Below are 71,832 nucleotides of genomic sequence, written 5' to 3'. Positions count from 1 at the left end.
TACAAGGCAAAATAAGCAAAAACAGTAAGATTACACCCAGCAGGCCTATAGCATAGATCACAAGGTTCCTCAGCCACGGTCCAAGTCCTAAGCCTTTAAGCCATTCGTCAATTCCTAAACCATCTTCTTCCTTAAGTTTGTGAAGTCCCTGTTGCAATTCTTTTATCTTAGAGTGAATGGACACCGAATGATCAGACAGATTCATGCAACACATTCCCTCGAACTCTTCACATCCATGCCCTTGTGCTAAGAGCAAAAAATCTACAGTAGCTCTATTCTGCAAAACAGCATGGTTAACACTTTGCACATCTGCAGTTAACATGTCTAAAATTTGTGATGTCTTGTTCAACTCATCCCTTGCCCAGCATCCTAATTGTTTTGCTAAATTCATGGCTTTATTGGCAGACCCTCCTGGCATGATAGTTGAAACCACCACCTGTTTGAATGTGCCCCAAAACCGTGGATCTCCTATCTTGCTGCAGTCTAAGTCATGTATGCTACGTTTTTTCCTGTTTGAATTTTGACTCAGCTGCATTAGCAAGGACACATTAGGGTGAAACAGTGACAATTTTCCCAAATAACAGGGTCCACCCTGTGGTTTAGCTGGTATGCCATTCCACGCCCTGTCTCCACAAATCAAAAATATTCCTGTGGGTAATTTCATTGGTGCCGTGATATTTGTGCCGTTACATTGATTGTAATGCTGTGGAGAGAATTCACTCACATTCAGGGATGAATCTAGGGTGGCCCATGTTTCTTTAGGTTGGTTTAAATTCTGAGCACCCAAAAGTCTGAAGCTAAACCATCCACCAGCTGTAGTGTTAGATACGCTGGCATTTGTACTTCCAAAAAGATCCAGTTCCTCAGGAGGAGAATGCAAAGAGGTGTTAAGTGATTGGATTAGTAAGCATTGACGATAGCCATCACTCTGACCTGCAGTATACCCTTGTTGCACTGGCAATGTGATGTTTGACATGTTAGACATACATAAGGTTTGGTCGTTTATCAAACTGCAAAATTCTCCAGGAGACCACAGCGGAAGTCCCACCAGGCATGTTCGAAATGGGTTAGTGACTCCTCCAAGACTAAGACAAAGTGATGATTGGTTAGTTTGATTAGCAAGTGTCACCCATAAATTTTCCCTTGGTTGACTAAAGTGTGTTATTCCTACTGCTTCACTTGCTACAGCATTGAGCAGTATAACAAGAACAAACCTCATTTTTCTTTCTGCTTGCTTTGCTTCTCCCTCTCTTCCTTCTGCTTGCGTTGTTTTTCCTTTCTTCGCTGTCTTTTCCCTGGTTTGTTAGATTGTCTATTGTAAGGCTGAGTTAATTTTTGAATATACTGATCTAATTCTAAATCAGCATCCTTGCTCACAGGTATAGCATGAGATAAGTTTGAAGGCAAATCAGCTTTACAGCGAGCTGCTATGATGCGTGAGGCTTTAGTAATTTCAAGTACTCTAAGGTTTTCCTGCAACTTCCACCTAAGATATGCTATAATCACTTGTTCTGCACTCTCAAAAAGCTGTAATCCTGTCCGTCCTGGCAGGCCAGTACTTTGTTCAAGAGCTCTAACCCAGAAATAATTTCGAATCCACTTTCCAGAACAAGGTTTACACCATAAATAATCTACTGACCTCTGTGAATACCAATAAACCTGATTACAATCTGCACAATGCAAAGCTACCCATGCATAGCATTTATCATTATCCCTTTTGCAAACGTAACAAGGAAGTGAATATAAGTAAGGACCACTATGAAATTGTGGTTCTTCAATCCAAAGCAACCAATTCAATGGTGGTGATCGCAAAGCCTCTTCTGCCTTTTTGCTGTATGAGGCTAACAGCTCAAGGTCTCTCTTTAACACAAGACGTATCTTATTTCGTAATCGTAGTTCTTGTTCGTTATCCTCCTCAACAACTATATCTTCCCGAGGGTCCCACAACTGTAAAAGTGTTCTAATCATAGAAAATTAATTAGCAATCACTGATACCCTTATTCAAATGAGACCCTTCCCCTTTTGCCTTCTTTTTCTTATCTGTCTTCAATCTTGCTGCTCCTGATCTCACTGGTCCTGCCACTTGCAAACTCAATTCTTGCAACTTGTCAATGCAGCAATCTAATGCTCTATCAGGATCCCCTTTGAAGGGTCCTACAATTGAATGCTGTGTTAAAGGCACTAATTTCCTACACCTTATAGAAACTATACGTGATTTACTTTGAACCTTAATTCTATTCACAATACATTGTAGTTCCCATCGATAATAAGCAAGAATTTTCTGTTCAGGAGACTCATAAAGATTTAAAGCTATATATGCATTTTGCCCTGTTTGTCTCCTTAATTCATCTTGCCAACTTTTACCCCACGTGTGCTCTTGTTCACAAGTATGACACCACAAATCCCACAATAGTGATTGTTCTATCCAAAAAGTTCTTTCACAACCCCCACAACGTAGAGCTATCCAGGCAGCACAATGTGGATTGTAGCAGTCAAGGCAATGTAGTTTCGCTGGATTCGTTAAATGAAAAGTTGATAATGAGTCAATAAAACCAATCAGCTCCTGGGCTGTCCGATAGTGACGTGTCAGTGCTCTGTCCAACGCTTCCGAGTACCCCTTCAATTGTAACAGTAGTGGTTGTAGGACTAAAAGCAGTTTCTTCCCCAGTCACTCCCTGTCCTCCTCCGTAAGGCGATCCACCAGAGGCTGCATCAAAGACAGGTTTAGTCCACTTAGCAGGCACCCACAAAGGCCCTGTAGGTGAGGAAACACAAAGATACCCCCGACCCCAATATAATACTTTTGCAGGTTTTTCCCATAATCCTGTACTCGGGTTCTTATACTTAACCCAGACCTCTGTTTCCTTAGTATTTTCCTGACCTGACCTCGGATGATGTTTCATTGCAGGGGGGGTATCATCTTCCCCAAAAATGCATAAATGGTTAATCACATACAAAACCTTAGCCAAACATGCTTGTGGATCTGCCAAATCTTGATGTTTTTCAATATACTGCTTAAGGGTACCGTTTGCTCTTTCTACTATTGCCTGTCCAGTAGGAGAGTGTGGAATACCTGTCACGTGCTTAACAGACCACTGATTCAAAAATTTCCGAACCCTAGCACTTACATAAGCTGGACCATTATCGGTTTTAATACTCTTTGGAACTCCCATAACAGCGAAACAACTTAACAGGTGTCTGATAACATGTGTAGCTTTCTCTCCTGCCTGAGCCGTAGCCCATATGTAATGACTATATGTATCTATGGTGACGTGCACATGCTTGACTTTACCAAATCTGGCTATGTGTGTAACATCCATTTGCCATTTCTCATTTATTTCTAAACCTCGAGGATTTACCCCGATGCCTAGACCTATCCCACCATTATGATAACTACATGTTGGACATGCTCTGACAATGGCCTTGGCTTCTGACAAACTCAGCTCAAAGTGTTTTGCTAAACCTCTTGCATTTTGATGATATCTACTATGTGCTTCTCTGGCCAATGTGTGCTTGTCAATAGGACAAGAATTATCAATGGGTAGGGTAACCAATTTATCTGCACGTTCATTCCCTTCTCCTAAACCTTCAGACCATTTATGACTCCTAATATGAATCACAGAATATGCTGCATTTCTTTCTCGTAAAGCCTTCCTTAACTGTATCAGTAACTCATACAATCATTTATTATTCACTTCCTTAATTGCTGCTTCCTCTATTCGTTTGGCTACTCCTGCAACATACATAGAGTCTGTGACCACATTTAAAGGCTCCTGTAAGTTGGATACCGCCCATACTACTGCTAACAATTCCAAAGTTTGTAAGCTATCTGCAGGGTCTGCTGTGAGGAGTTGATGCTTCCATTGTCCCTTTTCTTGCCAGGTAACAGCAGCACGCCTTGATTTCTTTCCTGCATCTGTAAAAGCTGTAATAGCTCCTTCTATGGGGCGTTCTTCTCTCAAAGGTCGAGTAATCCAGTTCCATTCTGTCATCCATTGCAAAACTCTAGGCACTAATTTACTAGTCTCTACTTTAGCAGGTGACATCAATAATGCTTCTTGTAAATTCTTTGAATTAATCAAGTACCAGTCCAAGGTTTCTTTTTCCATAGGCAATCTAATAGTAGCAGGTTCTCTACCATCCACTTCAAGAATTCTGAGACGCCCCTTTTTGATTAATGCAGCCAATTGTTCAATTTTTGAAGATATTGTTTTCTTATGCTGTAGTGGTGGTGATAACCATTCCAACACCCGTATCTCCCCCGTTTTCTTCTGCAACTGAGAGAGAGCACCAAGCAAGTGGCAAGGGCTATTCCAGATAGTAAGGTCAATGGGGTGGTCGAGTTGTCGACGAGACACATACCCTTGCTGTACACAGTTACTAATTTGCTGCAAGGCAAGATGATGCTCCTTTGTCAGGTGTACAGGAGTAGTAGGGTCCACGCCTCTCAACAAAGGCCGTAGGGCTTCTAGTAAATGATTTGGTATTCCCACAATAGGCTTCAGCCACTGTAAGTCTCCCAGCAACTTCTGTGCATCATGTAAAGTTTTAATGTCCAATTGTAATTCCAATTTTTGTGGTATTACTATTTGATCCATCAGAGTCCATCCCAAATATTTCCAGGGCTTTGTAGCCTGAATTTTCTCTGTAGCAATAACAAGTGAATATGCAGCAAGAGTATTTTTAATGGTTTCAATCTGTAAAGAGGAGAATGGCTGTTGCTGTGCAAACAAAATATCGTCCATGTAATGATATATTATAGTTGCTGGCCATTTGCGACGTAGTGGCTGTAAAGCAGCATCAACATAAAGCTGACATAAAGTGGGAGAGTTGCGCATGCCCTGCGGAAGAGATGTCCATTCAAATCTTTTATCTGGTTCTCCACGATTTATTGCTGGTAAAGTGAAGGCAAATCTCTTCATGTCATCAGGATGTAGGCCAATAGTGAAAAAACAATCCTTTAGGTCAATAATTAAAAGTGGCCAGTGTTCTGGAATCATAGCTGGATTTGGAAGACCAGGCTGTAAAGCTCCCATTGGTTCCATTTGGTCATTCACAGCCCTCAAATCGTGTATCAAACGATATTTCCCTGATTTCTTTTTGATTACAAAAATAGGTGTATTCCAAGGGCTTGTAGATAGTCGTAGGTGCCCTTTTGTATATTGTTCCTGTACCAATTCATGGGCATGCATAAGACTCTCCCCTTTTAATGGCCATTGCTTAACCACCACCGGTGTATCTGTTTTCCAGGTGAGTGGAATGGGGAAAGTCCAAGCAATGGCAATTACCCCAAAGGGTGCTGATTAGTTAACACCACTCCCAATTGTGTTAAAATGTCCCTTCCAATTAAGCAAGAAACTGTAGGAGGCAGTTGAACAATTGAAAACACAGCAGATATTTGTTGATTCTCAATACACACAGACAAAGGCGGCGACCTGCTTGCCAGTGTAAATCCTCCCACTCCTGTGAGCATGTTTGATGAGGGAAATAGAGGCCAGTGTTGTGGCCATGCTTCTGGAGAAATGATGCTAGTATCTGCTCCTGTATCCAATAATCCATAAAGGGTAATGCTTTGATGCCCATAAGTAATTCCAACCTTTTGCTTTGGTCTATTTTGTAAATCCACAGTTAAAAGTGTAACACCAGTAGAGCCAAAACCTTTTTCATCCCGTGTTTGTCCAGTAAATGATTGTATTCCTGATGTCATTTGTGACAGTGGTACCAATTGTGCAATGCGTTGTCCTTTTGTAATTTTAATCGGAGGATAAAGGGTGTAAGCCATGATTTGTATTTCCCCAGTAAAGTCTGCATCGATAACACCAGGCAAAACAAATAATCCCAACATAGTTATAGAAGAACGTCCCAGCAATAATGCTCCACATGTTTGTCCATTTAATATAAGAGGGCCCTTTACTCCAGTGGGTATCCTCTCAGGCCGATTCGTCATTAGTGTGACGTCTACTGCTGCTGATAAGTCCAAGCCGAGGCTCCCTGCTGCTGCGGGTTGCAGACAGGAGGTAGCAGCGATGTTACGGCAGCAGCTGGTGTCTCCGATGACACGGTGGCAACTTGTGTCTGTCCCTCATTGCCGCATCGGTAACACTTGATGAATGGTCTCGAGCCTCCTTACGTGACCACCAGTGAGCTGCTTCGGAGAGGAGCAAGAGCAGCTAACACCTGATTTTGAGTAGACTATGCTTTTGCAACCCTAATCCTAATTCCTTTAAGGCTTCTACTATAAATGCCTGTGAAGCTGTTGGCATTAATGCCATTCACTCTAATGCTTCCTCAATAGCCCAATTTGCCCCTAAAGTAGCTAGCACTCTTTGGGTTGCTGGATTGCTATTTTGCAAGGCACACTACTTCAATAGGGCCCTGCAACACCAGCCCGATCTATAGCAGTAGCTGCTCTATCGATAAAATTTCCAAATGATTCTTCTCTACCTTGTTTAATGCCCATATAAACCGGTAACCCTCCTGGCTCTTTAACCATGTCAATTGCAGCACTCACTAACCACACAGACTCCCTAAGTTTATCTTCTCCCGATATCATCTGTGCCTCTGTACGTAAATATGCCCCTAAGCCCATCAGCTCCTCTACTGTCACCCCCTGTAGTGGGTCTCCCTGGGCTCGTTGTACAGCAACCGATTCATTCACCAACGCTTGCCAATGGGCGTTAAATAGTAACTGCTGATGCTGAGTAAATATCAATCGAGCTATTCCTCTTAAATCATTAGGACATAAAACCTGAGTATTAAAAAGATAATCTAGCATTTGCTTAACAGGTTCACTTTTTACTCCAAACTGACTAACCGTAGAACGTAGCTGAGTTAACAGCTTCCAATCTAAGGGAGTATATTCTGCTATATTATGCGTAAGGTTCCCCTGTGCATCATAGTGTGGTGTGTATGTAACTGGGCATGCAAGACTAGAAGCTATTTCCACCGCCTCACCATCCCCCATTTGCATTACTTCTTTCGCCAAAGCAGCCCAAGCTTCCCTCCTCTGTTTAGCCATCTCCCCCCATGGATCACGGTGTGCCCCTGGGATGGGATCTGGCTCTTTAAGGGTGCTATGCTGCTGGCGCTTCGGTGCAGGCACCGAGATTTCGCACGGGGAAGGCAGTGAAGCAGAGGCTGGCTCGCGCGGGGGAAGCAGGGGAAGCAGCCCCCCCGCTAGAGCTGACAGTGAAACCGGAGCCGGCTCAGGCTGAGACGGCCCGCGGGGGGCAATCAGCCCCCCCGCTGGAGCTGTAACCGGAGCCGGCTCAAGCTGAGACGGCCTGCGGGGGGCAATCAGCCCCCCCGCCGAAGCTGTAACCGGAGCCGGCTCATTGAGGGGAAGCGGCGGAGGCAAGGCTGACGGCGGAGGCGAAGCTGGCTTGCTCCCACTCCCACCGTCCGACCCGCCCGAAGCCGGTAGCGGAGGCAAAGCTGGTTTGCTCTTACCCCCACCATCCGACTCGCCCTCCCCCTCAGACAGGAAAGGTGCAGACGGTTCCACTGCGCCTATAGGAAAATCTTCCACACTACTTTCCTGGGGACCCTTAGGCATAAGTATCTTAGTTACAGAAGGTGCCAGGGGATCATCCTCACGACCATACCCTATATTCCTCCTATGAGCTTCTGTTGCCCTTTCTGCTGCCTTTCTCTCAGAGACCTGCTGCAGTAACGTGTTATACACCACCCGCCATAACTTCCCGAATTTCTTTGCTGACTTATCATCGTCCAACACTGTATCCCACAATATTTCCCCAAACTTCTTCCACTCTGCTAGCTCATGAACTGTATGAGGGTTAGAAAAAATACCCTTAGCATGGCCATAGGCTAATAACCCTGGTAACTCCTTTTTTAAATCTATCCCCTTTATCCCACGCCGCTCTAAATAGGCGGTAAATAAATCATATGCCGCTTGCCTATCCATACCTATTAATCAGCGCTGTTGCAGCTCTCCAGGCTCCGGCGGCACGTATTGGCTTAAGTCCACCGTTGTGAACCTTAAGGGTGCTTCAAATTCCGGCACCGTCCCTGCTGCCGGGACCCAAACCCAACTTCCCGACCGTGGCGTAATCCCTTTTTCTTTTAATCCGAGAAAAAGGGTAGAGATTCGGTTATGCCCGCATTCTCCACCATTTGTCGAAGGAAGGAGACCCAGACATCCGTTGATCATCATAGGCCCAATTTTATTGATCAGTACGGCAGGTTAAATACAGTTAATAATAAGCTTCATACATATTGCAAAAGTTGAGCTCAGGATTGGTCAGCTTACATATCAGCATCTACGCCTACTTCTACATTCCTATGGTTCTACTTTTGATACTTTTCACATATTCTCAGGATATATTCAGGAATATCTCTACTCCTTTTCCTCATGTTGCAGCAAGGTCACTGCTGACCTTTCCTTTTAGCTTGCTGACTGCTGGCTTTTCTCTTTCAGCTTAACCAGCGGCATTATTTCAGCGTGGCCTTTCTCAGCTAACCAATTATTAATAAATCTCTCCACACACCACTAAGGATTCCCCCACACCCCAGTGTCCCAGCAGCTCCATGCCCAGCCAGGAGGAGCAGCAGGTTTGACAGGGCATCCCCCCAGATTTCACCCACACTAATGATACAGCCGGACACTTGGGAAGCTGCCTTAGGCTTCATTGTCCACCACCATCCCAGGAGGGAGCAGAAAATTGTCCCCCCTCCTGCAGACGCTGATTCCGGGGGCTCACAATGCTTCCTTGCTTCCATGAGGTTCTGTTAAGTCCCAGTGAAACCTTGGTGCCATATTGTTCCAGAGCCTCACACTGCTCTCCTGGCTTCCACAAGGTTCCTCTGTTACCCACTGCAGCCTTGGCTGCATGAGGGTCTCTTGGCTTCTATGAGGGTCTCCTGGCTTCCAAGTTCCTCTCTGACCCACTGCAGCCTTGGCTGCATGAGGGTCTCTTGGCTTCTGTGAGGGTCTCCTGGCTTTCATGATGCTCCACTATGTCCCAAGGGGCATCTGTGGCTTGGCTTTGGAGTCCTGCAAGATCCAAAGATTTCCCCTCAAAAAACACCAGCCCAGGGACCCCCAGAGTATTTGGGCTGAGCTGCCCTTCTCCAGGCATCTGCTTGGAACCCAAGTGACTGTTGTGACTCCATGGAATGTCATGGAACAAACTGTCCCTTGTAAGACTGTGGGGTGCCACTGTGAACATTGCCACTGCCCATGGAACCAAGTGTCCATGGTGACAAATTAGGCCAGGCCTAATGGAACACGGGAGGCCACTGTGACCCAATGGAAACTCATGGAACCAAGGCTCCGTTGTGAAACAGAGGGGCCTCATGGACCAAGGAGACCATTGTGAGGCAATGAAATGTCCTGGAACAAGGAGTAAATTGTCAACACAACAGGGCCTGATGGAGCCCAGGTGCTGATGGGACATTTCCAAGTGTTCATAGTGACAGAGCCTGGTCTAATGGCACACAGGACAACATTGTTACCTAATGGAATCTCATGGAACCAAGTGTGCACTGTTTTACAGTGCAGCCTCATAGCAGTGAGACCATTGTGTTGCAATGGAATATCCCGAAACCAAGGCTCTGTTGTGACAAGGACACCACTGTGATGGAATGGAATCTCAAGGAACCAAGGGTCAACTGTCAACACATCAGGTTCTCAAGAAACCAAGTAAAATACTGTGACACTGTGGAATCTCATGGAACCAAGTCTGAATTGTTACAAACGGGCCTCATGGGACCCAGGGAACCATAACAACACCATGGAATCTCATGGAAGCAAGTGTCCACAGTTTCACGGTGCAGCCTCACAGAGCGCTGGACACCATTGTGTTGCAATGGGAACACATGGAACAAAGGCTCCAAAATGACACAACAGGGCCTCATGGAATGCAAGAGATCATCCTGATGGGATGGAAACCCATGGAACCAAGGGTCCACTGTTTTACAGCATGGCCTCATGGAGTACTGGAGACCATTGTGACACCATGGAAATGAATAGCCGAAAGGCTCCACTGTGACCCAGCAGGGCCTCATGGAATCCAAGGAGACTGCTGTGATACAATGGAATCTCTAAGCTCCAAGGATCAATTGTCAACCCATGAGGTTCTCATGAAAGCAAGCAGAACATTGTGACAGAGTGGAATCTCATGGAAGCAAGGCTCTACTTTGATCAAGTGGGGCCTCGTGGGACACAGGTGCCACTGGACATTGTCAGGCCTAGTAGGAACAAGACACCACTGTGGCAGACCAAGGCCTCATGGGACCTGGGAGAGCACTGTGACACAATGGAACCTGATGGAACCAAGGGCCCATTGTGACACAGCAGGGTCTCATGGAACCCCCGTGCCACTGGGACATTGCCAAGGCTCGTGCAAGCAAGGTTCCACTGTGACAAAGGAAGGCCTCATGGTAGCCAGGAGCTCTCTGTGATGCAATGGATTCTCATCAATCCAAGGCTCCATTGTGACAAAGCACGGCCTTATGGAAACCTGGTGCCATTGAGACATCCCCAGCCTTGGTGGAAGCAAGTGTCCATTGTGACACAGCACAGCCTCAAATCACAGGAGAGCAGAGGGATGCCATGGAATCTTGGGGAACCAACTGTCAATTCTAAACATATCGAGGACTCATGGAACCCAGGAGACTATGGTGATGCTGCACTTTGCCACAATGGGGCCATGCTTCTGTGAGAATCCATGGACCCACAGTGTTCTCCTGGGTTCCAAGAGGCCACGCTGTGTCACAATGGCCCCTTACTTCCACAAGCCACGACATGGTCCCAGTTGCCCCTGGGTTCAATGAGGCCATGCTGCGTTCACAACTGACACTTGCTTCCATGAGATTCCATTGCATCACAGTGGTCCCCATGTTTCCATGAGGCTGTGCTCTCTCACAATGGACACTGGGTTCCACAAGAGCTGGCAATGTCCTGGTGGCACCTGTGTCCTATGGGCCCCACTTTGCCAAAGTAGAACCTTGGCTCCATGAGATTCCAGGCTGTCCCAGTGCTCTGCTGAGTTTGATGAGGCTGTGCTGTGTCACAATGGACACTGAGTTCCACCTGCCCTGGCAATATCCAACTGGCACCTGGCTTCCACGACGCCCCGTTGTGTTTGCAGTTGACACTTGGTTCACCAAGATGTCATTGTGTCACACTGCTCTCCTGGGAGCCCTGAGGCCTTGCTGTGCAATAATGGAGCCTTATTCCAACTAGACCTAACAATGTCCCAGTGGCACCTGTGTCCCATGAGGCCCCACTCGGTCAAAGCAGAGCCTTGGGTTAACAACTGACCCTTGTTTCCTTGAGATTCCATTGTACCACAGCCATCTCCTTAGTTCCATGAGGCCCAGTTGTGCTACAATGGTCTCCAGCATTCCATGAGGCCCTGCTGTGTCACTATGGAGCCTTTGTTCCATGTGTTCCCATTGTGACATGATGGTGTCCAGTACTCTATGAGGCTGCGCCTTGAAACTCTGGACTCTTGTTTTCATAAGATTCCATGTTATCACTGCCAGGAAAATCCACAAACGCCAGAGGTTTATGTCCAAAAATGAGACAGAGGAGTCCTCCAACTTTATGTGAATGAAGGGAGAGAGTTCAGTGGGGCACACAGCTGAAGGGTTTTTTCTCTCAAGGTTTCCGAGAGCGCAGCTTCTTTTTATCCTAAACTCCCGGCTGCATGCTGTCCTCTTCCTTTTCCCATTGGCCAAGGTACTAGGAAGGCACAGCCTTCTCAACCTGCCTACCCCATATTCCTTCTTGAACCTGGCATTACCCCTCAAAGTTCAGGCTTGTGCAGACCCTTGTCTGTTTCAGGAGTCAAGTTGTCTTCACCCAGCAACAAGCCTGCTGCCCAAAGGCAGTAGAAATATTACCACCCATTTCAAAGATATTAACACCCATCCCTTTACCCATCAAATTATTTGTAAAGACATTAGCTCACATATTTTCTCTCAAATTGATGTATCTTGTGCTGGTGACAGTCTTTTAAATCCAGCCTTCTGCTTGACCTTTCTGTTGTTGTAGTTCCATGGGCAGAGGTTGTTGTGTTTTACACCTTCCCATGGGCAGGCTGGTGTTCAGCCATCTCCAGGACAGCAGGGCCCCACCCCACATCACTGTGACCTGGGAAGACAAAATCCATCACTCCAAATGTCCCTCCTGTCTCCTTCTTCCCAGGCATTTGGTTTGCTGCTGGTTACTGCAGGAAAAAGGAGATGACTGTGACACTTTGGGGCACATGGAAACAAGGAAACTCCTATGACACTCTGGAGTCCCATGGAACCAATATCCATTGTGACACACAGAAGGTCAGAGAACCAAAGAAAGTCCTGTGACACTGTGGGGACCATGGAACCAAAAGGCTGACACGTGGAAATAGAGATTCCGCAACCAGCAGGTTAGTGAAGTAGATATGTTTGTTTATTCAGCACTGGACACATGGGGAATCACTTCTTCAAAGCTGGGTGTGTCCAGCAGAGCAGATGCTCTGTATTATATACACTTAAACCCATACATATTTATCATTGCCTATTCATATCCATAACCTCTCCCTGCTTGCTCTCACTTTGTATGTCAATCAGCTTTTATTGTTCTGTGCTTGTACACTTTTAGCACTCTTCACATCTGCAATTCTCCAAGGCTTCTTGTCATGGTCCAAATCACAAATCCAGTTTTTACCAATTTTTCAAGCACTGGTTCAGTCTTCAACAATAGGCGAGATCCCTTAAAGTACAGAAAGTCCCCTTAAGGTATAGGAAAGAGGACCATCTGCTCTTGATTACACAGCAATATAGGAAAAGGACCAACTTTTCTTGATTACACTGTGAACTATAGTCTGTTTAAACCTTGATTACACAGCCAACTATAGTCTGTTTAAGCCTACATCAATCCCCCTTTTCAAAACTATAGGCAAATTCTTTTGCCTTCTAGGTGATACCACAATATTTTTTATTGTGTTTTCATGTGCTTCAAGAATTGCAATCGTTACATTTATAGATTTCATTATCCTAACAATCCAAATAAGCATAAACAATAATACAACTAGACTTATGCAAACTAAAACTAAAAGCACTATTATAGGATGACACAACATATTTAAGATCCCAGTGGCGGTAGGGGACTGTCACTTGTATTAGGGATGGCTGAATAAAGCGACACAGACTCCAATGTTGTCAAGAGGCAAATGCCCAGTTTATTAGCCATCACATTCTTTTATAGACTGTTCTGACAAAGCTGGACCTGATTGGTCCTCAATAAACACTCCTCACATCATTGGCTAATTAGGAATAACACCCTTCTTGTTAACATCATACAAGTAAATAATAAAACACCAGCTGCAAAGATAAAATATTGTTTTAATTCTTTCTCTGAGCTCTCTCAAAAATCCCCAGAGCAATGCCTGGGAAAGTTTATCTGACTCTCTCTGACCAGACTGTCAGCATCCACAGGGGACCATCCAAAAAGTACTTCCCACCAATGGTGTGTCATGTCATCCCTTACTTGCCTTAAAACTTTCCCTATCTCCTCAACATCATGGTGGATTGTGATTAAAGTTTTCTTTCCGGTCTCCTTTACTTCTTTGAGAATGTTCCCTAGGTCTTCATGTCTTAATAATTGTTTTACCAGAGTAAGGTTCATGTAGGTAATATCTCCTGAACCGAAGTAAAATTAGTTTTTGCATGCCCACCTATTTTGACAAAATTGCAGATACAAAGGTTAGAGTGGTTATAGATCATAGAATCATCTATCAGTATGGTGGGGCATGCTGTTCTTAGATATGCACAGCCTTGGCCTATATACACAAGCATAGTTATTTGGTTAACTGGATGAACCTCAAAATGACAGATGCTCTGTTCAGTATCTAGGCAAATGTCTTGTTCATCTATGGTGTTGCTTTCACAAATGAACCCTAGTTGTTCCCTTGCAAGACAAGACTCTATATTTACAGTTCACCACTTTCCTTTAATCTTTCGTGCGCAAGTTCTATGTTCTGAAGGATATAACAAGGTTTTGTCACGGTTCAATCCTAAGGCAATGATGGGGTGGATCATGTGTATTGAGGCATTATGAATGGTCAACATGAAATCAGTCACTATGCTAGTGACAGGCTCATAAGTGAAATTTACTAAAGCCCACCAGGGCTCCACCAATCTCTCTTTCTACCTCAGCAGTATTGTCCCAAACAATCCTTCAGATCTCAGTGGGGAAGGCGCCCTCCCCTCCCACTTGTATAATTGAGGCAGCGATTGATTGCATCCATAGTTGTGCCTATATACAGCTGAAAACATTTTAATGAAATATTGTCTTGGAATGTATTTAGTGCAGTTATTGTTAACTCATAATGCCACAGTTCCTCCATATTTTCCCACCCTGGTAATACTTTCAATAATTTGCATTGGCTAGTGCCTTATGCTAGCAAGGAAGACTGAGAGGTTTTTATAAATTAACTAGATTGCCGCCTGCTATAGCTAATCTGTTCATTAATCCTTCTGAATCCATTGTATTCAAAACCCCCAGTCCTGTTCCCAGCACCTCTGTAAGGTTTTTCTTCCTTCAAGTTGTAGGTGTAAGTTTCTGTAGCCAATTGGTCCATTCCATGAAGGAAGTCTTAAGAAATGGAGCACATTTTGACCAGATGTTAGAAGCACTCACCTGCATTGCCATTTCGACTCACTTCAGGGACCATTCTGGGTTAATCAATAGCTTTTGAATTCCCGAGGGGAATTGGGCCCTATTTTGGTAATCAGAGGTTGGAGCTCCTTTTTATATTGGGGCTTTTAATTTTTTGTTATGTTTTCATCAAGATCCTTGACTTAATTTAAATAAATTTGTGTTATTGTATAGAAATTGTATACCCCAGTGTTCTTTGCTTTCAATAAGAATTCAGAAACTGTACAGTTAATTAAGCTTTTATTGCCAACCTCTGTTGAACCTATGGGCCCATATTTTGTTGCATCATATAATACTTTCCCTAAGAAGTTTGTAGCATTCCCAGTAACAATCATACCTGTAGACTCATAGAAGCCTCCCAACAACTTTTAAATAGTGGTGATGCCATTGAAGGTGCACATTGGTATGACATTTTTTGGATTTTGCATATTCACACATCCTTTGATTAAGATTAGGATTGTGTAAAGAGTAGCTTTCCAGGACGTACTTGTGTGACCTTCCAGGAAGACTGTGAAGCCTTTTTGATTCTTGTGTGATGTATCCGTGATGCTTGTTCCTTGATCTTGACTGCTGTGAAGGATGTGAGGAGCCATTGGAATGGTCTCTCCCACTGTGGTTCCAGAGTTTTTTTGTGAGAGTCTTTACATACACACAATCTCCAAGTTGGATGTTATGCACAGGCCCATCCAAACCCCTGCTTCAAGTCCCAACTACATTTCTCAGTTTCTCAGTTTTGTTTAGTTGTTTGCCTAATGCCACTATGTATGAGATCATAATTTCATCCCTAGCTTATGTGGACATCCGTTTTTGTATTCCATAAGGTCTCCCATACAAGATTTCAAAAGGGCTCAGTCCTTCTTTTCCCCTTGGCCTAGTTTGTAGGCACAAAAGTGTTAGAGAAATAGACTGAGGCCAGGTCAAGTTTGTTTCTTGTTCTAATTTCACAATCTGCTGTTTGATTAAGTGGTTCATCATTTCTTCCTGTCCACTTGACTAGGATGATATGGGGTATGAAGCTGCCAATCGATACCCAAATGGTAGCTGATTTGCTGCACTATTTTTGAGGTAAAATGTGGTCCTCTTAATCCTCTTTGTCCTCTTAGGTCCTCTATGTCCTCTTAGACATAGTTGCTGGAACTCCAAAGAGCAGTATGATTTCCTCTATTTGTATTCTTGTTACCTTCCAAGCCTTGGCTGTTCTGGTAGGGAATGCCTCTGGCCAGCCTGAAAAGGTATCAGTTAGTATCAGTAAATATCTATACCCCCCTTTTCCTGGAGTTCCATAAAATCATTCTGCCACTGATGCCCAGGTCCTTTGCCTTTCCCAGTTTGGCCTAATTTTGGTTTGGGGGTATTATATTTTTGAGATTAGTCTGGAGGCAAAGATCACATTGCAGAGTCACCTGTTTCACAGTGGCATGTAATTCTTAGCAATAATTCCTTTAAGTAGAAACTGGTGTAGGGCATCTGCCCCCCAGTACCTTTTCTTGTGCTCTTCCCTAACCAAAGGCCATATTAAATAGGAGGGAATGATCAGTTGTCCTTGTGGGGTGACAGCCAACCCTTCTTTATTAAATGACCCATCTAGGTCAGAAATGAGGCTTTGATACACTTTGGTATATTTTGGCTCACCTTCTAAGGAGATTCGCCTATCAAGGCTCCTGTTTTTACCTTTTTCTTGGCTGCCTGTTTTGCCTCTCTGTCCACCAGCTAATTTCCTTTTTCCAGTTCCTAACTTACTTTTTGGAGTGCTTTGATGTCCATGATTGCCCCTTTCTCAGGGAGTTGGTCTGCCTCCAACAGTTTCAGGATCTCTTCTACACATTTAATGTTTTTGCCCTGTGAATTTAATAGTCCTCTTTCCTTCCAGATTGCTCCGAGTGCACATACGACTCAAAGCTATATTTTGAGTCTGTATAGATATTCACAGTTTTGCCTTGGGCCAGTTCCAAGGCTTGAGTTAGAGCAATTACCTCTGCCTTTTGTGCAGAGGTATTGATGGGCAAAGGTCCTGACTGTATTATTTCTCGGCTGGTGGTGATGGCATATCTAGTGTGTCTTTTACTGCTTAGGGCATAACTGCTTCCATCTGTGAACCAGTTTTCTGTGTTCTCCACAGGACTATGTTTCAGGTCTGGACAGCCTAAATATGTCACTTTGGTGGTTTCCAGACAGTCACGATGTGCTGGTTCCTCTGTATTTCTGCTGAGGAAAGAGGCTGGATTAACAATATTATTTACCACAATTTACACATTGTCTTGTTCTATCATTGTAGCCCGATATTTCAAAAGTCTTTGTTGGGAAAACCACTGCCCACCTTTCATTTCTAGTACTGCAGATACTGTATGAGACACTAGCATGGTCATTGTCTGGCCCAAGATAATTTCAAAATTATAGTAATTTGGAGGGAGGGGGGTTTACATTTTCAATTTTAAGGGAGTCTCTGCCTTCCTTAGCAGACACTTGTCTTTTCAAATCAAGACAGGCAGTGGGACCATGAAACCAAACATGCTCATTCCTTGTTTTCCCCCAAACCAGGATTTCCCATTCCCAAATCTTGGCCTGAGGGAGGAGAAGGAGGAGGCTGCAAGGAAGAAGATGCCCAGGGAGCCCCAGACAGGTGAGGAGGAAGTCAGTGCCCCTTTCCCCCTCTGTCCTGCTCCATCTCCCAGCCCAGCATGGCCCCCGGCTGCAGGACAACCCTGCTGCCAAAGCTGTCCTGCTGGGGACGCACTGGGGGGATCTCCTTGCCCTTCCCTGTGGCATGGAGGCAAATCCCATCCTCTCCTTGTCCTTCCTCCCCCAGACCAGGAGCTGAGGATGCAGACCAGGGAGGACAAATCCCCACAGCAGAACCTCGTGGAAGAGGCCCTTTTGAGCAGCTCCACAGCACAGGAATACAATGGGGAGGAAAAGCCCCGGAGATCCCTCCTGAGGAGGGGCTGCAAACGCAGATCACGGGGATCTGAGGAGGAAAGACCCACCCTGGGACTGAGAGGCGGCCGGAGCTCAGAGCTGGGGGTCCATGAGCAGCTTCAGGATGGGGAGAATCCACACCAGTGCTCAAAGTGTGGGAAGAGCTTCAGGTGGAGATCGGAACTGATCCGCCACAGGAGAATCCACACAGGGGAATAGCCATACAAGTGTGGAGAGTGTGGAAAGAGCTTCAGGATGAGCTCTGAACAGACCAGACACTATAGGAACCACACAGGGGAACAGCCCTACAAGTGTGCCATGTGTGGGAAGAGCTTCTGCGACTGTGCCAACCTGATCAAACACCTGAGGAGCCACATGGTGAACGGCTCTACGTGTGTGAGGAGTGTGGGAAGAGCTTCAGCCAGAGCTCCCACCTGATTGTCCACATGAGGAGCCACAATGGGGAGAGACCCCACAAGTGCAGGGAGTGTGAGAAGAGCTTCGGCCACAGCCTCAGCCTGATTGTCCACCTGGCAAACCACAGCAGGGAGAGGCCCTACAAGTGTGAGCAATGCAGGAAGATGTTTCTGAGCCGTCCTCCACCACCAGCTCATTCACACAGAGGAGAGACTCTTCCACTGCCCTGACTGTGGGAAGGGCTTCAACCACAACTCCAACCTCATAAGGCATCTTCACATCCACATCAGTGAGAGGCCCTGTAAGTGTCCCGAGTGTGGGAAGAGCTTCTCACAGAGTGGTAACTTGACCAGACACCAACGGAGCCACCACTAAGGGAAGCCCTGTGTTGAAGATTGCAATGCAAGATGTTTCCCATTACCATCTGTATGGAAGATTACCTTTGTGAAGCTGACAGTTTACCTTATCTCTCTTTTTGAGTGACCACATTCACACCTCCCTGGGGAGGGGACATCTGCTGATAACAGACTATTGAATGTCACTGCATGACTGATAAGAACTATAACATACCATTGTGAGATGCTCTGCCCAGAGGGAGCAGCCAAGCATTGGACACAGATATAATCCAGAAGTTTTTTAAACACCAGCAGGGCTTTCTCCATGGGATTCCCCAGAGGAAGAGCAGCTGCCTCTTCTTACACTGGATCTTCAGAAGAAGAATACATCCTTCTCTACAGATCCCCCTTGCTCCAACAGGACCGCACCTGATACTTCAGGAGGACTGCAGCCACAGTTCCAATTGGACTGCCACCCACAGGGTGTCAGGTTGGGTTCTGACTCTGTCAGTGTTGTTCTAGTGTACATTGTTTATTTTATCCATTTTTTTCCCTTTCTGTATAAAAGAACTGTTATTTTCTGCTCCCATATTTTTGCATGAGAGCCCCTTAATTTAAAATTTATAGCAATTCAGAGGGGTGGGGAGGGTTTACATTCTCCATTTCAGGAGAGGCTCCTGCCTTCATTAGCAGACTCCTGTCTTTCCAAACCAAGACACCCTGTGAGTGCCCTGAGTGTGGGAAAAGGTTTGTGCACTGCTCCAGCTTTATCCCCCACAGTAGGACCCACCCTGGATGTTCCCCAGTGAGTGCCGGTGGGCAGAGTCCTGGTGATCCGTGGTGTCGGTGATCTGTGTTGGGAAGGCACCTGCCTGGGGGGCTCCACATCCTCCTGGCTCTCCCTGGTCACCTGAACTCATCCACAGCCCAAGATCAGAAATCCCTTGGGGAGAGCCAATTTGTCAACTTCTGACCCCAGAAAAATCTGCCTTTTTGCATCTTTTGGTGTCATCAAGCAATGCTGGATAGCCTTGGAGTTCCTCCTACATAAATCCATCGTTTTGATTCCCTCTGCTCCACGGGCATCTTCCACAGCCAAATGGGGATGGACTGGGGAAAACCCCATGATTTTGGAGATAGTGGGGTGGAAACCCTTCTAAAATGTTCTTCCCACCCACCCAAGCACATGAATACTCTGCTGGCAAAGACACATAAATTATTTTGTTTTATCCTTGAAACGAAAAGGTTTCTGTTCATCTCTGTGAGAGCCCTGAAACTGGAGTTAAAAAAAAAAGGCATTGAACTAAGACATGTCTGGATGCATGTGGGGGACAATGACATGTGTAAGGTCATGGAGGGATATGGACATGAGAGGTCATGGACATGGGCGGGAACATGGGAATCATGAATGGGGACATGAACTGGGACAGCATCAGTGCCACCACCTGTGCCACCACAGTACCAGCAGCACCTTCGTCTTGGTCATGTCCCTGATGCACTTCCTGTCACCACATCCCCACTGTCACCACTGCGGTGTCCCAGCTGAATATCACCACCCACCAGGGCAGGATGGGGACCTTGTTCAGCTGGTGACAAGTGGCCCGGAAGCCAATGGCAGCCACCAGTGTGTCCCAGGGCCACTGCACTCAGGAGGCCCCAGTCACCCCTGGGGACAGACTGGGGACAGGGTAAGGCTCAGTGTTGCTATGAATATGAACAAGGCCAAACTGTCTCCAGAGAAAGAGGTTCTCATTTATTAAAATAGCTGCAAGGAACGGAGTACCCAGGATAAGCCCAGGCACCCACACAGCGAGCCAAAACCAGAACAGTGTGCTAACCCCAAATGCACTGGGTTCTCCCCAAAAAGAAAAGTATCCAAAAAGAAGAACCCTGACCCAACTGAACTCCCCACATTTATAGCCCCTTTTGAGTCCAGGATTGGTCCATTTTGGATCCGCATGACAATTGGTCCATTTCCAGGCTTCTCATTGGTCTTTAGCGCTGTTCATTCTGGACCAAATGTTTCTGCAGGGCTTTGAATGATTGGTCAGATCTTCCATCCAATCCATCTTTGACCTCGCCTTGCCCTGCCAGAGCACTGTTCCACCAAATCCTGGACCCTTCTCCTAGCACATTCTAATAGGCCCCCCTCTTTTGACATAATACAATTAATATAACATAATTAATACAATATAATTCAACTATACTCTTATTTAACTTAACTTTTACCTAGAACATGTGTCATGTGCGGGAGTCACGTGGCCCTCTGCTGGGTGTCACCAGAGGCGCCCTGGTGGCAGTGTCCCCACAGTTGTGATGACATTGTCCCCTGATGTGTGTCCTGGTGGCATCACATCCCCTCCCCTCCATTTGTCCCATTGACAGGGACCGTGGCTCCCTGTCACCCCTCTGTGCTTCCCGGGCCTGGCCTGTGTGTCCGTGTTACCCCTCTGTGAGTCCATGTCCCCATCTCCCCCATTGTGTCCCTGATATTGGAGACACGACAGAACACACCAAGGCTCCTGCAACAACAGCCAACTGTTATTGAGTGCTTTTCTGATATAGTTTTGAATGTGTCCATGGTTTGTCATAATTGCCTGAACTAGAGTCCACCCAGTCAACTGGCCAACAGCTAGCTGTGTCTGCAATGGCCAGGACCTGCTCCCCAACAGTCCAGTTATATGGTTGAGGTACTTACATAATTAGTTATATAATTAGTTCTATTTTATTTATAAGATTAGGATTATTTATAACTTTGAGGTCTTCAAGCCAGCTGTTAGCCACAGCAGTTGCCACTTTTTGTTTTTAAATACAAAAGCATTATCTGTCATCCTCTGCAGGGCTTTGCAGACATGATGATAACAAGTTCTGGCCTGGATGGTATGCCTCAAAGTTTTTAGTAGATCAAAAAACTGTGCATGGTCAATTTCTTTTAACAGGGCGAGCCCTGTGAGGGGCTTGCCCAACGCATTGTGGTAGTACAAGACCGTATTAGGTCTTTGATCTCTGTCTTAGGTTGAAAGTTTTAGCTGGGGGTTGCATCCCATTTGCCATCTATTATCTTCTGTTAATTGGGCAGCTTTCTTTATCTCTTCCACAAACCACACTGTCCTCTGCGAAGATATCTTCTGTTAATAGGCCATCAAGTCTCACTGATAAAATTACATCAGCCCATTGTGAGATGCTCTGCCCAGAGGGAGGAGCCAAGTTACAGAGGGTCCAAAGCCAACTTCTCTCCCACAGAGAAGGAAATCTTGGCTGCCTATGAAGGAGTTCAAGCCCCCTCAGAGGAGACTGGCCCAGAAGCACAACTCTTCCGGGTACCCCAAGGACCTGTGCTGTAGTGGATGTTTAAAGGAAAGGTTCCCAGTGCCCACCATGCCTCTGATGCTCCATGGAACAAATGGATTGCCCTCATCACACAGCGCATCCATGTTAGAAACCCAAATTGCCCTGGAATTTTGGAAATAATTACAAACTGGCCAGAAGGTGAAAACTTTGGTCTCATTGATGAAGACGAGCAGGAACAAGTGACAACGACTGAAGAAGCTCCACCATACAACCAACAAACTCATGTTTCCTACTACTGAGGAAACACAATAAGCTCTTTTGGCTGATGGTTCGTGTCACATTGTAGGGATGAACTGAAAGTGGAAAGCAGCTGTATGGAGCCCCACATGATCAGGTTGCACAAGCTACCAAAGGAGAAGGTGGATCAAGTAAACTTGCTGAACTCAAAGCTGTTTAGCTGGCCCTGTACATTGCTAAGAGAGAGAAATGGCCAAAGTTCCACCTTTATACTAATTAATGGATGGTAGCCAATGCTCTCTGGGGTTGGCTGGAAAGGTGGGAAAAGGCCAACAGGCAGCGTAGAGGAAAACCAATTTGGGCAGTTGAAGAGTGGTTGGTTAGAGAAGCTGCCTGTGAAAGTCCACCATGTAGATGCCCATGTCCCCAAGAGTCGGGCTACTGAGGAACACCGAAACAATGAGCAGGTAGACCAGGCAGCAAAAATAGAGGTGTCAAATATAGACTTAGATTGGCAAAACAAGGGAGAGTTATTCCTAGCTCAATGGGCACATGATGCCTCAGGCCATCAGGGCAGAGATGCCACCTATAAGTGGGCACAAGACCGAGGGGTGGATCTAACCATGGACAGTATTTCTCAGCTTACCCGTGACTGTGAGACGTGCTGAGATCAAGCAGGCCAAGTCAGTGGAGCCCTTGTGGTATGGCAGGCAGTGGTCCAAATATAAACGTGGGGAGGCCTGGCAGTTGACTACATCACACTGTCCCAGACACGCCAAGGCAAGCACTACGTGCTGATCATGGTGGAAGCCACCACTGGATGGTTGGAGACCTACCCTGTGCCTCATGCTACTGCCTGGAACACCATCCTGGGTCTGGAAAAGCAAGTCCTGTGGAGACATGGCACCCCTGAGAGGATTGAGTCAGACAATGGGACCCATTTCAAGAAGAGTCTTATCAACACCTGGGACAAGGAACATGGATAGATCATATCCCCTACCATGCACCAGCTGCTGGGAAATTTGAACGATGCAATGGACTACTTAAAACAGCCCTGAAGGCACTCGGGGTGGAGGGGACTTTTAGAAATTGGGAAATGAACCTAGCAAAAGTCACCTGGATGGTCAACACCAGAAGGTCCATGAATTGAGCTGGTCCTGCCCAGTCTGAACCTCTGCACAGAGTGGATGGAGAAAAAGTCCCTGTTGTACACATGAAAGGTGTCTGAGGAAAGACCGTTTCGATTACTCCCACCTCAGGCAAGGACAAACCCATCCGTGGAATTTTTTTTTTGTTCAAGGACCTGGTTACACTTGGTGGGTAATGCAGAAAGATGGAGAAAGCCATTGTGTACCACAGGGAAACCTAGTCTTAGGTGAGAACGGTGTGTAAGGCTTCTTTGTGATGCAGATGGAAAAAGAAAAAGGGGTGGATAATGTTGGAGATTGCAATGCAAGTTGCTTACAATTACTATCTGCATGGAAGATTACCTCTGTCAAGTGGGCAGTTTGCTTTATCTCTCTTTTTGAGTGACCACATTCACATCTCCCTTGGGAAGGGACATCGGCTGATAACAGACTATTGAATGTCACTGAATGACTGATAAGAACTATAGCATCCTATTGTGAGATGCTCTGTCCAGAGACAGGAGCCAAGCATTGCTACCCAGGCATAATCCAGAAGTTTTTCAAACACCAGCATGGCTTTCTCTACGGGATTCCCCAGAGGAACAGAAGCTGTCTCTTCTTACACTGGATCTTCAGAAGAAGAATACATCCTTCTCTACAGATCCCCCTTGCTCCAACAGGACCGCACCTGACACTTCAGGAGGACTGCAGCCACATTTCCAATTGGACTGCCACCCATAGGGTGTCAGGTTGGGTTCTGACTCTGTCAGTGTTGTTCTAGTTTACTTCATTGTTTATTTTATCCTTTTATTTTTTTTCCCTTTCTGTATAAAAGAACTGTTATTTTCTGCTCCCATATTTTTGCGTGAGAGCCCCTTAATTTCAAATTTAGTATCTCAAGTCCTCAAATCTTTTAAGTACAATGTTTACACAAAGAACCAAAGTTGACTTACAACCTAACTCATCATAGAAGAACAATTTACATTACAAGCACACCAAATACTAGCACAAATATCACTGTAATCTCTTACATGTTTTAGCCCAGTGATTAAGATCTAGTAGCTCCTGCAAGTTCCCTCACAAAGATTAGAGGCACTACTCTGTGTTTACAAAGTACATCCATAATGAACAAGTCCTAAACGAAAGGCAGCAGCAGCGCATCCTTTTGTTGTTCAGAATCCTCTCACCGTCTAGAAGAGAAACGTCCTGTCCCAATAGAGAAGAAAACTAGAAGGATGCCTGTGATAAAAACCACGTCAAAACTAAACTAGAAAACTAATCATCCTATATAAATTGATCAATAACCTTTAAAAAAATCCTTAAAAGATTAATAAAAGAACAATTATAGCAAAGTCACATCACCCCCACAAATAGTCTCTAAAATTCAGCAATAGTCATCGCCTATAAAAAGACATTAGACTCCTAGAATTTACTTCATGTCCTGAAAAAGATCAATAAAGTGATTAAAGACATAAGACCTCTTCAACCTAAACTCCCTTCTTTATCAAGAATCCCAAAACACCAGCCTCTCATTATCATTAATTTAAAAGACTGTTTTTTCCACATCCCAGTTCATCCTAATAATACTCCAAAATGTACCTTTTCAGTTCCCATCATCAATCAAAGAGAACCCATACAGAGATATCACTAAAAATCATTGACCCAAAGAATGAGGAATTCACCTATAATTTATCAATATTTTGTCACACAAACTTCGTCTCCCGTCCAACAAAAGTATCCAAGATCCATGATTTTACACTACATAGGTAATTTGCTCATCACAGCTCCATCACAAACAAAAATAAAACAAACTGGTGCTAGTGTTGTTACTAAAATCCAAACTACTAACCTTCAAATTTCTATAACCAAAATTCAGAAAGTTTCACCCTAAAAGTATCTAAAACAAAAGATAACTGAAAAACCAATTACACCACAAATGATACAGCTCCAAACCAGTGTCAACAACCTACAAAATTTACAACTTCTAAGAAAAATCAATTGAGTAAAACCTATTTTAAAAATTACCAACGATGAGCTAAATCCACTTTTCAATTTATTAAGAAGAAACTGCAACATCAACTCTCCTAAAACTCTAATGCTCATACAGCCCTTAACAAAGTCATAAAAGCTCTCCAAAGACAACAAACTCATCACTATATTCCAAAAAAGCCTTCAGTTTTTACAATTTTAAGAGAAAAAATACATCTTTATAGTCTCATTTTTCAGTAAAACTCTTCTAAGAAAAATCCTTTGTTGATAATAGGTTTTTCTTCCCTACAAGTTTCCAAAGACTATTTTTACAGTTTTAAAGATGATTTCCCAAATTATAATTAAAGCCAAAACAGTTTATTAAGTTTAACAAGTCAAAAATTTCCAGTTATCTACTTACCGTTTTAAAAATATTATCTTAATTTAACACTACAAAATTCTAATGATTTGTAATATACATTGTTGAACTTCCCACGTGTTTGTTCTATTCATTACCCAACTCACAAATTATTACAAACAAAACAAAATTAAACTTTAGAGAGAAACCTATGTTAAGTAAAGAATCTTTAAATACAAGAACTCTCTTCACTAATAAATCTAGCAAAAGTCACAAATCTGTCATCACTTGGTTAAACCAAAGAACTAATGCTTAAGAGTCAGATATTCAAATATAGTCAGATATTCAAATAGTAAAAAGATCTCCTCAAATTGTTGAACTTACTACTAGAGTTCAAGTTTTCAGCTCTTTTCACAACCTTTTAATTTAATCACAAATTCTACTTATGTTGCTCATGTTGTTAAAAGATTAAAAAGATCAGTTTAAAAATGTTAGTAATAACAGTTTATACCATTAGCTTTCATACCTTCATGTAACTTTACAATATAGAATTAATCTATATTTTGTTTCTCACATTAAGACTCATTCTTTGCTTCCTAGATCTTTAGTAGGAAAACCGTGAGAGCAAACAAACTAACAATAGTTATTTCAGACACTTTACCAAACATTTTTAAGCAAGCAAAACTAAGTCATGCCTTTTTCCCCCAAAATGCACAAGCACTTGTATGAATGTTTCAAATTTCCAAAAGTCAAGCTAAAGCTATTGTCAGTACTTACCTGTCAATTTATACAGCCTCCTGTTTCTACAAGAGCCATCAACCCTCAAAGCTTACAAAACCTGCAGTTGTGGCAAACAAATACCACTAAATACCATTCTTTCAATAAATTTTAAGATATTCATGTTTCAGTAAACACATTCTCTAGTAAAATTTTTACTTCTCTTCACACAGGCAAAACAAGTAATCGTACCTATCACCATTTTTTACAAATTTTTGCATCATTAAGTTTACCCCAGAAAGTAAAAACCAACAATAGTCCCACATATATATCTCAAAAATTACCCATATTTTAAAAAAATTGGGTGTTCATCACATCTTTAGTATTCCTTGCTCTCCCACAAGCCAAACAATTATTAAAAAAAAAAATCAAATATTAAAACACATTCTTAATCAAGAGAAGAGGGGAGTAAAGGTCACACCACAAATAAAGTTAAACAAAGATTTATATGTTTTTAATTTTTAAAGAACTCTGTTGTAAAACCCAATCCACCAATTTTTAAACATTTTTCAAATAACGCACCAGCAAAACTCAAAAATAAAAAAAATATTTTTGTTTTAATTAAACACCCTGTTTTAATTAAAAACCCTAAAACCAAACAAATTAAAAGTCCTTTCCAATTAATTACTTAAAGCAAAAGGTATACTTCTGTCTCTGCAAGTACAAAAATTGAGTTCCAACCAAAACCATCAAACCATATCACACCCCAAAACATGTTAACAAGTCCAAAACCATGAAAACAAGTACACAGATGTGAACCAAACCAAAAGATCACCAGCCACACCTAATGTTCCTTATTCGTCAGTAAAACCTACAAATGCTAATTTTATGCTATTTAAAAATGTGTCAATTATTAGTTTCATAGAGCTAATTTTTGGCAAAAGCATAATTTTTATTTTGTTATGTTAAAAATATTAGACTTTTGTCGGAACTCAGTACATCCCTCTGGGTGTCCAGAGTTGCTGGGCCCCCTGCCGGGAGGCTCGGAGACCCTGGCACGCAGCCCAGAACACCTGTGGGTTTGATTATGAGCCATGGAGCAAATTACCAGCTCTGTATGAGGACCTGAAAGTCACAGAAGTTTAAATAATGTAATAATAAAATTATCACTGGGTGAAAAGGTAGATTTTGGGATTTTGAGAATAGGGGTTTTGGGGACAAGATGGAGGGACTTGGGCATGTCTAGTCCTGCTTCTTCTTCTTCTCTGCCTCCATCTTCTGCTGTGACGCTTAGCACTTTGGTTTAGAATTAGAAGTGCACTGTCTAACATAGGTGATAGGTATTGGAAAGTAATTGTAAATATGTTATACATAGTTTGTAATATAAAAATACAACACTGCCCCAAGGGTGGTCAGAGTGCTGCTGGCTGCCCTGCTGAGCAGACCTCGGCTGGGCAGCAGAAAATTTTTGTAGATAAGATATAATAAACAATGTTGAGACTGAAAACTGAAGAAGTCCGGCTCGTTCGTTGAACGTGAGGGCCGAAACAGAGACTTTTCACAAATCTCAGGGCTGCAATTAGAGAGACTTTCAAAAGTAAAATTTAATTTAAAGTCAAAACCAAAGTTTTAAAATTACTATATATAGAAATATTTTTTGCCAAAAATTAACTCACAAAAAACCCCACCAAAATTAAATAATATACTAGTGTTAGTTAGTTTTAACTGCTTCTTATAATACAAACAGTTTCATACCTTAAAATACTACAAAAAGTTTCAACAAGTTTATTTTTACCCCCAACTAATTTCAACAATAACATTAAAACAATTAAATCAAGTTGGCTAAGCAAACAAACTAATACCACATCCACTACAAACAGTGATATGTTAACAAATGTTAATAGTGTTAAACATATTACCCTTCAAAATAAAGCAACTGTTAGTTTTTTTTTACTAACACATAAACACAGTTGTAAAGGATTTAAAAGACTGCATTGTATATACCTATCTAATAATTTTAAATCCATCCAAAAAAACATACAAAAGCTAAAAGATTTAACAACTCAAATTAAAAACAATAGTGAATCATAATCAGATAATTCATTCCAAAAAATAGAAATTTGCACCTTAACTAAACAAACTTTATAAAATAAGTCTATATGTGTTAAGTATTTTAATAGTCATATTAGTAGTAACACCTTACATACTACAGTGTGCAACAAACAATAAACAAAATGATCAAAAAAGTTTTTATCATACAAAAGAAAAAAATTTCACAGAGTTCTCAAAATCTTACAAAAATAGTAAAAGTATAAACATAGAAAAAAAGTTTTAAATTAAAACCTTCAGACCAACAAAACTTTTTCAAACAATAACTTATAATTGGTTTCAAACATAACTTATACCCTTTAACTAAACTTTCACAAGATTAAAACTTCTATATTATAATATAACAATACTTAATGCAAAATAAAATACTTTAGGTAAGTAATAAACAAATATATTATAGTAAAACTACAAAACACAAAGTAGTTTATACACAACACAATTATAAAAGTTTCTTTTAAAGTAAACTGAAAAAGAGAATTGTAAAAATCCCTAAAATCAAAAAGTTTTTAAAAGGGTACAAAAAACAAATCATAAAACAAAAAAAACTATAATCAAAGATAAACAGTAACCATAAGATTAATCAACAAAAAAATTATGTAAAAAATAGACAAATAAAGACAAATAAAACAATAGTCTCTATATTGACACTTAAATAACTCCCTAAACTACAAAAAAATCTAACAAAATATTAAGAAGTTCTAAGCTTAATAATAAAGCTCTATACATTGTATTTTAAAATTTACAAGGGAGTATGTATTCAAAATAAACAAACATTTTTTTTACCAAAAATATGTACACTTATAGTAGGTAGAACTACTGTCAATATACTTTTACTTTGTGTAATTAGTCAAAAAACTTTTAAAGTAAATTGTAACATTAAGTTCTTAGTCTGCTACCTAAGATGTAAACTAATAGCATCTTCCCATTATCATGAACATATAATAAAACTAATACCAAAAAATAAGACAACTCTAAACATGTTCCCAACAATCCCATCCCATTCACAATTTATACATAACCCCCAACTAACAATAGGTGGAAGCCACCATTGGACAGCTGAAGACTCACCCTGTGCTTCACACCACTGCCTGGAACACTATACTGGGCCTGGAAAAGCAAATCCTGTGGAGACATGGCACCCCTGAGAGAATTGACTCGGACAATGGGAGCCATTTCAAAAACGGCCTGACAAACACCTGGGGCAGACAAATGGTATTGAATGGATAGATCATATCCCTTATCACGCACCAGCTGCTGGGAAAGTTGAACGGTGCAATGGACTACTTAAGACTTCCCTGAAGACTTCCCCTACTTGGCAGGGGAATTTTTAGAAACTGGGAAAGGAACCTAGCAAAAGTCACCTGGATGGTCAACACCTGAGGGTTCATCAATTGAGCTGGTCCTGCCCAGTCTGAACCCCTGCACACAGTGGATGGAGATTAAGTCCCTGTGGTACACATGAAAGGTATTTTAGGAAAGACTGTTTGGATTCATCCCACCTCAGGCAAGGACAAACTCATCTGTGGGATTGTTTATGCTCTACTGGTTACACTTGGTGGGTAATGCACAAAGATGGAGAAGCCCATTATGTACCACAGGAAAATCTAGTTTTAAGTGAGAGCTGTGTGTAAGATTTCATTGTGATGCAGATGGAAATAGAATAAAAGGTGGAAAATGTCTTAGGTTGGAAATGGGTGTGTGTATTCTATTCCTGTCAGTTAGAGGTGGGGCAGTTATTGCCTGTTAATTGGGCAGTTTTCTTTATTTCTTCCATAACTAATCCTCCCTCCATGGAGATATCTTCTGTTAATGGACCATTGAATCCCACTGCATGACTGATAAAAATGACATCATTCCATTGTGAGAAGCTCTGCCCAGAGGGAGGAAACAAGCATTCCTACCTGGATATGATCAGAGATTTGGAAGTCCACAGCCAACCTTTCCCACTGGATTCCCAGAGGAGCAGCTTTTTTCTCTAATGGATTCTTAAAGGAAGACCAGGCCCATCTACAACACCACTGGATCTTCAGAGGAAAAGTACAGCCTTCAACAGGATCATTGCTCAACAGAACCACATCTGTCAGTCCAGGAGGACTGCAGCCACCATTTAATCAGACTGCTGACAACACCCTGACCAACAAGGTGCCAGGTTGGATTCTGACTCTGTCAGTGTTTTTTTTCTGTTTGTACTATTGCATTTGTATTTTAAATTTTCCTAGGAAAGAACTTTTTATTCTTTTTCCCATATCTTTCCCTGAGAGCCTCTTAATGTCAAAATCATAATAATTCAGAGGAAAGAAATTTACATTTTCCATTTCCCATTAGCAGATTCCTATCTTTTCAAGCCAAGACATGGATTCATCCAGGGCAGTGTGGAGCTTTCCTGTTCTGAGGAGGCTGTAATCTGACACTAAGGCTCCTCCCATGGACACCTGATAAAACCCCCACCGTGGGTCTGCTTTGTTCTTTTTTCTCTCTGCTCTGGGGCTCTCTGGGGCTCTGCTCAGGCTCCCAGGCCTCTGCCTCCTGCCCCCACTACCACGGCACGGGATGGGGGGGGAAATAAAATGGACTCCTGTGCTAAACAACGAAGGAGTTTGTCTTGTCTGTTTCTCCTGCTGTCAGCTGTGGCCTCCCTGGACACGATCTCATCATTGTAGCTGCACACTGCTACAGGGCAGCACAAAGGGGAATTTCTGTGGAAGCTGCAGAACCTCTGCCAGAAGTGGAATTCCCAATGTTTTACCCACTGTCTGAAAGCAACACCCAAACTCGGCTCTTCCCACCTAACCCTGGGTTTTCCCACCTAAACCCTTCTCTTCCCACCTAAACCTGTCTCTTCCCACCTAAACCCGTCTCTTCCCGTCTAAATCCAACTTTTCCTACCTAAACCCGACTTTTCCCACCTAAACCCAGCTTTTCCCATCACCAGCTCTGGGAAATTGCACATGCCAAGGACCCGAAATACCAGACACGGCACCAAAGCAGAGACACAAAACTTCCTGCAGAGTCCATGCCCAAAATCCTGCAGCTGCTTTGGCTGTTCCCAGTCTGGAGAACACCCTGAGATTGCCTGGAGCACAGAGATGGAGGACAAGAACACCACGAGCCCCTCAGTGTTGCGTTGTGATTTCAGGGTTTATCTCAGAACCTCGGGTCCCTCCCCTGATAATTCCCTGCAAGGTGTGTCAGTCACCTCTCCTTCCCCCTCTCTTGCCCCCTCCTAGCACTGTCTGTCAATCTTGGAATTCCAGGAGGGCGTCGAGTGATTGGCAGATCCAAAGGATGCCCTCTACCCCTGGGCATTGGGCCATCCATGTGTCCTTTGTCCCTTGAGACCTCCCTTCCTGCACCTGGTTAGTGGGATCCCTACCCCTTCCCTACCCTTCTCCCTGGGGTTAAAATGAACAGCAACCACGGGGTCAGGGAGTTCTGTTGGAGTTGTTGCTGGATAGTGGGCCAGAATAAAGATCTGGATCCAAACCCTCCATCAGAACTGGCTCCTTTCCTTCACCATCACCTTAAAGCTTCTCTAGCAGAAGTAAACTGAGGAGCAGACCCTGTTATGGTGGGAAGATCCATCCCAGCACCACCCGAGTGCTGCATGCCTGGACTTGTCTCCACGTGCCCAGCTGCAGCACCTAGCCAGCCAAAAGTGTCTCTGGGGTGAAACACCACACACCCAGCCAGCCAAAAGTGTCTCTGGGGTGAAAAAGCCAAAAGTCTCTGGGGTGACCCCTGTCATGTCCTCATGTCCTCTGTGGTGTCCCCATGTCCTTTATGATGTCCCCATGACCCCTGTGGTGTCCACATGACCTCTATGATGTCCCCATGTCCCCTGTGGTGTCCCCACATCCCCTATGATGTCCCCATGTCCTCTATGGTGTCCCCATGTCCCTTACCATATCCCCATGACCCCTCTGAAGTCTCCATATCCCCTCTCATGTCCCCATGTCCTCTCTGATGTCCCCACTCCCCCCCACATGTCCCCCCTTCAAGGACACCAAAGCCAATTGCTGAGAAATTACTTTTTTAACCAAAACCCCAAAAAACCATGAGGGGACAAAAAGCAACAGGAGTAGAGCAGTGATACCCCAGCACTGGGTGCCACCAGCGGGTTGGTAATACCCCAGGGTGGTGGCACTCCAGGGTGGTGGCATCTCGGGGACTCAGCTGGGACAGCCAAAGAACGTCATGGACTCGGAGAACTCGACGAAGTCCTGGCAGCGCCGCTGGAGCAACGCGTCCTGGCAGGCGGCCTCTGAGGGCCATTCCTCCAGCCAGGTGTCCTTCCCGATCAGGTATCTGTACCTGGGGACACAGGGGACAGCTGGGGACACAGGGAGAGACAGGGGGACATGGGGACAGTGGGGACAGTGGGGATATAGGGATGGCCTCCGAGGGCCACTCCTCCAGCCAGGTGTCTTTCCTGATCAGGTACCTGTACCTGGGGACATGGGATCAGCTGGGGATGTGGGGACAGACAGGAGGATATGGGGACAGTGGGGACAATGGGGATAATGGGGACATGGGGGAAATGGGGATTTATGGGTAATGGAGATATAGAGACAATGGGTACAATAGGGACAATGGGTACAATAGGGACAATGGGGACAGTAGAGATAATGGGGGCAATGGGGACACATGGGGATATAGGGGGCAATGGGGAGACAGGAGACAGCTGGGGACATGGGGACAGCCAGGGGGACATGGGGATATATGGGGATATAGGGGACAATTGAGACAATGGGGATATAGAGACAGTGGAGACAATGGGGACATGGGGACAGTGGGGACATAGGGGACAGTGGGGATATAGAGGTGGTCTCCGAGGGCCACTCCTCCAGCCAGGTGTCCTTCCTGATCAGGTACTTGTACCTGGGGACACAGAGGACAGCTGGGGACATGGGACAGCTGGGGACACGGGGACAGCTGGGGACACGGGGACAGCCAGGGGGACATGGGGACAGCTGTAGGGACAGACATGGGGACAGTGGGGACAATGGGGATAGAGAGGCAATGGGGACAGTGGGAACAGTGGGGACAGTGGGGACAGTGGGGACAATGGGGCAATAGGGACATCTGGAATTCAGGGGACAATGGGGACAATAGGGAAAATGGGGATTTAGGGTCAATAGGGCCAATGGGGCCAGTGGGGCCAATGGGGACCCAGGGGACACAGGGGACAGTGGGGACCATGTCCTACTGTCTGCCGCTGGCCCAGAGGTCGCTGGCCTGTCCCCAGACCAGGTAGTCCTCTCCTCTCTGCAGCCTCAGGGTCTCCCTGCACTGCTGGTGGCTCACAAAGGTCCTGTTGCTGCCGGCCGGGTCCTCGTCTGTGCCTGTCACAGTGTTACCATGTCACCGTGGCACCGTGTCACCATAGCATTGTGTCACCGTGGCCTTGTCCACTCTATGGTGGCCTTGTGTCCCCCTGAGGTGACCATGTCACCTTGTTGAGGTGACCTTGTCCTCCTTCCATGTGCACCCATAACGGTTATGTCCCCCCATAATGGCCTTGTCTCCCCTGTGGTGGCCTTGTCCCCCCCGAGGTTGCCGTACCCATCTTGATGACCGACAGGATCTCCATGATGTAATTGTCGTAGGTCGGGGTCTCCTCCTGTGCCACCACCCTCACCTTGTACACTGCCAGGGGACACATTGGGAACAATGGGGACAGTCACCCCTGCCAGGGTGGCCCTTCTGTGTCCCCTGTTCCCACCGTGTCCTTCCCTGCCCCCACCAAGTCCCCAATGTCCCTAACACCACCTGCCATGACCCCATATCACCCCATGTCCCCATTGTCCCCAATGGCCTCAATGTCTCCAATGCCCCAACGTCCCCAATTCCCCAACGTCCCCACTGTCCCCAAGGTCCCCATTGTCCCCAAGGTCCCCAATGTTCCCGTTGTCCCCCAATATCCACATTGTCCTCAACATCTCTGATGTCCCCAATGCTCTCAGTGTCCCTAATGTCTCCATTGCCCCCAATGCCCCATTATCCCCAATGTCCCCAATGCCCCATTGTCTCCATTGCCTCCATTGTCCCCAATATCCCCATTGTCCCCAACGTCCCTGAGGTCCCCATTGCTCCCAATGTCCCCGATGTCCCTGATGTCCCCAATTCCTCCAATTCCCCAATGTCTCCAATGTCCCCAGTGTCCCAGATGTTGCCATTGTCCCCAGTGTCCCCAATGTCCCAAATGCCCTCAATGTCCCCAATGCCCCCAATGTCCCCAATGTCCCGTGTCCCGATTTCCCACCGAAGTCCACCCCAGGCTCGCAGGCACGCTCGATGCGTTGGTTGACGGTGATGTCCCCAGGCTCCTCCTGATGCTTGAAGCAGCTCTCTGTGGGGACATTGTGGGGACATTGTGGGGACATCATGAGGACATCACGGGGACATCATGGGGATATCGCAGGGACATTGTGGGGACATCACGGGGACATCATGGAGACATCATGAGGGTATCACAGGGACATCATGGGAACATCATGGGGACATCACGGGGACATCACGGGGACACAGCCATGACAAGGTCAACCCTGGCAGGGACATGTCCCCATCAGAGTCATGACATATGACATCTCATCAATGATGTGTCCCAGCCAGGGTCATGACGTGTCCCACCACAGCAGGAACGTGTCCCCATCATGGCCGTGATGTGTCCCATCATGGCCAGGGTATATCCCCACCATGGTGACATGTGACATCTCATTATTGATGTGTCCCACCATGACCATGACATGTCCTTACCATGCCCATGACGTGTCCCACCATGTCCATGTCACATCAACGTGTCCCACCATGACATGTCCCCATCATGGTGACATGTGACATCTCATCATTAATGTGTCCCACCATGACCATGACATGTCCTTACCATGCCCATGATGTGTCCCCATCAGGGCCATGAAGTGTCCCATCACATCAGTGTGTCCCACCATGACCAGGACATGTCTCCACCATGGCCATGACACGTTCCCATCATGGTGACATGTGATATCTCATCATTGATTTGTCCCACCATGTCCATGATGTGTCTCACCCTGGCCATGAAGTGTCTCATCACATCAACATGTCCCACCATGGCCAGGACATGTCCCCATCATGGTCATGACATGTCCCACCCTGTCCCCATGTCCCTGTGTCCGCGTGTCCCCGTGTCACCTTCAGCACAGCGACAAACGTCCCCCTGGCAGATCTTGTTCAGTTTCCCTCCCTCCTTGTCCGGGTGGTAGAACCGGGTGCAGCGATCATCTGCAGGGACACGGGGACATCAGAGGACAGCAGGGGACAGCTGGGGACAGCTGGGGATGTGGGGACAACTGGGGACATCAGGGGACACGGGAACATCAGGGGACAGTAGGGGACAGCAGGGACAGCAGGGGACAGCAGGGGACAGCAGGGGACAGTGGGGACAGCAGGGGAGACAGCAGGGGACATCAGCCAGGGAGACACAAGGAGATCGGGACACAGGTGACAGAGGTAACCCAGGTGACCTGGGTGGCACTAGGGACAGGGACAGGGACAGGGATGGGGTGAAGACGGGGAGGGGACAGGGCACAGAGGAGTGGGACAGGGGTCAGGGACAGGGACAAGGATGGAGACAGGGACGAGGATAGGGGACAGGGATGGGGACAGAGGAGACAGTGACAGTGACAGTGACAGGGAGGGGACAGTGACAGTGACAGTGAGAGAGGTGACAGAGGGGACAGTGACAGTGACAGGGACAATGACAGAGGGGACAATGACAATGACAGTGACAATGACAGTGACACACTGATGCTGTAGTAGCTGTAGACAGTGACACAGTGACAGTGACAATGACAATGACAGTGACACAGTGACACAGTGACACAGTGACACAGTGACAATGACAATGACAATGACACAGTGACAGTGACAGTGACAGTGACAATGACAATGACAATGACACACCAATGCTGTAGTAGCTGTAGACGCTGATGGCCGCCGGCTGGATCAGCCCCACCTGGAACCTCTGGTGGGCCTTGAAGGCGAAACACTCCTGGGCCCTGTGTGACACCTGGGGACAGCGCGGGGACAGCACGGGGACAGAGACAGGGACAAGGGACAGGGGACAGCAGGGGGACAGGGACAGGGACAGGGGACAGCATGGGGACAGGGATAGGGACAAGGGACAGGGATCAGCACGGGGACAGCACAAGGACAGCACAGGGACAGGGACAGGGGACAGCATGGGGACAGGGACAGGGATGAGGACAAGGAACAGCACAGAGACAGCAAGGGAACAAGGACATGGGACAGCATGAGGACAAGGACAACACGGGGACAGGGACAGCACGGGAACAGGGACAGCATGGGGGGACAGGGGACAGGGATGGGGACAGGGAACAGGGACAGGGGACATGGGGGTGGCACTCAGACAGGCTGTGAGTCACCTTCACAACACACTCGGTCCTGTCCCCAGCCATGTCCCCATGCTGTCCCCACCCATCCCTGTCCTTGTCACCACCTTGAGACTGTTGCTGTCACCACCCTTGTCCCCAGCTGTGTCCCTGTCACAGCCCTGTCCCTGCCCATGTCCCCAACTCCATCCTGATCCCTGTTCCTGTCCTGTCCCTGTCCCCATTCCTGTCCTCTCACATTCCTGTCCCATCTTTTTCCCGTGTCCCTCCTGTCCCCAGTGTCCCCCGTGTCCCCACCTTCATCATCACGATTGTCACCCTCCTGTCCCTGCTCATGTCCCCAATCCACCTTGGTCCCTGTCCCATCCTGTCGCCACCTCTGTCCCACCTTCTCCCTGTCCCTGTCCCTGTAACATCCTGCCTTTGTCCCATCTTGTCTCTGCCATCACCCCAGTCCTGTCCCCACTCCCGTGGCCCCAGTGTCCCCACCTTGTCCAGGTAAATGACGACATTGCTCCGCTCTTTGTCCTGGTCGAGCTCAAACTTGGAGATGTACCTGTCCACACCCTCGGACAGCTGGGGACAGCGGGGACACAGTGACATTGGGGACACTGGGGACAGAGTGACACCGATGACAGCGGGGACAGTGACATTGGGGGCAGTGGGGACAGTGTGACACTGGGAACAATGGGGACAGAGTAACATCAGGGGCAGAGTGACATCGGGCATGGAGGACAACGGGGACAGCGTGACACTTGGGACAGTGTGACATTGAGTGTCCCCATGTCGTGTGTCATGTCCGCCCCCCCCCACCCCCCAGTGCCCCAATGTCCTCTGCTGTCCCCTGCTGTCCCTATGTCCCCCTGTTGTCCCCATGTCCCTGTGGTGTCCCCATGTCCCTGCAGTGTCCCCATGTCCCCCTGGTGTCCCCACAGTGTTCTCATGTCCCCACACTGACCCTCCTGAGGTCCTGCACGTCCGGTGTGAATCCCGTGAGCATGGACACGTCCAGGATGGACATGGTGGCATCCACGGTGTCCAGGTACCTGTGGGGACACAGCTGAGGCCACCCCACCTGTCCCCACCCCTGCAGTGTCCCCAGGGTCCCCTCCCTGATGTCCCCAACACCCCCATGGGACAAGGTGAGTGCTTTTTGTCCCCAGTGTCCCCCATCCTTGTCCCTAGTGTCCCCAATGTCCCCAGTGTCCCTTCATCCCACTCCCCATCCTGTCCTCACTGTCCCCAATGTCCCCATCCTTTCACTGATATTCCTGCCCCCAATGTCCCCTCTATCTCCCCAATGTCCCCATGTTGTCCTCAATATCTCCATCCTCTCTCTGGTGTCCCTGTTCCCAATACCCCCTCTCTGTCTCTGTTGTCCCCAGTGTCTCCAATGTCCCCAGTGTCCCCAACGTCCCCATCCTTTCCCTGCTGTCCCTGTCCTCAATGTCCCCATTTTCCTCCCTGTCCCCAATATCCCCATTTTACTCCTTGTCACCAATGTCCCCATTTTCCTCCTTGTTCCCAATGTCCCTCCCGCCCCTTCTCCCTGTCTCTGATGTCCCCCGTGTCCCCACTGTCCCCAATGTCCCTGCTGTCCCCATCCTTTCCCCAGTGTCCCTGTCCCCAACACCTCTTCTCTGTCTCAGTTATCCCCAGTGTCCCCAATGTCCCCAGTGTGCCCAATGTCCCCTGTGTCCCTCCATCCCATTCCCCATCCTGTCCCCACTGTCCCCAATGTTCCCATCCTTTCCCTGCTGTTCCTGTCCCCAGTGCCCCCATTTTCCTGGATGTCTCTGCTGTCCCCCTGTCCCTGATGTCCCCATATTCTTCCTTGTCCCCAATGTCCCTCCCTCCCCTTCTCCCTGTCCCCACTGTCCCCAATGTCCCTGCTGTCCCCACCCTGACCCCAAAGTCCCCAATGTCTCCATTTTCCTCCCTGTCCCCTATGTCCCTTCTTCCCCTTTTCCTCTGTGACCCACTGTCTCCAATGTCCCCAGTGTCCCCAGTGTCCCCAACATCCCCAATGTCCCCACCTGGTGCAGATGTTGATCTTGACTGTCCTGATGATGTCCTCCTCTTCCCTGCCTGGGTGGGGACACCGAGGTGACATTGAAGGTGACACGAGGTACTCACAGAGGGGACATGGGGAGGGGATGGTGGTGAAATTGCGAGGACAGGGAGGGGACAGTTGGGGACCCACCCTTGTTGACCTCCTGCACATCCACGGTCAGGTTGAACTTGTCACACTTGTCCTCCCTCTCAGGGACCTTGGCGTGGTACACAGTCACCACTGTCATTGTCCCCTTGCCCATGCCCTCCGCCTTGACCGTGAAGTCCTCGTTGTGCTTCGTCTGAGGGGACAGTGGGGACACTGGGGACACTGGGGACATTGGGGATGTGGTACATGGTCACCACTGTCGTTGTCCCCTTGCCCACGCCCTCCGCCCTTGGTCTGAGGGGACATTGGGAAGGGACAGAGGATGTCCCCAGGAGGGACAGGGGACATTGGGAGGGGACAGGTGACATTGGGAAGGGGACAGGGGACAGTGGGAAGGGACAGAGGATGTCCCCAGGAGGGACAGGGGACATTGGGAGGGGACAGGTGACATGGGGAAGGGGACAGGGGACATTGGGAAGGAACAATGGATGTCCCCAGGAGGGACAGGGGACATTGGGAAGCTACAGGTGACATTGGGAAGGGGACAGAGGACATTGGGGAGGGACAGGAGATGTCCCCAGGAGGGACAAGCAGAGGTGCAGGGGCATGTGGGAACATGGACGGGACGGGCAGGACACAGAAGGGGTGGCAGCGCTGCAGAGATAGAGGGGACAGGGACATTGAAGGACACGGAAGGGACGCAGAGATCAGGAGGACAGAGAGGTGACAAGGACATTGCAGGTCACAGCAGGGGAGGGGACAAGGCCAGCCTGGGACATTCCAAGCCTGGAGAGGATACAGAGGTGACAGGAGGGGACATGGAAGGGACAAGGACAATGGTGGCCATAGTCATGGGATGGGATTATCCCACGAGGAGACCCAGAGGTGACAGTGTCAGGTGACAATGCCAGGGACAGGTGACAGGTGCCAGTGACAAGGACAGATGACAAGGACAGGTACCTCAGCGGAGCGCGCCACCAGCGCATTGCGGTTCTCGATGCGGTACTTGACGGGGCTGGCGCGGCGCGGCAGCAGCACCGACACGTCCAGCTCCAGCTGCTCCTGGGCCTGCGCAGCCACCTGGTACTGGGCCAGCGCTTGGAACACGAGGATGGTGGCCTGAGGGGACACTGGTGTCACTAGGGCTTGGGGACACTGGGTGGAGATCCCACAAGGGCTCCAGGGTGGACTGAGGGGACACTGGGGTAACCAGGGTTTGGGGACCCTGATGGAGAACCCACAAGTTCTCCTGTGTGGCCTGAGGGGACATCAGGGTCACCATGGCTTGGGGACACTGGTGGAGAACCCACAAGATCTTCTGAGTAACCTTGAGGGGACACCCGTGTCACCAGAGCTTGGAGACATCACCTGGAGCATGCCCAAACTCTTCTGAGTGACCTTTGGCTCCTGTGCCACCCAAGATGTCCCCGAAATGACAACGCCCATCCCTGTCAACCCCAGCGCCACCAGGTGTCCCAGGGATGTCCCCGCGCATGGCCGGGGCTGTCCCATGTCCCACCTGGGTGGAGCCGTAGGTCTCTCCATAGTAGTTCTGCTGGGCCAGCCACCGGACCACTGGCCCGGCCAGCTCGGACTTCTTCATCTGCACCAGGGCCAGCAGCGCATAGGACGTGCCCTCGATGTTGTAGGTGCGGGCGTTGCGCTCCTCCCAGCTGGCCCCACCTGTGGGGACATCAGAGACATCTTCAGCCACCAGGGACCCCCACGGCCACCTCAGCCTGGCCACAAATTACAGCCCCGGGTGAGGCATTATCTCAGGAGGGTCCTAAACCACTTCTGGAGAACCTCAGGAGGACCCAAACCTACTCCTCTGATCCCAGTTTCATCCCTTTTAACCCCAAGGTGAGGTTGGAGAACCTCAGGAGAACCCAAAACCAGATTTGGAGAACCTCAGGAGGACCCAAAACCACTTTCCCTGACCCTAAAATACAACCCTGGGTGAGAATTCAGTTCTGGAGAACGTCATGAGGACCCAAAACCAGATTTGGAGAGCCTTGTGAGAACCCAGAACCACCTCCTCTTACCCCAGTTTCATCCCTTTTAACCACAAGGTGAGGTGTCACCTTCGAAAACCTTAGGAGAACACAAAACCAACGTTGGAGAACCTTCTGACGACCCAAAACCACCTCTCCTGACCCTAAATTCCAACCCTTTCCACACCAAGGGGAGATGTTACTTTTGATGAACCTCATGATGATCCCAAACCACCTCCTTTCACCTCAAATTGCATCTCCCAGGTGAAACTACCTCCCCTCACCCCAATTTCCACCCCAAGTTTGGTGTCATCTTTGGAGAACCTCCTGAAGACACAAAACCAGTTTTCCTGATGCCAATTTTGACCCCTTTGGATAACCTCATGAGAACCCAAACCCACCTCCTTTCACCCCAATTTGACCCCTCTTGAAATGTCACCTTTGGAGAACCTCCTGAAGACCTAAACCCACCTCCTTTCACCTCGCTTTGACCTCTCTTGGGGTGTCTCCTTTGGAGAACATCCAAACCCACCTCCTTTCACCTCTATTTTGACCCTTCTTGAGGCATTACCTTTGAAGAACCTCCTGAAGACCCAAACCCACCTCCTTTCACCCCAACTTTGACCACTCTTGAGGCATCACCTTTGGAGAACCTCATGAGAACCCAAACCCACCTCCTTTCACCTCAATTTTGACCCCTATTGAGGCGTCACTTTTGGAGAACCTCATGAGAACCCAAACCCACTTCTTTTCACCCCAGTTTTGACCAATTTCCACTCCAGGTTTGGTGTCATCTTTGGAGAACCTCCTGAAGATCCAAAACCAATTTTCCTGGTGCCAATTTTGACCTGCTAAGGCATCACCTTTGAAGAACCTCCTGAAGACCCAAACCCACCTCTTTTCACCCTGGTTTGACCCCTCTTGAGATGCCACCTTTGGAGAACCTCATGAGAACCCAAATTCACCTCCTTTCACCCCAATTTTGACCCCTGTTGAGGTGTCACCTTTGGAGAACCTCATGAGGATCCTCTCACTCTTGAGCTTCCCAGCCAGGGCCAGTGCGTAGGACGCCAGGGCCACTGTGTAGGGCCGGGCCAGCCCCTCGTAGCGCCGTGCCAGGAACCCAGTGGCCTTGTTGATGCTGTCATCCAAGCTCTGGGAACCAAGGATGGAGAATTTGGCATCTCAGGTGGCTTTCATAATGGTCTGAAACCGCAGGAATGTCACCTGTGGGGTCACTTACATTTATGTGGTCCTTGCAGATGCCCCGTGCCTCCTCCAGGGCGATGAGGATGAAGGCGGTGAGGGACACCTCGGGCTCGGCACCTTGGTAGCCTCCCTGTGGGATGAAAAAGAGGGAAAAAATCTCGGGATCAGGGTTTTCCAAACATTTGGTGGTCCACCAGCAGCTCATTCCAAAGATCTGTCCTTGACTAATCTGAGGGACATTCAAATGTCACCCGAGGGACATCCAAACAGTATCTGACCTTCATGTGAGGAACACCCAAGGGATACTCAAGGGACATCCAAAGAATATTTGACCTTCATCTGACCTTTAGGTGAGGAACACCCAAGGGACAATCAAGGGACATCCAATGGACACTCAAATGTCACACAAGGGACACCCAAAGAATATCTGACCTTCACCTGACCTTTTTATGAGGAACATCCAAGGGACATTCAAGGGACACTCAAGGGATACCCAAGGGACACCAAATGGGCATCCAGACTTCACCCAAGGGACACCCAAGGAACACCCAAGGAATGTTTGACTTTGCCCTGACCTTCATCCCAGGAAGGTCCAAGGAACACCCAAAAACCATCTAAGGAACACTTGACCTCCAGGCAAGGAACACCCAAAACCCACCCAAACTTCAACCAAGGAACACTCAAAGAATTCCTGAGGTTCACCTGACATATACCCAAGGAACATCCAAGGAACATCCAAAGTTCACCAGACCTTCACCCAAAACCCACACAAAACCTCCCATCCTCCACCCGAGATCCCCCAAGCTTCGGCCACCAGCACTGACATGGTTGAGGTGTCCCCTTACCATCATCCCCTTATGGATGACAGGCGCGTCCTCCTGGAAGACCCCGTCTGGCTTCTGCTTGTTGAGGATGAGCCACTTGATGGGGCCGCAGATCTCACCGTGCTCGATGTCTGTCAGCTTCCTGGCCATGGCGAACACCTTCACCACGTAGGCGGTCAACCTGGAGATGGGGACACCTGAGGGTCACACCTGTCCCTGTCACCTGGGCTGGGTGGTGGTGGCGGCAGCAGGTCCCTCACCAGGTGCTGGAGGGGCGATCGAGGAAGGCGGCGTATGAACTGTCGGGCTTGCGGAAGGCCAACTGCTGGGTGTAACCTGCGAGGAGATGGCTGTTGGTCAACGTGAGGGGTGGCCTGGGTGGGCTTCAGGTCACCAATGTCTTCCAACCATTGGTCAACATGAAGGGTGGCCTCAGGCCACCAATGTTCTCCAACCACTGGTCAATGCAAGGGGTGGCAGTCGGTGGCTCCAGGCCACCAATGTCCTCCAACCGTTGGTCAACATGAGGGGTGGCTTGGGTGGGCTTCAGGACACCAATGTCCTCCAACCACTAGCCAACACAAAGAGCACCCACCCAAGCTGAGGAACCCTCAGGACACCAACTCGCTCTGGAGCCCCTCCCAGTGCACACCAGTAACTCTGGAAACCCCAAACTGGCATCACCCAACCCAGGTCACCTCCAGAGGAGCAACCTTCTGTACCACCTCAGATGACAGGAACCTTCTGTGACGTGAGAGCAGACACCAAGGGACATTCCTACCCCTTTTGAGGACATTTCCACAATTTCTGAGGCTGTTCACACCATTTTGGGGCCATTCCCACCCCTTTCGGAGCTGTTCCCACAATTTTGAGGATATTCCCACCATTTTGAGGATGTTCCCACCATTTTGGAGCTGTTCCCATGCCTTTAAGAGCCATTTCCACCCCTTTCAGGCCTGTTCCCACCATTTTGAGTACATTCCCACCACTTTTGAGGCCATTCACACCACTTTTGAGGACAGTCCCCTCCCTTTTGGTGCAGTTCCCATAATTTTGAGGACATTCCACTATTTGGAGTACATTCCCACCATTTTGGTGCTATTCCCACCATTTTGGGGACCCTCCCACCACTTTCGGTGCTGTTCCCACCATTTTGGATCCGTTCCCACCCTTCTGAGGATATTACCACCATTTTGAGGACATTCCCACTATTTTAAGGACATTCTCACCACTTTCGGTGCCATTCCCACCCTTCTGAGGACATTCCCACCACTTTTGAGGCCATTTCCAGCATTTTGAGGGCATTCCACCATTTTGAGGCCATTCCCACCACATTTGAGGACAGTCTCATCCCTAGCAGTTCCCACTATTTTGAGGACATTCCCAACATTTTGAGGACATTCCCACTATTTTGAGGACATTCCACCATTTTGAGGAGGTTTCCACCATTTTGAGGACATTCCCACCATTTTGGTGACATTCCCACCATTTTAAGGACATTCCCACCACTTTCAGTGCCATTCCCACTATTCTGAGGACATTCTCACTACTTTCGGTGCTGTTCCCACCACTTTGGGGACACTCCCACCACTTTTGGGGCTGTTCCGACCATTTTGGTGCCGTTCCCACCATTTTAAGGCAATCCCTCCATTCTGGGGCTGTTCCCACCTTTCTTGATCAGCTCAATGGCACCAGCCCGGCGATCAATGCCGAAGGTCTCCCACTGCATGGTGTTGTCCAGGTAGTGGACAGCGATGACCGTGGGCGTCATGAAGATCATGTTCTGCTCCCCACAGCCCTTTGGCGTCACGATCAGGTGCTGCAGCTTGGCCCCATCAATGGCCTTCTCCACAATGATGGACACGGGGTTGCCTGGGCCAGGAGAGGATGTGTCACGCTCAAGATGTCCCACCCCTCAACCAGGTTGTCCCCATGTGTCATCTCCATGGTGCTCACCCTGGATGCTGACTTTGGTCTCCGACTCGGTGCTGGGGACAATGTCCGAGAGGTCTGCGGCCTTCACCTGCTCCTCCTGCACCCCGTCTGTGGGGTGGAGTGGATGTGGTGACCCCAAATCCTCTCCTGAGGTGACCCCGCCCCACCCCACATCAGGGTGTCACTTGTCCCTTGAGATGTCCCAGTTCCATGGTGGAACACCCCTTGTCCTCCAAGTTGTCCCAAACCTGAGCTTGGAGGTACCTCCTTGATCCCTCCAGATGTCCCAGACCCACGGTGAAACCTCCCTGGTCTCCAAAAGATGCCCCAAACCCACAGTGGGACCTTCCTGGTCCCCAAAGACGTCCCAAAGCCACCATGGGACCACCATGGTCCCCAAAGATGTCCCAAAGCCACTGTGGGACCTCCCTGGTCCCCAAAGATGTCCCAAAGCCACTGTGAGACCTCCTTGATCCCCAGAATGCCCCAAAGTCACCGTGGGACCTCCCCAGAGATGTCACTCACTGACTCCCTTGTTCTGCGGGTCCAGCTCCACGATCTTCACTGTCTTCTCCAGCCGCCTCCCCTCGGGCTGTCCAGGGCAGAGTCCGGCAGTGAGGGTGGGCTTGGGTCTGGGGTCCTCCCCATCCCAACCCCTCTGGACCACTGGGAGAGGCCTCTCAGTATAAACCAGTACCCCCAGTGACACATGGGGACCAGCCCAGGAGGCCACACCGGGTCACACAGGTCACTGAGGTCCTGGAGACCCCAAGGTCACTCTTGTGTCTTGGTTAACTTCATTGTGTGGCCACCATGGTCAGCCTGAGCTTGGTGACCCCATTGAGATCATCAATGAAGATATTGATTGAAAATATCAAATCAATGACGGCATCAAGTCCCATGGTCATCCTGGCCTTGGTGACACCATCCAGATCATCAATGAAGATTTTGATTAGAAACATTAAATCCCATGGTCAGCCTGATCCCATCCAGGTGATTAATGAAGATACTGATTAAAAATTCCAAATCAATAATGCAATCAAACCAAATTGGCCACACACACTGAACCCTTGGTGCCACCACGGCTGACTGGACGTGCCACCACCCACCACCCCCCTCTGCTGTGGTGGACCTGGCCCACGCATGGTGGTCACCCAACCACTGAAGGAGAACATCATGGATGCTACCATGCTGGGATGCCACCATTGATGCCACCATGCTGGGAACATCTCAAGAACGCAGATGCCACCACCACCACCACGGCCACCGGTGGCCACTCACCACCACTCGGAGCTTCTTCTTGACGCCATCACCCACAAATCGGTCACGGACAGATGCCTTGACCTCAATGTCCAGCTGGCCGAGCTTGAGGGGGACGATGACGAAGGGCACGGCGCGCGAGGACTGGGCCTTCATCTGCAGCACCTGCTGGAAGCGCTGCTTGGCCGTGGAGGGGCTGCACAGGTCGGGGTTGTGGACCAGTTCCACGCGCACCTGGACGTTGACAAGGAGGTCACCCCTGAGGTCTGGAGAGGGTGATGTTTGGTGTCCCCAGAAAAATGTCCCCAACTGACCGTGATGTCGTGCAGCCAGTAGTTGTAGAGGATGGCGCGGATCTCCACCTGCTCGTTCCTCACCACTGAGTAGGGCAGGCGGAGGTCGATGAAGAACTGCTTCATCACTGTGATCTCGTAGGGGGTGGCCACGCACAGACCTGGGGTTGGGGACATGTGAGGGTTTGGGGTTGAGGACTCCTCGTGTCCCCAAGGCAGCCCCGAGGTTTTCAGAGATCCCTGGAAGTCCAGGGAGTCCTCAAAAGGTTTGGGATATCCATCAAGACCCACAGAGCCCTCACAAGATTTAGGAGATCCATCAAGATCCACAGAGTCCTCCCAAGGTTTAGGAGACCCCTTGAATCCCAAAGTTTAGGAGATCTCTCAAGTTCCATGGAGATCCCTCAAATCCCAAGGATGGCCACCAGACTTTGAGGCATCTCCCCTCAGATTTTGGAGATCCCTCAAATCCTGGTGAAACCCCCAAGCTTAGGGGACCCTTCAGGTCTCAGGGACCCCCCACAAGGTTTGGGGATGTTCTGCTGGCCTCAGGAACTCTCTTGTCCTCCATGACCCCATACCTTTGGTGGGGGAGAGGCTGACGGCCAGGACCTCCCAGGTGGTGATGGAGTCCTGCAGGAACACGGGCACTGTCTTGCCCGAGACCCTGGAGAGGATAGGAGTGACCAAGGGGGTCATGGCCCACCCCAGGCCAGGCTCAGGGGGTGTCACCATGGGATTTTCCTGGTCCCTAGAGAAGTCCCAGCCCTGGGAACTTTCCTGGTCTCCAAAGATGTCCCAAACCCACAGCAGGACCTCCCTGTTCCCCAAAGATGTCCCAACCCCACAGCTGGACTTTCCTTGCCCCCAAAGATGTCCCAAACCCTCAGTGGAACATTCCTGGTTTCAAAGATGTCCCAAACCCACAGTGGGACCTTCCTGGTCCTCAAAGATGTCCCAAACCCACAGCTGGACTTTTCTTGTCCCCAGAGATGTCCCAAACCCACAGTGGGACCTCCCTGGTCCCCAGAGATGTCCCCGCCCCACAGACCCCCAGGCAGGACCAGGAACTTGGAGATGACCCCTGAGTGGACCAAGAACCCCTGAGGCTGGACTGGGAGTTTAGCAGTGACCTTTGTCTGGCTTTGGGGTGACCATAACTGGTCTCCAGAGATGTCCAAGCTGGATGGGGACAGGATGACCGTGCCCAGGCTGGGCTGTGGAGTGGGAAGGTGGTGGGACAGGAGGTCCAAGCTCACCCCAGCTCGTTGGGTGGCTCCGTCAGCTGCTCCACCTGCCACAGCCAGCTCTCGGGGAAGAGGGTCCGCGAGACGATTTCATCGTCCTCCAAGAAGGGATCCTCGTCCTCATGGCCTGGGGGAGGTGGCATTGGACCTCTTGAACATGGCCTCAGGGCTGAGACCCCTGAGTGGAGACAGTATCACCCCAACACCACCCCAGTGCCACCCAGCACCACCCCAGTGCCACCCTTTGTCTTGCCTAAGGTCACCCAACTGCCACCTAAGCATTGCCTTGATGGGTTGTCCAAGGATCGCATAAGGAATGCCTGAGGGCCACTTGACTTTCATCCAAGAGATGCCCCAAACCCACCCAAGACCCTCCCAACCTTCACCCAAGTTCCACCTGAGGAGAACCCAAGGAATGTCTGAGGTTCACCTGACCTTCCACCAGGGAAAGTCCAAGGAACACCCAAAGAACATCCAAAGAACACCCAAGGGACACCCAAGGAATCCCCAAGGAACATCCAAGGAACACCCAAAGAACATCCAAAGAACACCCAAGGGACACCCAAGGAATGCCCAGGGAACATCCAAGGAACACCCAAGGAACGCCCAAGGAACACCCAAGGAACATCCAAGTAACGCCCAAGGAACATCAAAGGAACACCCAAGGAACACCCAAGGTTCACCTGACCTTCCACCAGGGAAAGTCCAAGGAACACCCAAAGAATATCCAAGGAACACCCAAGGAACACCCAAGGAACATCCAAGGAACACTCAAGTTTTGCCTGATCTTCACCAAGGAATACCCAAGGAACACCCAAAGAACATCTATGGTTCGCCTGACCTTCACCAAAGAACACCCAAGGTTCACCTGACCTTCACCAAAGAACATCCAACCTTCACCCAAGCTCTGCTCAAGCTCACCTTCACCTGAGATCCACCAATGAACACCCAAAACCTACCTAAGACACTCCACCAAAGCTCCACCCGAGATTCCTCCAACCTCCCTGACCTTCTCCCACCCTCCGTGACCCAACACTTGCTTCTGGCCAGGCCGGTGCTGGGTGAGAGGTTCTGCTGGTCCCTCTTGGCCTTGATGTATCTGCAGCAGTCGAGGAAGGCGTGGACGCAGGACTCGCCCTCCAGGATGTACTCACTCCTCTGCTCGCAGCCGTGTCCCATCGGGTTGTCCTTCATCCCATCCTCACAGCACCTCCTCTGCAGCTTGTCCGAGTACTCAGCCGCTGATGGACACCAGGACAGGGCTGGGACAGGCCCTAGTGGCTCTTGGGAATGGGGACCTCAGGGGTGTGGGGCATTCTGATGGCTCTGGAATGGGGACCTTGGAGGTGTAGGACATTCTGATGGCTCTGGAATGGGGACCTTGGGGCGTGGGACATTCTGGTGGCTCTTTGGGACATGGGACACTGGTTGCCCTCAGGGACATGGGACACTGGTGGCTCTCAGGGACATGGGACACTGATGTTGACTGGGATATGGGACACTCCAGTGGCCTTCAGGGACATGGAACACTGGTGGCTCTCAGGGACATGGGACACTGATGTTGACTGGGATATGGGACACTCCAGTGGCCTTTAGGGACATGGAACACTGGTGGCTCTCAGGGACATGGGACACTGATGTTGACTGGGATATGGGACACTCCAGTGACCTTCAGGGACATGGAACACTGGTGGCCCTCAGGGATGTGGGACACTGGTGGCTCTAAGGGATGTGGGGCACTCTGGTGGCCCTCAGGGACATGGGACACTGGTGGCTCTCAGGGACATGGGACACTTGTGGCTCTCAGGGACATGGGACACTGGTATTGACTGGGACATGGGACACTTTGGTGGCCTTCAGGGACATGGGACACTCTGGTGGCCCTCAGGGACATAGGACGCTCTGGTGGCCCTCAGGGACATGGGACACTCCTCTGGTGGCATTTAGGACATGGGACACTTGTGTGCCTCAGGGTCTGGGACACTTTGGCAGCCTCAGGGACAAGGGACACACTGGTGACCCCTGGGGACAAGGGACACCCCAGTGCCACCTACCCTTGGTGCCCTTGTACTCGGCGAGTGCCAGCGAGCGCCGCTTGCGTTTGGCAGGCTGGGGACACAGGACCTCTGGGGACAGAGGGGACACTGGTCAGGACCTCAAGGTGTCCCAGGTGTCACATCCCAAAGTTCAGGGTCACCTCCACCATCCCTGAGATGTCACCTCTCCCATCCTCAAGGGGTCATCTTTCCCATTCTCAAGGTGTCACCTCCCCGGTCCCTGAGGTGCCACATCCTTGAAGCGTCACTTCCACCATCCCCAAGGTGCCACCTCCTCCACCATCCCTGTCACCTCCCCCATCCCCAAGGTGCCACCTCCACCACCCCTGAGATGTCACCTGCTCCATCCCCAAGGCTCAACCTCTGTAAGATACCACCTCCTTGAGGTGCCAACACCTGTCCCCAAGATGCCACCACAGTTGTACCCACCTGACCGCTGGGGCGTGGTGACCTTGACGCTGGTGGTCAGGCTCAGGCCAGCGTCCGCGAAGACGCCGACGTTGTCCCGGCCACTGCCCACTGTGCAGCCGATGTCACTTTTCTCCACCGTGTCCCAAACCTGTGCCCACAGGAGACGGCTGTGATGGCCACTGCCACCACCCAGAGGTGACAGGACAGCTGTGACAGCCAGTACCACCACCCAGAGGTGACAGGACAGCTGTGATGGCTACTGCCACCATCCAAGGACAATGGGGATGGGGACAGGGACAGCTGTGATGGTCACTGCCACCACCCAGAGGTGACAGGACAGCTGTGACAGCCACTGCCATCACCCAGGGATGATGGGGACAGCTGTGATGGCCAGTGCCACCACCCAGAGGTGACAGGACAGCCATGATGGCCACTGCCACCACCCAGGGATGATGGGGACTGTTGTGATGGCCACCATCCAGGGACAGCAGGGACAAGGACAACTATGACAGCCACCATCCAAGGATGCTGGGGATGGCCATGGCCATCCCTTGGGGACATCGAGGACAGTGCCACCCACCTTGGTCTGGGTGAACTTGTTCTTGTTGAGGATGTAGACCCCCTTGTCTACGGCCACCACCAGGGGATGATGGGGACAGGGACAACCATGATGGCCACCACCATGGGACAGCAGGGACAGGGACAATCATGATGGCCACCACCATGGGACATCAGGGACAACTGTGATGGCTACCACCAGGGGATGATGGGGACAGGGACAACCATGATGGCCACCACCATGGGACAGCAAGGACAGGGATAACCATGGCGGCCACCACCCACGGATGCTGGGAATGGCCATGGCCACCCCTTGGGGACATCGAGGACAGGGCCACCCACCTTGGTCTGGGTGAACTTGTTCTTGTTGAGGACGTAGACCCCCTTGTCCACGGCCACCAGCCCCACGTGGGCCTTGTGGTCGCCCTCGATGCGCAGCCTCATCCCTGTCCCCGGCTCTTGGACACGGTTGTCACCTTCCGTTGCCCCCTTCACCATCAGCTGCCACAGACACAGGAGGTGACGTCCCCAAGATGTCCCCAAAAGCCACTTTTGTTCTCCCCCACCACGGCAGACATCAAATTTGTACCTCCAGGAGCAGTTGGTGGCCATGGGCTGGGCTATCACTGGGCCACCAGGGCTACCAGGGCCACCTGGGTCACCCAGGAGATGTCCAAGCTCCTCATGGAGTGTCCAAAACCACAGAAGTGACTCCAAATCCCCACCAGGCACCACTCAGGTCCCTCAATGTCCCCTCAAGTTCTTCCAAAGGTTCCCAAGGATCTCGAGGTCTTCCAAACCCTTCCAAATGTTTCACAGATCCCTCAAGGTCCCACAAGGTCCCCACCATCCCTTTCAAAAGCCCCCCAAAGCCCTCAAGACTCCCTCAAGACTCCGCCAAACACTTTCAAAGGTCCCCCAAGCCCTTCAGGTGCCCCCCAAGTCCCTCAAGGGCTCCCCAAGGTTATCCAAATGTCTTCCAGGTCCCTCAAGGCCACCCAAGTCCCTCAAGGACCTCTCAGGTCCCTCAAGGATCTCCCAACCCCCTCAAGGACCTCCCAAGTCCCTCAAGGGTGCCCCAAGCCCCTCAAAAGCCCTCTCAAGGCCATTCAAGTCCCTCAAGGACCTTCCAAACCCCTCAAGGCCACCCAGGTACCTCAAGGATCTCCCAGGTCCTTCAAGGCCACCCAAATCCCTCATGGATGTCCCAGGTCCTTCAAGGGCCCCCCAAGCACATCCAAGGCCTCCCAAACCCCTCATGGATCTCCCACCTCCCTCAAGGGCCACCCAAGCCCCTCAAGGACCTCCCAAACACCTCAAGAGCCCCACAAACCCCTCAAGGATATCCAAACCCCTCAAGGACCTCCCAGATCCCTCAAGGGCCTCCCAAACCCCTCAAGGACCTCCCGAACCTCTCAAGGACCCCCCCAAACACCACCAAGGCCTCCCAGACCCCTCAAGGGCCACCTCAAGGTCAGCTCCAGCCACCACCAAGGCCCATCCAATGCCTCCAAGACCCCCTTTGACACCCCTGGGACCACTAGGGGACACTCACGGAGCCCATGCAGGTGTCCTTGACGTCCACCCAGACGGAGTCGGCCACGATCTCGCCGGGCATGACGTAGTAGTAGGCCACGATGCGGAAGGACGGGATGAGCTCAGCCGTCACTGGCAGGGTCATGGTCACCAAGCTCTGCCCGGCCTCGTGCCGCTGCCGGCCGGCTCGGAGGATGCGTCCCTTGGTCATGATCTGCCAGGAACCCAAGCTTGGTGACCATCTGGACATCCTTCAATGTCCCCTCAAGTTCTTAAATGTTCCCAAGGATCTCAAGGTCCCCCAAACCCTTCCAAAGGTCCCCTAGATCCCTCAAGGGTCCCTCAAGGCCACCCAAACCTTTCCAAAGGTCCCCCAGATCGCTCAAGGGTCCCTCAAGAGTCCTCCAGACCCTTTCAAAGGTCCCCCAAGGCCTTCAGGTGCCCCCCAAGTCCCTCAAGGGCCCCCCAAGGTTATCTAAATATCCTCCAGGTCCCTGGACATCCAGGTGGTAAAGGTGGGGGCACCACTGATCAACCACGGGTACCCACCAGGTAGGTGAAGAACGGGACGGAGTTGCGGACGTTGTTGTTGCTGGTCTTGAGGTGGAAGTTGACGGCCAGGCTGTCCCCGGGCTGGAGTTCGGTGGCGGCCACCGCCAGGTGCAGGAAGTTGCCTGAGCCGGCCTGGCTGCGATAGGCCTGGGCTGTCATCTGCCGCGAGGCCTGGCGCTCTGGGGGCAGCCCTGCCTGCGCCGTCTGCACCTGGCACAGGGGACAGGGTGGCACTCGGTCAGCGGGGAGGGACACAGGCCTGGCTGGGGGCAGTGTGGAGGCCTCGGCCACCAGAGAGGTTCTGTAAAGGTCTTGGCCACCATAGAGGTCTTGGCCATCATGGAGGGCTTGGCCACCATAGAGGTTCCATAGAGGTCTTGGACATCATGGAGGGCTTGGCCACCATAGAGGTTCCATAGAGGTCTTGGACATCATGGAGGGCTTGGCCACCATAGAGGTTCCATAGAGGTCTTGGCCACCATAAAGGTCTTGCCATCATGGAGGACTTGGTCACTATAGAGGGCTCAGCTACTATAAAGGTCTTGGCAACCATGGAGGTCTTGGCCACCATGGTGGTCTTGGCCATCATGAAGGGCTTGGCCACCATAGAGGTTCCATAGAGGTCTTGGCCACCATAAAGGTCTTGCCATCATGGAGGACTTGGTCACTATAGAGGGCTCAGCTACTATAAAGGTCTTGGCAACCATGGAGGTCTTGGCCACTATGGTGGTCTTGGCCATCATGGAGGGCTTGGCCATCATAGAGGTTCCATAGAGGTCTTGGCCACCACAGAGGTCTTGGCCATCGTGGAGGTGTGTTGGTTATCATGGAGATTTTGGCCATCACAGAGGCCTTGGCCACCACAGAGATCTTGGCCATCATGGAGGGCTCAGCCACCATAGAGGTTCCATAGAGGTCTCGGCCATCATGTAAGTGTAATGGTTATCATGGAGATTTTGGCCATCATGGTGGTCTTGGCCACCATAGAGGTCTTGGCCATCATGGAGGTGTGTTGCTCATCATGGAGGCCTTGGCCACCATGGAAATCTTGGCCACCCTAGAGATTTTGCTCTCCATGGAGGTCTTGGCCACCACAAAGGGCTTGGCCACCTTGGAGATCCTGGCTACCATGAAGGTCTTGGCCACCACAGAGGTCTTGGCCATCATGGAGGTCTTGGCCACACAAAGGTCTTGTCTGTCATGGTCTCCCTGCCTCTCCCTGGTGCCCTCGTCCTTGGTGACCATCTCCACCCTCAAACTGACCATTTTCTACCTTGGATGATTTGGCCACTCCACCACCGTGGTCCCCCTGACCTTGGCCCCTGGCCACCCTCAATGTCTTGGCCACTTTGGTCTCCCTGGCTTTGGCCATCCCAGTTCCTAGTCACTGGTCATCCTGGCCACATGCCACCATGGACAACTGACCACTGTGGACACCTCCACCAGTCTCTTTGACACCTGGTCCTTGGTGACTGTCATGTCTTGGTCAGCTCAAGTGAGTTGGCTACCATGGTCAGCCTGACCTGGGCTATCCTTCTCCTTGGCCAGTGGAGGCCAGGATAGCTCCGGTCCTTGATCACTGTGGATATCTTGACCACCACAGTCACCTCAACCCCCCGGTCCTTGGTCATCCTGGACATCTTGACCACCACAGTCCAGTGGATGGATGGTCCACTGACCATCATGGATGTTCAGTCCTTCTGTCCTGGATGATCCTGTGACCATCATGGATGTCCAGTCCTGCTGTCCTGACCTTTGCTCATCACCACCATGGGTCACTTCAGCCACCTCAACCCCCCTGTCCTTGGTCACTCTGGCCATCTCAGCCACCTCAAGCCCTGGTCACCTCCCCAGCCCTGGGCCACCCCGGTGAGGTGACAGTGGTGCCCCCACTCACGGTGATGGGGACGCTGTCCTTGGTGGCTGGCATGTTGAGGACCAGCCTGGCCGTGCCATCACCCCGGGTGGACACCTGGCCCTGGAAGCCATTGGCCTGGACGGTGACACGTGGCGCCGGGGACCCATCGGGGTTGGTGACATAAACCTGCAGGGGACATCGGGGGGGTGGTGACATAAACCTGGAGGGGACACTGGGGGACATGGGGACATTATGGGAGGACATGGAGTGGGACACTGGGAAGGGGTGGTGGCACTAGGAAAGGATGGTCGCACTGGGAAGGGGACATGGGGAAGGGGTGGTGGCACTGGGAAGGGACACTGGGAATGGCTGGTGGCACTGAGAGGGGACACTGATACTGGGAAGGGGTGGTGGCACTGAGAAGGGATATTGGGAAGGGGTGGTGGCACTGGAAAGGGAAACTGGGAAGGCGTGGTGGCACTTGGGAGGGGACTCTTGATACTGGGAAGGGGTGGTGGCACCGGGAAAGGGTGGTGGCACTGCAAAGGGACATTGGCACCAGGAAGTGCCACCCCAGTGACACGGGGACAGCTCACGGTCCCCAGCCCCTCCCAGGTGACACAGGAACATCACTCAGGGACCAACTCCTCCTCCACCCCCAGCTGTGCCCTGTCCCCACCCCAGGATACCCTGTGGGGCCCGTGCCACCACCCTGGGCCACCGCTGTCCCCAAGATGTCACCAACCATGAGGTCAAAGGGCATCCCTGGCTTGAAGTACTTGGGGGTACGGGTGAAGTGGATGCTGTAGGGGGACGTCACGATCTTGATGTCACCAAGCTGGGCCTCCACCATGTCACTGCCTGTGGGGACACCGTGTTGGCCATGTCACCTCTGGTCCCTGTCCCCATCTCAGGTGCTCCCCATCCTCGCTGTCCCTGTCTCTTCTATGTCCCCCTGCCACCACCCTGGACGTCCTCCATGTCACTGCCTGTGGGGACACCATGGTGGCCATGTCACCTGGGGTCTCTGTCCCCCACCCCAGGTGTTCCCCCATCTCCTCATCCTACCCTGTCTCCTGCATCCTCTCCATCTGTTTCAGAGTCCCCTTGTGTCCCCCCATGTCCCCTCGTATGCCCCCGTGTCCCCTGCTGTTCCTGGCCCCCTGTGTCCCCCCGTGTCCCCCCATGTTCCCCATGTTCCCCCATGTCCCCACACAGACCTGACTCGGTGATGATGGTGACAGTGACATAGAGGGAGTGTCCCACCAGCTCCTGGGGGTTAGGGAAGCGCTCGCGCAGGTGAGCCATGGACAGCAGGGCGTCAGCATCACCATCCTGCACCTGGGGACACATTGGGGACACATTGGGGACATAGGGACAGGGTTAGGGACAGCAGGGCGTCAGCATCACCGTCCTGCACCTGGGGATACACTGGGGACACACTGGGGACACATTGGGGACACACTGGGGACATGGGGTCAGGGTTAGGGACAGCAGGGGGACAGCAGAGGGACAGCAGAGGGACAGCAGGGCATTGGCATCACCAGCCTGGACCTGGGGACATACTGGGGACATGGGGACATGGTTGGGGACAGGGGTAGGACAGGGTTGGGGATAGGGACAGTGCCAGCCAGGCTCACCGGGACAAGGTTGGGGACAGTGCCAGGGTTGGGGACAGTGTTGGGGACAGGGACAAGTGCCAGGCTTACCGGGATGCGCCGCAGGGACTGGGGGATGCTCTTCCTCTCGTTGTCCACCATGACCCCGAAGAGGACAAAGGCCATCCCCTCCACGCGCTTCCCGTACAGGTACCTGGGGACAGCCACCGTGCCATTGTGTCACTGTACCACCCTGTCACCTTGTCACTGTGCCACCGTGTCACCATGTCATCATGTCCCCTGCACATCCCTATTACAGCCATTCCTGTCCCCACAGGACAGGCTGTACCTGGGGACAGCCACTGTGCCACCGTGTCACTGTGTCACCCTGTCACTGTGTCACTGAGTCACTCTGTCCCCATGTCCCCATCCTGCCACCCCATCTCATTCCATCCCTGCCACCACCTGTGTCCCCCTGTGTCACCCTGTGTCCCCCTCCACCATGTCCCCATGCCATCCCCAGGGCCATCAGCCAAGCCCAGCTGTCCCCTGTCTGCCACACAGCTGTGACCCCAGAGGGGACACTTTTGTCCCCAAAAAGGGACATTTTGTTGTCACCTGGCCAGGATGGACACCCTGAAATCCTCCTGGCTGTCGATGTACAGGAACTTCTTCTCAGGAATCAGGGACACCTCGAAGCTCGGCAGCACTGCGGGGTGACAGTGGTGACATTGGTGATATCGGTGACATTGGTGACACTGCCACCCCTTGGTGACAGCCCCTGATGTTCTCAAGCCCACCCCTCACCCCTTTACCCACCGTATTCCTTGACCTCGAATTGGGTGCTGAAATCCTGCTCCGGAGAATCCTCGAATTTGGCCGAAATCGTCCACATGCCCAAGCTGGGGGAGGTGACGGGGAGGTGACAGGGAGGTGACAACCCAGGAGTTGTCCTCAGGCCACCGCGGGGGATGGTGACACCCACCTGACAACCTCGGGCAGGTTGTGGGTGAGGGACAGGATCCCGTTTTTGGTCGGAGATGACACAAGGACTTTGATGATGATGTTGTCGGGCGTCTGAGGGAACACGTGGGTGGCACCGTGTCACCTGTGTGTCACCCACCCATGTCACCCACCTGTGTCACCCCAGGACACTCACCTTGACCTCCACAATGACCGTCTTGGCCACCGGCTGCATGAGGTGGCTCACAGTGAAGAGGCGGCAGAGCACTGGGAGGGGACACAGGGTACACAGTGAGGGGACACAGGGGACAAGGTGAGGGGACAACGTGAGAAAACACTTGGGGACAGCCAGCACTGGCAGAGGACTTGGAGGGGACACAAGGGACAAGGTGAGAGGGGACAAAGTGAGAGGGGACAAGGACAGGGTGAGAGGACACAAGGGAACAAGGGGAGGGGACATGTGGGGACATCCAGCACTGAGAGGGGACAGAGGGGACAAGGTGAGCAGGGACAGGGAAGGGACACTGGGTCCCAATGGGGACATCACAGGGAGGTCCCAAATGGGTGACACTGACACCCCAAGGTGCCACCAAGTCCCCAAGATGCCATGAAGAGAGGACCCAGCACCCCGAGGTGTCCCCAGTGCTCTGAGGTATCACCGGGAGGCGCCACCATCACCCTGAGGTGTTCCCAACCCCCCACGGTGTCCCCAGCCCTCAAAGTGTCCCCACAGCTGTGATGTCCCCACAGTGTCCCCATCCCCTCGGTGTCCCCACAGTGTCGCCATCCCCACAGTGTCCCCAGGTGTCCTTGGGTGTCCCCAGGTGTCCTCACTCATTCATTGGTGGCCCAGGCAGTGTCCCCAGCCCTCTGAGGTGTCCCCACGCCTGTGATGTCCCCACAGTGTCCCTATCCCCGCAGTGTCCCCAACTGACCCTGAAGTGTCCCCAGCTGTCCCCGCAGTGTCCCTGCAGTGTCCCCAGCTGTCCCCCGGTGACCCCAGGGTTGCTCACCGGTGCTGCTGGGGGTGTCCCTCTGCCTGTGATGTGCCCACAGTGTCCCCATTCCCTCGCTGTCCCCATCCCCTCCAATGTCCCCAGCTCTCCCTGTGGTGTCCCCAGCTGTCCCCAGCTGTCCCTGCAGTGTCCCCAGGGTGTCCCACCGGTGCTGCCCGGGGTGTAGATGGGTTTGTCGGTCTGCACGAAGATGTGGCCGCTCTGCAGGGCCACCAGCAGCACCTTCTCCAGTGTCACCGCGGCCACCTGTGCTGTCACCGCCACAAACTGCTTCCCTGGCGCCTGCAGCAGCGCCTTGGCTGGCACCTGAGGACAGTGCGGACATTGGGGACATTGGGGACATCCACGGGGACAAGGGACATCCAGAGGGGCAGGGGGCATTGAGGACATTAGGGACGGGGGACATTGGGGACATTGGGGACAGGGGACATTGGGGACAGTGGGGACAGTGGGGAGAGGGGACACTGGGGACATTTGGGATATCCAGCAGGACAGGGACACTGGGGACATTGAGAACATCCATGAGGACAGGGGACACTGGGGACATTGGGGACACTGGAGACATTGGAGACATTGGGGACATTGAGGACGCTGGGGACATTGGGGACACAGAGGAGAAGGGGAGGAAAGGACATTGGGGACAGGGAGGAAAATGGGGACATTGGGGACATTAGGGACAGGGTGGGGACAGAGGATGCTGGAGACATTGGGGACACTGGAGACATTGGGGACACGGTGACATTGGGGACGCTGGGGACATCCACAGGGACATCTGTGGGACAGAAGACATTGGGGACATTGGGGACATTGGGGACAGGGGGCATTGGGGACAGGGGGCATTGGGGATATCCACAGGGACAGGGACATTGGGGACACTGGGGACATTGGGGACAGGGGGCACTGGGGACACTGGGGCATCCACAGGGACATTGGGGACATCTGTGGGAACACCTGGAGGTGACCATCCCCATGTACACCAGGAGTGACCACCCCTCTGTCCCCAGCAGTGATCACTGTCCCCAGCAGTGACCACTGCACCCCCCGGCCATTCCCCACCCCCGCTCAGGGGTCAGTTCCCGTTTCCCATCCCAGGCAGTGACCGTGGGGACAGTGACCTGTGCTGATCAATGGGGGGGGAGTGGCACTGACCGGGAGTGACAGCAACTAGAGGGGGTGACACTGTCTGGGGGGAGGTGACAGTGACCAGGGGGGTGGTGGCAGTGACCAGAGGGGCTGACAATGTACCTTGATGGTGGCAGTGACTGGGGGTTGGTGACAGTGATCAAAGGGAGGTGACAGTGACCAGGGTGACAAGGTGACTCCGTACCTTGATGGTGGCCATGGCCATCATGCCCTGCTCCGGGCTCAGGGCCACGTTGGTCCGGAACAGGACCTGGCGCTTCTGGGGGAAGTCCTGGACCAGCAGCAGGGCCTGGGTGGCTGTGGTCACCCCAGGGGCCTCCAGGAGCACCTGCTCATCCGTCTCCAGCCGCAGCACGGCCGGGGTCACCATGGTCACCCTGGGGACAGCAATGACCGGGGTCACCATGGTCACGCTGGGGACAGCAACGGGCTGGCACAGGGCTCTGGGGGGGCACAGGGCACAGAAAACCCAAAATCTATCCCCAAAACACCTTGGGGACCTCAGAAACACCAAAATCTGTCCCGAAATTACCTTGGGGACCCCATAAACACCTTGGGTACCTCACAGCACCCAGAAACCCTAAAATCTGTCCAAAAACACCTTGGGGACCTCAGAGCACCCAGAAACCCCTAAATCTGTCCCCCAAAACACCTTGGGGACCTCAGAAACCCCCAAATCTGTCCTGAAATTACCTTGGGGACCCCATAAACCTTTGGTGACCTCACAGCACCCTGAAACCCCAAAATCTGTCCCCCAAAACACCTTAGGAACCTCAGAAACCCCCAAATCCATCCCAAAATTACCTTGGGGACCCCATAAACACCTTGGGTACCTCACAGAACCTAGAAACTCCAAAATCTGTCCTAAAAACACCTTGGGGACCTCACAGCACCCAGAAACCCCAAAATCTGTACCCCAAAACACCTTAAGGACTTCAGAAACCCCAGAAACCCCCAAATCTGTCCCAATATTAACTTGGGGATCTCACAGCACCCAGAAACCCCAAAATTTGTCCCAAAACCACCTTGGGGACCTCACAAAGCCTTGGGGACTTCAGAGCACCCAGAAACCCCAAAATCTGTCCCCATAGCACCCATGGGTGGGGGGGTCCCAAAAAAGGGGATTCCATGGGGGTCCCATTGTTTGGAGGTCTCACGGACATGTGAGGGGGGGAGGTCCCATAACTGGGGGGGGGGGGTCGCACGAATGAGAGGGGGGTCCCATGGTTTGGGGGGTCCCATGGATAGTGGGGTGGGGGTCCCAGGGGTGGGGGTGGGGGGGGTCCCATGGATGGGGTTGGGTGGGAGTCCCATGGTTGGGGCTGAGTTTGGGGTGGGGGTCCCCAATATCTCACAGCTGAGCGCGGGCGGGGGTCCCGAGCAGCACCAGGAATCCGAGGAGGAGGAAGAGAAGAGGATGAGGAGGGCGAGGGGGCAGCGCCGGAGCCCCCATGGCTGCAGGGAGGGGACAGGGACAGCGACGGCGACAGCGACAGGGGGGGAGTCCCTTTATAGGGGTGGCCCCGGGGGGGGGTTAATGGGTAACCCGAGCCCCGCCTCCACCCATGGGGAGGGGTCAGGATGGGGGTGGGGGTGGCGCTCTGGCCACCTTTGGTCGCCTGCGGCCACCTGGGTGAGGAGGGGGTGACACCGCCGGGACCCTGGTGACAAAGGGGGGGTGGCGCTGGTCGGGAGAGGGGTCCCGCAGCCTCGGGTGGGGGAGGGGCGGGGCGGTCGTTCATCATTTCGGGGAAGGAGCTGGCGCGGGGCCAGCGCGGGGCTTGCGACATCGCGGGGACATCGCAGGGACACCCGAGGGGGGGGCGCGACACCGGGGTGGGGGAACAGCGGGGACAGCGGAGACAGCGGGGGACAGTAAAGGGCTGGGGGGTGGGGAGGATCCTCCTCCTTGAACCCATGAACCCCCCCCCCCCCCCCAATAGGTCATGGAGAGCTGGGTCACCCTGGTGACACCTGGAAGGTCCTGGGTCACCTTCTGGAGCTTTGGTGGGACCTGGAGACTTGGGGCCCACCTGGACCTGGACACCTGGGTGACCCCTGAAAGGACCTGGGTGACCTCCAGGACCTTTGGTAGGATCTGGACACTTGGGGTCCATCTGGACCTGGACACCTGGGTCCATCCTGAGACCTCTGAAAGGTCTTGGGTGACCTCCAGGACCCCTGGTCAGACCTGGACAACTGGGTCACCTCCTGGACCTGGGCACCTGGGTCCATCCTGAGACCCCTGAGAGGTCCTGGACACCCTGCTGGATGCCCTGGTCCACCATGTCCGGCTCACCTGGACCCTCCTGGGCCACCATGTCTGGCTCATCTGGACCCCTCCTGTGACCTTGTCCCCTCTCCAAGCCCCAGGAGCCCAGATCCCTCCTCGTGTCCCACATCCCCCCATTGTCCTCATGTGGCGACCACCCCCCTGGTGGCAGCTCCTGCCCGGTGCCGCCGCTGTGACACAAAGTCACCCTGGAGCCACCACCCGGGCCCAGCTTCTGTTGTCCCCTGTGTCACCTCCGGGGGGGGAAGGGACCTCCTGAGCCGTGGGAGGTGGCCCAGGAGCAGTTGGAGGTGCTGAGGTTTGTCCAGAAGTAATCCAGAGGTCATCCAGGGGTCATCCAGAGGTCATCCAGGGGTTCCTCACTGGACGCGGTCCTGCCAAGGCCACACAAGGCAGGGCCTCAGCTGGTGCTGCTCTGGACAGGGGAGTGACACCAGGATCTCATCTCCACCAGGATTTCATCTCTACCAGGGCCTCATCTCCACCAGGATCTCATCTCTACCAGGATCCCATCTCCATCAGCTCCTGGCCAGAAGCTGATGGTTGGACCTTCTTCCATTGACTCCTCTGCAGAAGTTTATCTTGCCAGGACCCACCTCCAGTGAAATTCATCCTGCCAGGACCTACCTCCACCAGTTCCTTCATAGAATTTTATCCTGCCAGGACCCACCTCTACAGCAGTTCATCCCACCATGACCCACCACCACTGAAATTCATCCCACCAGGATCCACCTCCACCAGCTCCTCCACAGAAGTTCATCCAACCAGGACCCACCTCCATTGGAGTTCTTCCATTGAAGTTTATCCCACCAGGATGCACCTCCCCAGCAGTCCCTCCCACCAGTTCCTGCCCAGGCGTCCCCATTGTGTCCCCATGGAGGTGTGGTGGCAGTGTGCCCACTGGCTGGTGACCACGTGCGTCCTGCCCATTGGACACCGGGCCAGCAGCCCCAGGGGACAGGTGTGGGACCTGGCGCAGGCGCTGGGTGACGGGGCCCTGCTGTTCCACCTGCTTAATGCGCTGCTGCCCCACGCCGTGCCACCGCGGGACATCTGTCCCCGGCCACAGATGTCACAGGTGAGAGTCCCAATGGGGACAATGGGGATGGGGACATTGACTTGGTTTGGTTTCTGCTTTAGTGTGAGTGTGAAACAGGAATCCAGCTATGGAGGGGGGTGTTCCCAATGCCAGTAAGGAACCTCCAATTAGGCATTCTTGCCAGAAGGCTGTGGGAGACCCCATAAATATGTGTGTAAACTGAATTTTTTAATATCCTTTCATACAACAGCCATCAAGTGGATGAAGGAGTCCAAGTGGGCTTGTACTTTCCCTGAATCTGGAAGCTGTTTGAAACTTCTCTTGCCCTTGACTCCCTGGAGGTCTCTTCCTCATACCCCTAGACTTATACAGAAGAATTGGGTACCTTTTCCACCTCACAGGATCCAAAATCAAGGGTTTGCCCCAGTCTGTCCCCATTTAGTTGTGGAAGATGCCCGTGGGCCAGACAGAATTAAAAGGATGGATTTATGTTGGAGACGACCTCCAAGGCCATCCAGTATTGCTTGATGAAACCAGAAGATGCAAAAAGGGAGATTTTTCTGAGGTCAGAGATCAACAAATCAGCTCTCCACAAGGGATTTCTGATGTTGGGCTGTGGATGTGTGCAGGTGCCCATGGGGAGCCAGGAGGATGTGGAGTGTGGAGTCCCCCAGCCAGGTGTCTTCCCAACACGGATCACCGGCACCACGGATCACCGTGGCTCTGCTCACTGGGGGTCACTGGGGATCATCCAGTGTGGATCCCATGGGGGATGGAGCTGGAGGAGTGCATGAAACTCTCCCTGGATGCGGGGCACTTGCAGGGCTTCCCTTTGTGCTGGCTCTGTTGGTGTCTGCTCAAGATGAAGCTCTGTGAGAAGCTCTTTCCACACTCTGGACACTCATAGGGCCTCTCCCCGGAGTGGGTGCGCTGGTGGATCACGAGGGTGGAGTTGTCCCCAAAGCCCTTCCTGCAGTCAGGGCAGCAAAAGGGTCACTCCTCTGTGTGAATGTGCTGGTGCCTGACAAGATGAGAGCTGGTCTGGAACCTCTTCCTGCACTTATCACACTCGTAGGGCTTCTCCCCAGTGTGGCTCCTCAGGTGGTAGATCAGGTGGGAGTGCTGGCAGAAGCTCTTCCCACACTCCCCACACTTGTAAGACCTCTCGCCAGTGTGGATCCTCTTGTGGACAATCAGGTTCGACTTGTGGGTGAATCTCTTCCCATACTTGGGAGACTCACAGGGCTTCTCCTGGGTGTGCATGTGCTGGTGGCTGACAAGGGAGGAGTTGTACTTGAAGCCTTTCCCACAGTCAGGGCAGTAGAAGGGCCTTTCCTCTGTGTGAGTGCACTGGTGCCTGAGAGGATCAGAGCTGGTCTGAAACCCCTTTCTGCATTTATCACACTCGTAGGGCCTCTCCCCGGTGTGGCTCCTCAGGGGGACAGTCAAGTTGGATCTCCAGCTGAAGCTCTTCCCACACTCCTCGCATATGTAGGGCCTCTCCCTGTGTGGATTCTCATGTGGTGAATCAGGTTGGATCTCTGGCTGAAGCTCTTCCCACATTTGAAGCTCTTGTGGGGCTTTTCCTTACCTGTAGCTGCTCATTGACCCCCAGCTCTGAGCTCCGGCCGCCTCCTCGGCCCAGGGTGGGTCTTTCCTCCTCAGATCCCCATGATCTGCGTTTGCAGCCCCTCCTCGTGAGGGATCTCCAGGGCTTTTCTTCCCCATTGGATTCCTGTGCTGTGGAGCCACTCAAAACAGCCTCTTCCACAAGGTTCTGCTGTGGGGATTTGTCCTCCCTGGTCTCCATGCTTAGCTCCTGGTCTGGGAGAGGAAGGACAAGTAGAGGATGGGATTTGCCTCCGTGCCACAGGGAAGGGCAAGGAGATCCCCCCAGTGCGTCCCCAGCAGGACAGCTTTGGCAGCAGGGTTGTCCTGCAGCCGGGGACCGTGCTGGGCTGGGAGATGGAGGAGGACAGAGGGGGAAAGGGGCACTGACTTCCTCCTCACCTGCCTGGGCCTCCTAGGCCATCTTCCTCTTCCTCACGACCTCCTCCTCTTGCAAGGTTTGGAAATGGGAAATCCCAGTTTGGGGGAAACAAGGGTTGAGCAGGTTGGGTTTGATGGTCCTGCTGCCTGTCTTGGTTTGAAAAGACAGGTGTCTGCTAAGGAAGGCGGGAGCCTCCCTTAAAATTGAAAATGTGAACCCCTCCCTCTAAATTACTATAATTTTGAAATTAAGGGGCTCTCAGGGAAAGATATGGAAATAGGAATAACAGTTCTTTGCTAGGAAAAATAAAATAAAAAATGCAGCAGTACCAAAAAAATCACTGTCAGAGTCTGAATCCAATCTGACACCCTGTTAGTCAGGGTGTTTGTTGCATTCCAATTAAATGGTGGCTGCAGTCCTCCTGAAGGAACAGATGTAGTTCTGTTGAGGCAGTGATCCTGCAGAGGGGTGCAGTTTTCCTCCAAAGGTCCAGTGGTGGTGCAGATGGGCCTGGTCTTCCTCAGGGAATCCAGTGGGAGAAGGCTACTTTGGTGTTCCAGATCTCAGACTATATCCAGTTAGGAATGCTTGGCTCCTCGCTCTTGGCGGAGCTTCTCACAATGGGATGATGTAATTTTATCAGTCATGCAGTAACATTCAATGGCCCGTTAATTGAAGATATTCCCCTGGACAGAGGTTATGGGAGAGATAAAGAAAACTGCCCCACTTGGTTTTAACAGCTGGCCCACTAACAGAGGATATTCCCCCCCCCCGGAGTTATGACGGATGGGTCATGGAAGAGATAAAGAGCACTGCTCCCCCTGGTTTCAACAGATGGTGATAGAATGCATACTGCTGGTTACATCTTGCATTGCAGCCTAAGACAAGGAGGGGTACAGACCAGGGGATGACACCGAGCAAGGGGGACACGGGCACAGGGGTGCTGCTGGGACGGGGGAGACACTGGGACCTGGGGTGACACTGGGCTGGGGGGCAGACGGACCAGGGGATGATCCTGAGCAGGGGGCACATCGGATCAAAGTGAGATCGCTGGGTGTCCCCAGAGACTGGGTGGCTGCTGAAGTGAGGCTTTTTTTTTTTCTTCTTTTCCCTCCTTTTTCTCTTTTATCTCCCTCTTTTTCCTCTTCTTTTTCCCCTTGTTTTCTTTTTCTCCGTTTTTACTTTTCACTGGTTTTTTTCCTCCTTTCCCCCTTTTATCCCTCTTTACCCCCATTTTCCCCCCATTTCTCCCTCCTTCCCCCACTTTTCTTCCTTTTGTCCTCCTTTTCCCCCTTTTGTTCCCCAGCTCAGTTGGTTTTCTTTTTCCCCACATTTTTTCTCTCAATTCCTCATTTCTTTTCCCCTCCCATTCCTCCTGCTCCTTGGTTCTTCTGGCTTTCCATCAGATTCATGATGCATGGAGCTGCTTTGCCTTGGGTTTTTCCCTATTTTTGGGGAGGAAATTTGGGGCCAAATTCCATCTTTATTTTGACAGCAAATTTTAAAAATTTCTCTGCCCTTTGGTGGGTTTTGATGACTTTTTTCCCCTCATTTTTTCTCTGTTTTTAATTGATTGTTTAAATAATATTTTAATTTCTTGCTCCCAGGGTTGCTCTGCTATTTTCCTGCTTTTTACCCACCTCTTTTTCCAAGAGGAAGAGGCAGAAAAGAGGGAATAAAGGATGGAAAATGGGAGAAAAGGGCGGAAAAGAGGGTGGAAAGCAGAAAAAGAAGGCAGGGATTGAGAAGCTGTGATGATCCAGAGGGGATGCATTTTTTGAGATAAACCTGAAGATTTGTGATAATCCCAGGAATGGGCATGGATCATGTTGGAGATTGGGAATGGGCACAGATCATGTTGGAGACCAGGAATGAGCATGGAATTTGTTGGAGATTGGGAATGGGCATGGAACCTGTTGTAGAACAGGAATGGGCACAGATCCCATTGGAGATTTGGAATGGGCACAGATCCTGGTCTTGGAACTAGAGGAGGAATTTTAGGAAGTGAGGGGGAGGTCCCGCTGGCTCTGGGCAGCACCGGGAAAAGGCCCTGCAGGGATTACTTAGGAATTTAACTGGGAATTTCAGCCACCTTGTAAGGGGGGGATCCGAGGGGCTGGAGCAATGGTGGCAGTATCCGGTGAGAGGGCACGGGGATCAGGAACTGAACCAGGAATGGGGACAGGAAGCAGGAATGGGGACAGGGACAGGGAATCGGACCGGGAATGGGGACAGGGAATCTGTACAGGGATGGGAAACAGTACCAGGAATGGGGACAGAGGCTGGGAATGGGCCTGGGAATGGGGACAGGGGCAGGAAACTGGGAGAGGGAGTGGGTATGCAGGATTGGGACTGGGAATGGGACTGGAAATATGTCATAAGGAGTGAAAATCCATAACCTGGAATGGAAATATGGGACAGAGACAGTGAATGGGACAGGGAATGGGGACAGGAACTAGAAATGGGACTGGGAAAAGGGACAGGGACTGGAAATGGGCACAAGGACCAAGAATGGGGACAGGCACCAAGAATGGGAAGGGGATGGAGGAAAGGAACAGGGAATGGGGACAGGGACTGACATTGGGATTGGGAAAGGGATTGGGAATGGAGACAGGCATCGGGAACTGGGACAGGAACCAGGATTGGAAACGTGAATGAGGACAGGGACTGGGAACAGGACAAGGAATGGAGGCTGGGACTAAGAATACAGGACAGGAACAGGAAATGGCACTGGGAATGGGGGCAGAGATTGGGAATGGGACCAGGAATATGGACAGGGACTGGGACCAGGAATAGGGACAGGGACTGGTACCAGGAATGGGATTGGGGATGGGAACAGGGACCCACAATGGGGATAAGGACTGTGAATGCAGGACAGGAAGAGGTTACAGGACTGGGAATGGGGACAGGGACTGGTAAAATGGGACCCGGATTGGAAATGGGACTAGAAAAGCAAGATAGGGACTAGGAATGAGATCAGTAATGAGGACAGGGACTGGGAATGGGACTATGGGAATATGGGACTATCCTGGGCTGTAAGATGTTTTTATTCTATTTCCCATATGTCAGAGGTAGGGCAGTTATCTTCTGTTAATTGGGCAGTTTACTTTATCTCTTTCACAACCCATCCTCCCTCCAGGGAGATGTCTTCTGTTAATGGGCCATTGAGCCTGACTGATAAAATTGCATCACCCCATTGTGAGATGCTCCACCCAGGGGAGGAGTCAAGTGTTCCTACCTAAATAGAATCTGAAATTTGGAACACCAGAGTAGTCTTTTCCCATTGGATTCCCAGAATAGCAGCCTTTTTCTACACTGGATTCCCAGAGAAAGACCAGGCCCATCAACAGTATCACCAGACCATCAGGAGAAAACTGCACTCTTCTCCAGGATCACTGCTTCAACAGGACCCCATCTGTCCCTCCAGGAGGACTGCAGCCACCATTTAATCAGACTGCTACCAACACCCTGAGCAACAGGGTGTCAGGTCATATTCTGACTCTGTCAGTGGTTTGGGGTTTTCTTGTACTATTACATTTATATTTTTAGTTTTCCTAGTAAAGAACTGTTATTCACATTTCCATAACTCTGCCTGAAAACCCCTTAATTTCAAAATCATACTAAGTTGGAGGGAGGGGGTTTACATTTTCCATTTAAAAAGGCTCCTGCCTTCCTTAGCAGACACCTGTCTTTTCAAACCAAGACAGATTTTGGTGCACACCATGGGGCCCAAGTGCACTTAAAGTAAAAGGGGGAAAAAGGAATAACAGTTCTTGAGTAACCTAATTTTTGTGTGCTGATACAGAAACCTCATTAAGTGTCACCGTGTGGTCCAGCTTACCCTGGCTTGGGTGGCATGTGGTTGTGGCTAGATTTCTCCCATTTGCAGGCTCTTGTCTAAAAATGAATCCTATAAGTAAGGCTTCTGTGGCTGTTATCTGGTTTGCTTTATGGGTTAATAAGGTGAGGAATTAATGCATTTTTAACTTACTCTAGAAAGCAGGCACACAGATTCAAGCTACCACACCCTAACTGTATGGTTTTGGGCTTACTTTAATATTGGTACCTACTGTAAAGAAATGACACTGGGGTAAAGTTTTTTCCAACCCTTCAACCAGCTCTTTGGATCTGCCCCACCTGTTTTCAAAGAGTTCAAATCTTCTCTAAATGCTAATGATACCATATAGTTGTTGGTGTTGCTGATATGCTTGTTCTATTAAGCATTCAGAGATAAGGGAAGATTAACCTGGATAACTACCCTGACACCTACCTCAGAAAGTAGGGATGCTGCCCAAGAAACAGCCCCAGCCCCACAGCCCATGTCAAAAATGAACCACACAGATTGGGTGGGGTTCTGGTGAAGGAGATACACGAGATGAGCCAGATGCTGAAGGAGCACATTTCCCCAGCTGGTGAGAGACACCCCCCCCCCCCCCCGCCTCAGAGAGAGAGAGTCTGATGGTGCAGCAGTGGAACCCACAGATGTTACAACCATCCAGGTTCCAGCTGAACTGCAAAGGCAGTCACAGCCAGCAGCAGCCACCCCTGTAGAAACAAGGAAGTCAGAGATGAAATCAGAGTACCCAGATAAAGGAGCCCTCACAACCCACAGGGGAGCCAACAGTTGAGACCATCACTGAATCCCTGACATATGAAAGTTTCTATAATCTACACAAAAACATAGTATGATGTGAGGCTTATACAACCTGGTTACTGGTCTGAGACCTTATCGGTACAGGTGTGCATCTGGATGGTGGTGAGGCAAGGCATTTGGGATCCTTGACACAGGACTCAGGTGTGAATCAGGTATTCGTAGGGGAGCCAGGGTCCCTTTCCCTCTGGGAGCAGCTTTTAATGAGTGTCAGAGAGAGGTTTGTCCACAGAGAGAAAATGCAGGAGCACCATCATAGAATGCACTGGAAGACCTTTGAAGAAGGGATCCAACAGCTGAGAGAAGTGGCAGTATTGGAGGTACTCTTTGGGAGGGATGGACAGCATGATAATGACCCTGACAAGGCCAGGTGCACAGGGCAAATGTTGTGGAGTCTGGCAAATCTGGGGCCATCTCTGGGGCCACCACATTCATTGCAATGATTAATGTCAATACCGACTGAGAGACAGTGGGTTCTGTAGCCAACAAGCTTGGGAATTGTGAAAGTATGATCAATGGCCCAGTGCAGGCTCATGTCTCTATCATGGTCCAAGAACTCAAAGAGCAGATGAGGGAGATGGGGGAGGAGGTGAGGAAGAACAGTTCCCATACAGCACCAGTGCGAATCACAGAGTCAGAGCCAAACATCCCCCAGCTAGAGAGAGAGGGTTCACACCACAGGCTGACCTATGTTTTTTTCTGTGTGACCATGGGGCAGACATGGGGAGGTGGGATGGGAAACCCACTTCTGTCCGGGCAGCACGGGTGCGTCAACTCAAGGAGGGAAACACTACCAAGGGAACTCCACTAAAGTGAAGGTAGCCTCAACCTTCCATAACCGAGCTGCTGAGTATTAATGTGGCCCTTGCTGGGCTTTGAGGTGTGCCCAGTGAGCTGCAATGGGGTCCGCATAGCGCAGTCCTGCCCAGCACAAGCTTGTCCACCTGTCTGAGTTCCCAAGCAGTTCTTAGCTGCAGGCAACCTTAGCAAGCTTAAGTGATATCAGCTCTTTTAGTGATTATCAGCTCATTGTGATTTCAGCTCTTAGCTTGCTAGGTGCTGCAGGCAGGCAGATGCAGGGAGAGAGAGGAGAAAGCTCTATGAGGTTCCACAGTGATGTCTTTATTGAATCTTCTGTGAAGGTCTCAGGGACAGCTCTTCTGCCAAGCTGGGCAAAAGTAGCTCTTTATATAGGGTACAAGGGTTTTGGAAAATGTCCACTAGTAAGGGTCAAAGGAAAGTGACCTATAGTCTTACAGAGCAAGGGGTCCGAAGGCAGAAGAGGGGGGCTTCTAAGGTCCAGTCATCATGACTTGGCATTTCCTATCTTAGGCTTCTGAACACCAGGGAGCCCTTGTAGGCTCTGGGTCTGCTACAGAGTATGATCTGTCAGATCTCCTTGAAAGAACCTCTAGTATGTATGCCCAGGAAAGAAATGATAACCAGGGCTACAGGGGCCCTGCCTCTATCCAGGAAGAGGCATGGGAAATACGGGTCTTTTGGACAGTGTGGATTTGATGGCCTGGCACATCAGAGCCACAGAAATATGACACCTTAGTTGATACTGGTGCTCAGCGTACCCTGATACCATCGGGACATGTGGGGACAGAACCTGTTTCTATTGACCCTGTAGGAAGCTGAAGGGACCCTGACTGGGAAGGAGTGGAAAAAACATCCTATTGTGACTGGCCCTGAGGCCCTGTGTATTCTGGGCACAGATTTCCTCCAGAACGGCTATTACAAAGACCCGAAGGGACTCAGATGGGCTTTTGGAACAGCTGCAGAAAACATCAAGCAGCTGAACACTTTGACTGGACTACCAGAAAGACCATCTGCAGTAGGTCTCCTGAAGGTGGAAAAGCAATGAGTGACAATTGCCACCTCGACAGTGCACTGCCAGCAGTATCAAACGAATCAAGATGCCGTGATCCCCATCCACAAAATGATCCGTGAGCTGGAGAGTCAAGGGGTGGTCAGCAAGACCCACTCACTCTTCAACAGCCCCATCTGGCCTGTGTGCAATTCTGACAGAGAATGGAGATTGACTGTGGACTGTCATGCCTTGAATGAAGAGACTCCACCACTGAGCACTCCTGGGCCGGACATGCTGGAACTCCAGTACGAGATGGAGTCCAAGGCAATAGAGTGGTACGCCACTGCTGACATTGCTAACACGTTTATCTTCATTCCTCTGGCAGCAGAATGCAGGCCTCAGTTTGCTTTCACCAGGAGGGGCTTGCAGTACACCTGGAACCGACTGCCCCAGGGGTGGAAACACAGCCCCACTATCTGCCATGGACTGATCCAGGCTGCACTGGAAAAGGGTGAAGCTGCAGAACACCTGCAGTACATAGATGACATCATTGTGTGAGGGAACACAGCAATGGAAGTATTTGAGAAAGGAGAGAGGATCATCAGGATTCTGCTAGAAGCTGGCTTCGCTATCAAGAAGAGTAAAGTCAAGGGACCTGCCCGAGAGATCCAGTTCCTGGGAGTAAAGTAGCAAGATGGACAGTGTCAGATTCCCACTGAGGTCATCAACAAAATCACCGTGATGTCTACACCAACCAGAAAGAAGGAAACACCAGCTTTCCTGGGTGCCATAGATTTTTGGACGATGCACGTTCCCGAATACAGTCAGATCGTGAGCCCTCTTTACCCAGTAACCTGCAAGAAGAATGAGTTCCACTGAGGCCCTGAACAGCAACAAGCCT

The 71,832-nt window shown here is 50.6% G+C and overlaps 2 protein-coding genes across 2 annotated transcripts; both read right to left on the bottom strand.

The window, feature by feature from the left end:
• Positions 1-32,184: 32,184 nt before the first annotated feature.
• LOC131569108 (A.superbus venom factor 1-like) lies at positions 32,185-60,630 on the bottom strand. Its single transcript, XM_058821332.1, has 40 exons — positions 60,501-60,630; positions 59,330-59,522; positions 58,149-58,308; positions 57,183-57,253; positions 57,009-57,100; positions 56,843-56,925; positions 56,642-56,732; positions 56,135-56,237; positions 55,646-55,766; positions 55,171-55,286; positions 54,465-54,611; positions 52,565-52,777; positions 52,035-52,229; positions 50,822-50,980; positions 49,940-50,069; positions 49,508-49,579; positions 48,494-48,694; positions 47,466-47,580; positions 46,788-46,873; positions 46,228-46,367; positions 45,935-46,147; positions 45,179-45,245; positions 44,675-44,761; positions 44,387-44,590; positions 42,979-43,054; positions 42,740-42,899; positions 41,929-42,024; positions 41,690-41,840; positions 40,211-40,374; positions 39,652-39,810; positions 38,734-38,884; positions 38,567-38,618; positions 37,489-37,576; positions 37,020-37,106; positions 36,082-36,187; positions 35,311-35,400; positions 34,403-34,489; positions 33,703-33,786; positions 33,347-33,482; positions 32,185-32,451 (listed from the first exon to the last, which is right to left on the bottom strand). The coding sequence occupies exons 1-40, from the start codon at positions 60,596-60,598 to the stop codon at positions 32,310-32,312; spliced, it is 4,986 nt and encodes a 1,661-aa protein (XP_058677315.1). The 5' UTR covers positions 60,599-60,630; the 3' UTR covers positions 32,185-32,309.
• A 2,840-nt stretch (positions 60,631-63,470) lies between these two features.
• LOC131569203 (putative zinc finger protein 286B) lies at positions 63,471-64,040 on the bottom strand. The gene has a single exon (XM_058821401.1). The coding sequence runs from the start codon at positions 64,038-64,040 to the stop codon at positions 63,471-63,473; it is 570 nt and encodes a 189-aa protein (XP_058677384.1).
• Positions 64,041-71,832: the final 7,792 nt, after the last annotated feature.

This window comes from Ammospiza caudacuta, chromosome 29 (genome assembly GCF_027887145.1).
Source record: "Ammospiza caudacuta isolate bAmmCau1 chromosome 29, bAmmCau1.pri, whole genome shotgun sequence".
NCBI lineage: Eukaryota > Metazoa > Chordata > Aves > Passeriformes > Passerellidae > Ammospiza > Ammospiza caudacuta.
The sequence above is the reverse complement of the archived record's forward strand: the minus strand, read 5'-3'. Positions and strand labels throughout refer to the sequence as shown.

What these genes read in the sequence shown, in the direction of transcription:
- LOC131569108 (XM_058821332.1), bottom strand. Translation starts at nt 60,598, where the DNA reads ATGGGGGCTCCGGCGCTGCCCCCTCGCCCTCCTCATCCTCTTCTCTTC. An exon ending in GATCGCCCCTCCAGCACCTG is followed by an intron (nt 42,900 to 42,978) that starts GTGAGGGACCTG and finishes CCCCATCTCCAG; the next exon opens with GTTGACCGCCTACGTGGTGA. An exon ending in TCTGCAAGGACCACATAAAT is followed by an intron (nt 41,841 to 41,928) that starts GTAAGTGACCCC and finishes CTTGGTTCCCAG; the next exon opens with AGCTTGGATGACAGCATCAA.
- LOC131569203 (XM_058821401.1), bottom strand. Translation starts at nt 64,040, where the DNA reads ATGTGGGAAGAGCTTCAGCCAGAGATCCAACCTGATTCACCACATGAG.